Source organism: Ursus americanus, chromosome 19 (genome assembly GCF_024610735.1).
Source record: "Ursus americanus isolate L20-20 chromosome 19, mUrsAme1.1.p, whole genome shotgun sequence".
NCBI lineage: Eukaryota > Metazoa > Chordata > Mammalia > Carnivora > Ursidae > Ursus > Ursus americanus.
Window position 1 is genome coordinate 52,461,913 of NC_142145.1, and position 72,089 is coordinate 52,534,001.

At 40.9% G+C, this 72,089-nt stretch overlaps 1 protein-coding gene across 1 annotated transcript; it reads right to left on the minus strand.

Moving 5' to 3' along the window:
* Positions 1-27,354: 27,354 nt before the first annotated feature.
* Positions 27,355-30,349, minus strand: AKAIN1 (A-kinase anchor inhibitor 1). The gene is made up of 2 exons (XM_087869983.1): positions 30,310-30,349; positions 27,355-29,440 (listed from the first exon to the last, which is right to left on the minus strand). Exons 1-2 carry the CDS (start codon positions 30,347-30,349, stop codon positions 29,247-29,249), a joined length of 234 nt encoding a protein of 77 aa, XP_087726109.1. The 3' UTR covers positions 27,355-29,246.
* Between the last annotated feature and the right edge of the window lie 41,740 nt (positions 30,350-72,089).

The following is a 72,089-nucleotide window of genomic DNA, read 5'->3' on the forward strand; positions in this document are numbered from 1 at the left end:
TTGTAAAGATATATGCACCCCTATGTATATCGAAGCATTATTTTTAGTAGTTGAGATATGAAGCAACCCAAGTCTCCATTGACAGATGAATGGATAAAGAAGATGTCGTATATATATGCAACAGAATATTACTCAGCCATAAAAAGAATGAAATCTTGCCATTTGCAACAGCATGGGTGGAGCTAGAGGGTATTATACTTAGTGAAAGAAGCCCAACAGAGAAAGACAAATACCATATGATTTCACTTACATCTGGAATCTCAAAAACAAAACAAATGAACAAAGGAGACTCAAATACAAAGAACAAATGAGTGGTTGCCAGAGGGGAAATGGGAGTCAGTAGGGAAAATAGGTAAAGAGGGTGAAGAGGTACAAACTTCCAGTTATAAAATAAATAAGTCATGGAGATAAAAAGTACAGCATAGGGAATATAGTGAATAATATTGTAATAATATTGTATGGTGACAGAGGGTAATTGCACTTACCGTAAGTGAGCACTAAGTAATGTATACAATAGTCAAATCAATATATTGTACACCTGAAATTAGTATAACATTGTGTCAGTTATATTTCAGTAATAATAATAATAATAATAATAGTACTTCTTCAAGTTTTCCTTTCCATTGAAGGCACAGTTATTTGAAGGAAGTTGATGGACATGTGTATTTGAGATTGCTCATTCATGAGAGTCTGGATTTTGATTGACGGAATAATAAGAATGAAATCCGAATGAAGTAAATAAACATGTGCTTGAGAGGGACACCTAGGAGACAGCCGGCTTAGGAAAAGGATATTAGAAGGGGGTTGATGGTTAATTTTGTGTGTCGGCTTGGCTAGGTTACGGTGGGCAGTTGTTTGTTCCAACACCAGTCTAGATGTCGCCATGGAAGCATTTTGTAAGTGTGAATACTAGTTGCTATCAGTTGACTTTAAGCAGATTGTCCTCAGTGTGGGTGGGCACCGTCTAATTAGTTGAAGGCCTTAGGAGCAAAGACTGAAGTTTCCTTGAGAAAGAATTCTACCTCAAGACTGTGCTATAAAAATCCTCGAGTTTCCTGCCTGCCAGCCAGCCAGCCCTACAGAGTTCAGACTTGCCAGTCCACATAATCCTGTGAGCCAATTCCTAAAAACGAATCAATCATTCTCTCAATCACCCTCTCCCACCCTCTCCTCCGTAGCTGTCATGTCTCTCCCTCCCCCATTGGTTCTATTTCTCTGGAGAACCCCGGCTGATACGGGATTAATTCAATAAAAAGGAAGTAACTAGACGCGTTTTTAAATAATGTAATTTCATAAAACTAAGAGATTAAGGGGGAAAAAATCTAAGGGGTACCTGGCTGCCTCAGTCAATAGAGCATGCAATTCTTGATCTGGAGGTCATGAGTTCAAGCCCCTGTTGGGCATAGAGCTTACTTTAAAAACTCTGTCAAAGAACTGACCTGAACAGGAAAGAGGAGCATCAGGAGGAAGTTTTCCTTGCAGAACAGAAGAGAGCAGCTCACTCGCCAATTGGTTGAACTTCAAGAGTACAGTTTGGGCAAGAAACTTGGGGATATGCTTGTAGTCCGAAATGACAGAAATGAGGAAACCCAAGGCGCAGATCCTACATTTTAATCCTTACCAAGCTAGATTCAGGATTAAGCTGGATACTAGAAAAGAACCACCAGAATAAACGGCAGCTGCGTCGCCCAGCAGAGGCAGTGATGCCCGGTACAAACAGTGGGCACCACGGATCTCCTTGTGGTAGTTGACCTAACCTGTCTGGAACGACTTGGACACCATCTGGAGACACTCAGAAACCCCTGATGTGACTTTGCAGGAGATGAGAAGTCCTGCATGTACTTGCCTGTGGTGTATAAGACCGTTTAACATAGTTTTCATCTAGTTTTGTTACTAAACCAAAATCAGTTGAAGCATTTGGAGGTAAATAGCCGCTGTAGGTAGACTGTAAGCTTAAGCACTGTGTTTTGTATATAATTCCCATGTGCTTATTCATTATTTAAAACATCAATGTCCACAGCAGCTGCACAGGAGCTAGTCACACACACATTAGCCTATAATGAGGTTTCTGACTTGCAGGGTCTTAATACAGGAATATCCAAATAATTTATCCAAAATTTATCTCTTCCATTGCACCCAGAAATCCAGCTATGGAGAATCGGTTTCTTGCTTTAAAACTTAAACAATTTCAAAACCTTCCTGAGAGGTTTTTTTTTAAATGTTTTTCTTTTTTTTTTATTTAAATTCAATTATCCAACATATAGAATATCTTTTGTTTCAGATGTAGAGTTCAGTAATTCATCAGTTGCATATAACACTCAGTGCTTTAAATGCAAACAACCAAAAAAAAGAAGCCTTGTTTCTAAGTGATGACTCATTGTGTCTTCTGTGACTAATTGAGCACAAATTTCACAAACCAGAACACCCTTATGCTTTTAAGTCTGGGCTGGAGAAGGACAATGTTTTGCAAACCACTTTACCTATCAAAGTACTAAGAACTTCAATAAATAATGTATTTTGGAGTCACTATTATTTCAAGTCTTCTCCCATCCCTACCCAAATTGCGCCATTGAAACTCAGATAAAAAATTATAGAAACGGTTGAAAATGGCATTTGACCACAGTGCTGACATATACACATAAGCTAGTATCAACCTCTATAATGCACAAGATTCCTCTTATTTCCTTCCTTCTCTCCTCTCTTCCTCTCTTCAGTCGTCCCTTCTTCACCTTCCCTGTCCCCCCACAATATACTTATCTCACTTTTTAAACCCCCTCTGTCCATGAACTCCACCAAAATAGAAAAACGCATTGACAGGTGATCCACGCCTAAATCCAGGGCAAAAATATCACCCAGATTACCCACTAAAAGAGGTGGAATTCCAATGGCTAGGAAGGGGGAGCAGGTGACATTCACCTTCTGTTTCTGGAGCATTGCTTCCCCTGGTGTTCTCTGGGTAGGAGTTGCAGAGGAATGCCCAGGACTTCATGCTGTAGGAAACTGTGCCCTTGCTGAAAACAGCATGAACATCTGTGGGCCATAAATCTTTGAGGAACAGTTGATAATGAGGATCTGGGATCTTCTGGTGGTAGGTATCCAGCAAGAATCACTTAAATCCATCCAACTGTTTAAACTGTATCTACAATACGCTGGTCGTTCTGTCAAATGTTAGATAAACAGGATGAACAAGACAAACAGGTCCCTGCCCTAAAATATGGCATTTTTGCTTCATCATGGCAAAAAGTTCTACATATAAGTATCTATAATTTGCTGAATATTTTTCTTCATTTTCTTATGTCCTAAATGCCCAAATAATAACTACTGTGGTTTAAAATGTCAGAATGTGAGATAGAAGTTCAAGGATCAGCGGGATGCTTCTATTTCCTCTTATCTAGATTCAGTTTTATCATGTACTTTTAGGCTTTAATTTCTTTAACAGTGCAGAACTTCAGTTTTTCTTCCCTAGAGTTAGCCCCTTGGTCTGCCAGAGACAAGGAAGATTAGCGGTGGGGGACTGGAGAGCGGAACATATGTTTACTGGTGACACCTCATCCCATTTGCTGCTGTTTGGGTCCTGCAGTCAAGATAGCCTACTACCACAGGCTTCCCATCCACAGTCCAGACACATCATGTGAAACCATGTGTTCTTGTGTTCAGGTGCCCATTATGCTTCTGCAAGCTCCTTTCCCCGCCATTTTCTTCTGTAGCTACCTGGAGTAGCTATTATTCTCTCCACCAAGAACACATCCCCTTTCCACTTTTTCCATGTAACACAACCCCTCTAACTTATGGCTAACCCTACTGTGTGCTCTAGGTAACTTGACCTCATCATTGAGTGCAGAGGGAGGCTTGTGACCCAGCTGGAGGATGCTAGTAAACTACTGGCCAGTGTTAGTACAGGGATGGGTACAGGCTCTAAACCTGGCCCATCAGCATCTTCCCCGCAGCCATCGGGAAAGAGTCCCTGTCTTCCCTCTGGGATCACTATGAGCTGGTAAAGCCACTGTTAACCTCGAGCTGCCAGTGGGACCTTGTCTTGTTGGTGATGTTTTGCCACCAGATTAAGACAGCCTTCGGACATGCAGCCTGGACATAGGAAGATAGAAACTAAGGAGAGAGAGAGAAAAAGAGAAATTCTCTCAGGAAATATTCTCTTCCATCAAGAGAATATCATCATTAGATTCCATACCACCATTAGATCCATATTTTTCTGAAACTTCAACCTCCTGACTTTCTATTTATGTGAGCAATACATTTCTGCTGTGCTTGTGTTAGTGTGATTGGGTTTCTCTCAGCTGATAACAAGAGATTCTGGACTAATGCATCTTTTATGTATTTGCTTCAATTCTCACATTTTTATTACAAATATATATTGTTATAGCAGTCAGATATTGATAGCATATTTTCTAAGGTAATTATCTAGGCAAGTCAAAAATTCTGGTTAGAATTCTACTGACTGTAAAAGTATTCCAACTCGTCTACCATCTTTTTCTTACTCCTAGTAGATAGTATCCTGCCAGTCTATCTTTTATAAGTGGCTCAAAAGCATCAAAGGACTAAACCAGATTTTCCCCTATCAGGAGACAGTCCCCTAGCTTTGCCTGCAAGGCAGAGAGCCCAGGCGTATGATTCATAGAGTCCAAGGGATTGTCTGGCTCACCCCAATCCCTTAGTCCTTTAAAGAGATACGATTTTTCAGATATTGTAGATGACAACCCCACAGCTTTATCCAGAAAGATTATCAGGAAGCCAAGAATAATGTCTGCGTCTAAACTTCTACAAAGCAAATAAGGAAAGAAAACAGACTAAATTAAAGATTTGTCCTCTTAGTAATATTTTAAGTCACTTTTTAACGCCTAGAAAACAAGGTCAGAAAAAAACTAGAAAAAAAAAGTCTGCAGGGATGTTTGGAAACTTTGATACGAACAAAGTCAGCAGGTCCATCTGGCACAAATTCCAAGATTAAAAAAAAAAAGAAAGAAACCTAGCAAGTGGGTTTATGAAAACCTTTATAACTTATTACAAATAATCATATTGAATATAATATGGTAAGTTACAAAAAAGAGAGAGAAATCTAATTTTCTCTGAAAGAAAAGAGATGGTCCCATAAATCTGCAGTGAGAGAGAAAAACCTTCAAACTCCTCTGAAATGGTCGTGTCATAAGTAACTGAACCACAACTAAACTAAAAACCTATCAGTGAAGAACAATTTTGTGGCCCTTCTACATTATGAATCAGTTGATCTGTTTTAAAATCAATTATGTAATATGTATTAAGATTTTTTAAAATGTGCATACCTTTTGCCCTGGTAATTTCATTCATAGGACTTTATCCTTGGGAAATAAGCTGAATTTGAAAAAAATAAAACTTTAAGCACAGAGACATTCATTTCCCTGAATAACTGGAGTCAAACTAGTTGTCCCAACAGGAGAGGTAAGCAGGCTGGTTGGGGGAACTCGTATGTCCATCAACGTCAAATTTAAGCTAACTAATACAAAAACCAACTCCCACCATCCTTCTACTCAACCAATAACCAAGAAATTAACTGCCTGTAGGAATCAAAAGGAGTTTAATAGCATGCGCCTTCTTACTGTGTCCCTGAAGCAAGCTGCCTTCTCTGTATATACAAACACACCCCCAGGAGTATAATATTTAACAAGATGATAATAGAACAACTGAGCTGGATTCAAGCCAGCCCCACAGATCCCCAACACATGGATAATTCATAAACGGGGTTTTTGAAAGTTCATATTCATTATTTCATAGAAAACTAAAAGAAAGCTTTACTTACGCGGGATTTTACAACTGAATTGAGACCTCAAATTTAAGATCCTGTAGCTCTTTCAATCCAGGATTTTTGGTTGATGGTTTTTTCTTATTTTAGGTTTTTTGTTTGTTTGTTTGTTTGTGTTGCCTTTTAGTTCAGACTAACAAGGTGTGAGGGAGAGGAATATTACTATTTCAGAGAGTGAAAAAAAATGTAAACAAAGCAGAAATGGACTTATCTGATTATGCCAGCCACACACCGTAGTCAGAGAAGAGAAAACCAAAAAAAATTTATTTTTGAGGTAGAAAAAATATAAGTAATCGCTGTAAAGATTAGGCAGAAATTAAACCTACAGGGGCGCCTGGGTGGCACAGCGGTTAAGCGTCTGCCTTCGGCTCAGGGCGTGATCCCGGCATTCTGGGATCGAGCCCCACATCAGGCTCCTCCACTATGAGCCTGCTTCTTCCTCTCCCACTCCCCCTGCTTGTGTTCCCTCTCTCGCTGGCTGTCTCTATCTCTGTCAAATAAATAAATAAAATCTTTAAAAAAAAAATGAAATTAAACCTAAAGGTCTACTCTGAAGAACTTCCTTTTCTAAAGGGCCTAAAAATCCTTTTCAACAGGCCTAAAAATCCTATTCAACAACTAAAGCGACACCTAGTGTCCAAAAAGAGAAGTGAGGCCGTTCTCAAGTTGAGAGCTACCTGAACGTTTCTTTGCTTCACATTCTTCTGTCAAGGATTAGTTAAAATGGACCATTTTTGGCTCTTGTCATCTCAGAAATATTAATAGAAAGTCACTAGCATGGACAATGGTAAGAATCATGAAGAAACTTAACTCTTTCTTAATAACTGTACAAGGCACATTGGATACTTACTTGCAAATTCAGGTTAAAATTAGAAGATAATGATTACTATTAAGGTCAAGCAATATCCACTGCTGGAAAATGGATTAAATAAATTATGATATATCCTTTCAATAAAATACTCCATAACTCAAAATTAAAATGTTTAGGGGCGCCTGGGTGGCTCAGTCAGTTAAGTGTCCGCCTTCGGCTCAGGTCATGATCCTGGAGTCCTGAGGTTGAGCCCCCAGATCAGGCTCCCTGCTCAGCGGGGAGCCTGCTTCTCCCTCTTGCCCCTCCCCCTACTCATATGTTCTCTCAAGTCAATAAATAAATAAAAATCTTTTTTAAAAAAGTTAAAAAATGTTTAATGATATGGTGAAAACACCTAAGATATCCTAAGGTGGGGGGAGGCTCGGAAACGAGTTACATGACATACAGAGAATGCCCCGACTTTATAAAATAACTTAAAATGCATACACTTGAACATAATAAAACCCCAGAAATTAACAGTAACAGTGTTTGCCTTTGTGCAATAGGATTAAGGTGACCTCTTCTCTTTTCTATAAATGTATATTGCTTTTGCATAAAAAATACAATTAAAATTTTTTACCAAGGGCGAAAATATAAATAAGAAAAGTGGCAGATACGAAAACGTCATAAACTAGATAAATAAAAGGATGGTTGATTTCTGCTAAAATGAGGGGGGAATTAAATATAAAATTGGGTAGGAAGAAAATATCGATAAGTATAACATTGACAAACTACGTCACATTATTTCCCGATGATATTTACATTACGTCACTACAACTGGATCTATCCCAACACCACCCCTCCTGCCTCTGTACTGAAGACTCTGGGGCCAAGCTGCCAACTCAACCATCGTAGGGGTCAGGAGCGTATTGACAATGGGTGAGTGCAGTCACTGCAGGAAGTGGGGAGGACTGTGGGGTCTGAGAAGTGCATATCTCATCAGAAGACATGCAAAATCAAATGCTTTCCCATCTTCTCTGTGCCGTTTGAATGCACTGGGGGTACTTGTCTCACACATCAGACTGAGACCTCCCAGAAGTAAATACTCTGCTTAATTCATGATAGCCCTGGTGCTTAGCACCCTTCCTTAAAGTTCATGGCAGCTGAGTGAATGTTTTGTCAATGTCCCTCCAGCTGTACTCATTCTGTTTAGATATCCTGGATGGTCAGGGTCAACGTCTTGCCTGGACACTTTTATCAAAGGACAGGATAGCCAGGATCTGGCCAAGTTCCTGGATTCTGGAAGCAACAGACTCAGATCTAGATTCCGGCCCTGCCTCTTCACAGGATCTTCAACAAATCCTGAATGTCCCTGAGCCTTAGCTTTCAAATCTGCAGTGAGGATAATGGCCATCTTTCATACAGCTGTGCTGAGAAGGACGTGAAATTATACTTTGGGAAACACTAGGCATAGCAGAAGCGTCGGAAAGGTTACCTATCACTATGGGGCTGTGCTACCTGGAATCAGTGGTTTGCCCTGCATCCCGCTTCACACGAAGCTGGTCCCAATTCCTTGTTGAAACCTGTTTGTTTCCTTTACCCTCCCCCCTTTCACCAGCTCCCTTCGCAGGCTCACCAGGCTGAGGCACCTCCCTGCCTCAACATTTCACAGAGAATACAACTCTCTAGGATACAAAGCTCTTAAGTTTTCTGAAAGAAAGCTTTTCTCCAGGGGTGACCGTCATCAGTAATTAGTATAGTAACAGTGACCCTGCTCAGGGTTACACATGTACGTACTCCAAGCTGCTCGACATGCACTGTATTCCTCTCTAGGCTTCATGTCTTCTCACTAATAAATGTCATTTGAGACTGGCCCCTCCAAATTCTTATTTTATATTGCCAGGCTGTGGGCTCTCTCAGCTCTATAGAGAAGCTTAAGAATTTCCCCCTTGTTGTTGGGGAGTGGGGACACTAATGTGTTCAATGAATTAGGAATTAATACAAATGTATGAGTTAATTTTTCAGGGTAAAGTCTACAAATACTACAGGGTTAAATTCAAATTATGGGTATATCATAAGCAAAAAATATTGAAATATTTGTTTTCTATCTAAAGCTCCAAAAGCTATCATACAAGTATTATATATTAGATTAAATAATACACCATTAATGTTGTTTTATACAACTAGTAATAAACAGAAATAAAACTTATCTTCCATTTCTTTAAGAAGAATTAGAAAAGGCAAAACAATGGTTAAAGTGGAGAAGAAATTAAGATGTATAAGGTAATTATAACGGAGTAATTTGTTGCTTCCGAAGATTCTAAATATCCAAACCAGATGAATCAGATTATGAGACTGGAGTAGGTGTTTACAGAACCACTATCAGTCATCTTTGGGAAACTAAAGCAAATGAAAAAGATATCAGAGGATTGAAAATTGGCAAATATTTCAAGTTTCAGAAAGTATTAATCCCAGATTGATAAACTTAATAACCAGCAACATTTCACGACAGGTTATTAAAGAGATGGTTTGTGAACATTAAAAAAAAAATCACCAATTAGTAACCATATGTTCTCTAAAAATAAACCATAACAACTACATTTTCTGTTCTTGTTGATAAGGAATTAGCTACCTGTAGTAGCTTGGGAATCAAGATCCTTGAGTTTATGTGGCCATGGACAAAGTCACTTGACCTGGGACTAAATATCCCATATGTTTTCCTTTAAGTCGCTAATAACTGTTTATCAAGAAAGGTTCCATGGTAAAGCACACTACAGAAACCTTCAGTTAAACAGAGATCAATATGATTCATTGTTACAGAATTCTCAGTCCTTAGTAAGTTCACTGCATCGTCAATTTCCAAGAAAGAGCAACTGTGTGCACTGTTTCCCAACTTCATTGCACAGAGAACAATTTTTTCCCAGGGCATCTAATAAGACTAGGCTTCTGCAGGACTCGGAGAAATGCTGTGTTCAAAGTCCCCTCCAGTTCTAACAATTTATGGTTAGTTATAAACTATTAAAGTCAATATAGTCACTGTTGCTACACTTAAACCCCATGGTTTAGTAATGTTGTCTCCAATTTTTACACACACACACACACACACACACACACACACAAAATGAAAACTGAAATACATATTTTTGAACTCTGGAACTTGCACATTACGTGATTCAAAATCCAACCTCAAACTAAATTTTAAGGCAACTTTAGATTCACTTAAGCTTATTTTCCTATTAGTTTTTGTTCCGGGAGCTATTAAAGTTTATCTCCTGATAGGCTATCATTCATTCAATTTAAATTGCATGTTAATTCACTTAGAAAAAGAAGCAGGAGGACAGGGGATGAGGGATGGAGAGAGATCAGCCCCTTTATAATTCAGTTAGGTAATCCTGCATCCTTAATTAGATGAGAAAAAACCTTTTAACTCTCTCCCATATTTGAAAGAAACCCTGAGATATGTTCCAGATACAGCATAAAAGGAATAAGCTTTAGCAGACAGCATCATTCCGTAACCAAAAACATTCTCCAATCACATTTAAACTACTAATATGCACTTTAAGACTTAAAAAATACCTTATAGTAGTGATGAAGACCTTCTAAGGTTAATTAGTATCTAGGCTCTGTATATGTATATAGATTCTGCAAATACCAATCTATTAAAAAAAAAAAAAAGATTTCTTTTGGTTCCACATCCTACCCCCAGGGCCCTTGACTGACCCAGGTTTCCAGGGACATCTCAGGCTTCCCCAGCCCTCGGGTCCCTCAGTTTAGTAAACTCCAAGAGAAGGCAACCTCTCCACTCACTCCTGCCTACACTCAGCAATTCCCACTTCTCTGTTTACCAAGCCTTTCAGAAATACCTTTACTTCTCCGCCAGACAGTTCATTATCACCTTGGTCTTAATCTAATCCTCACAATAACCTGTTGTTACCCTCTATATTTACAAGTGAGGGCGCCCAGGCTGGGGAAGATCACATGCAGAGTAGAGGGAAGACTCTTGCCTTCTGGCCACTCCCATGCTGCTTCCCACTCCGCCCCATGGCTCCACAGTAGCCTGGGGTCACAACCTGCAAACTGCACGATGCTTTTCTGTAGATTCTGACCACACCATTTATTAGAGGGTGGCTTGGATCAAATCACTTAGTTTCTCTACATCTCAACTTCCCAAACTGTAAAATGGGCATATTGTGGTACACACTGTATAGAGAGACAAAAATTAAATCAGTTTGTGCATGTAAGGAACTAACCACAGGTTTTGGTTTATAAGAAATGCAAATTCATTGGGACGCCCGGGTGGCTCAGTCAGTTAAGCGTCTGACTTCGGCTCAGGTCATGATCTCAGGGTCCTGGGACTGAGTCCCACATCGGGCTCCCTGCTCAGCAGGGAGCCTGCTTCTCCCTCTGCCTGCTGGTCCCCCTGCTTGTGTGCTCTCTCTCTTTCTCTCTCTCTGACAAATAAATAAAATCTTTAAAAAAAAAAAAAAGAGAAAGAGAAAGAAATGCAAATTCATTACTTACAGAGTGTACTGATGACTTTATTCATTTATCCATTCAAAACACATATATTGTGCCAAGGTAAGGGAGTTATGGCCATCGCCCTCATGGATTTTATAATGATTTTAGTATAATTATTTTTAATTTATAAGAGCACTAAACAGATGAAGAGACCAGAAAGCTGAAGACTAAGGAATAGTAATACCCCATGAAACAAGACTAGTACTCCATGGTAGGGGCGTGGACTGTATCTAGGTAGGACAAAGTATTTTTAAATAATAGAATAAATCAAAAAAATTAAGTTTTTAAGACTTATCTATTCTGGAGAGAGAGTGTGCATGTGCAGGAAGGAGGCGCAGAGGCAGAGGGAGAGAGAGAATCCCAAGCCAACTCCAGGCTGAGCACAGAGGCCCACACAGGGCTCGATCTCACAACCCTGAGAGCATGACCTGAGCTGAAATCAAGAGTCAGAGCTTAACCAACTCAGCCCCCAGTTCCCCCAGAAAAAATTAAGCTTATTAACACTTTGCAAATAGTATTCATACCTCTATTTTCCAAAACTCCCAGTTCTCTCTTCAAACTGATTTCCTGGTAGCAGAATTTCTATCATGCACCTTGATTTAGGGAGGGTCCACTATCTTAGATTCTCATTTACAGAAGAAAAAAAATTCAACAGACATCCACGAGCTTGGAAAAATACCGCACGGAAATCGTAAGTAGTCTTCAGGTCTTGGGTGTGCTGCTACGGCTTATCTGAAGGATTCAACAAATTTGTTTTAATTCAGCCTTGGTTGACCTCTCTCTTGACGGGCCTTGCTCTAAATCTCAGCTGAGATTCTCCCTCCTAAGCACTTTTTACCCTCTGTTCAGCAATCGTGTTCTTCTCTTTGGTTTGGGAATGATTTCAGCACATTGAGGGGGTGACTTTTACCAGTAGCAGAAGTGCTGGGGGTAGGTAAAGCAATATGAGGAGAGCTGACATTATGGAGATAATACAAGGAAGTAGACTCCTTATGAGACCTGAGGATCTTCTAAAAAAACCTCTCAATGTTGAAGAATTGGGAGTCAGGTGGCTCTCCACTGTACTGATACATAAAAATGATTATTCCTTTATAACAGACATTAATATTGGCATGTTTCCGGTGAGTTCTCTGATTCACTGACTTGAGGAATGGCTGCTGTAGAATACCCCTTTGGAATAAGTCATCCCTGACATGAAATAATGTAGATCTTAATCCTCATACACCTCTTAGGAGCCAACAAAGATCATTACGATTAGAGGTAATAAAGATCCCTCATCCATTTCATCACACATACAAAATAAAGACAGTCCACACGGAGCAGAATCCCCCTTCATTTGTGCCCCAAACCTACAACATAGCACAGTTTAGAATATACGTTGGAAAGTCAAAGTACAACTCAATTCCACATCTACTGAGTCCAAACCATATTCAAAGTACTGTACTATATCATAAGGGTATAAGAAGGATTATGACATGGCCCTTGGCCCAGAAATATTTATAATCTACCAGCAGAGATGGGTACCTCCATAGACAATTCCAAGAATATGTGGTAGATACTGAGAGAGAAGCACCCTTGGGACCACTGGACGCACAGGAGACCATGTTTGGACCAGTCTCATTGGCTGAATGAAAGTGTACAGGTGTGAAAAATACTTTGGGGAAGATAATATGCTTGAAATGATTCTGAAAAGTGAGTAAAAGATTCTAAGATAAAAGAGGTTGGGGAAAGTGTTCGAGGCAGAGGGGATTACATGATCACAGACACTAAGGTGTGAAATCAGAGAGAAACTGCAAGTAATTTAGAACAATGAGAGCATAAAGTGTTAGATGACCTTAACAGGTGGAAGACGGCTACAATTTACAAAGTACTTTTTATATATAAAAAATTGTATTTTTGAAATTCAAAAAATTAAAGATAATTTGGAAATTTTATTTAAAACAATGACTTTTCCTTCCCCTTTTTTCCCATTTCTCTAGTCCAGAAATATTTCCACTGAAATAGCCTTTCCTTCATAGACCTGTCCCTGATCGCCTGCACCATTTTGTAACTATCTTAATAAATCTGTTTTTATTCTATATTAATTGCATCCATTTGCACAAATATATTTTATGTCCTTTCTCTTTCCTACACCTTCAAAGCATCTTGCAAATTAGGCTTTTCACATAGTACCTAGTATCACAGGTTTTCAACTAAATGAATTTGTGTGATACTTTGAATATTTTTTTTTAAATATTTTTAATTATGTTAGTCACCATACAGTACATCCCTGGTTTTTGATATAAAGTTCGATGACTCATTAGTTGTGTATAACACCCAGTGCACCATGCAATACGTGCCCTCCTTACTACCCATCACCCATTCCCCCACCCCTCTCCCTTCTGAGGCCCTCAGTTTGTTTCTCAGAGTCCATAGTCTCTCACGCTTCATTCCCCCTTCTGATTACCCCCCCCCTTTCTTTATCCCTTTCTTCCCCAACCGATCTTCCTACTTCTTAGGTTCCATAGATAAGAGAAACCATATGATAATTGTCTTTCTCTGCTTGACTTATTTCACTTAGCATTTATCTCCTCCAGTGCCATCCATGTTGCAGCAAATGTTGAGAAATTGTTCTTTTTGATAGCTAAGTAATATTCCATTGTATATATGGACCACATCTTCTTAATCCAGTCATCTGTTGAAGGGCATCTCGGCTCCTTCCACGATTTAGCTATTATGGACAATGCTGCTATGAACATTGGGGTGCATATGGCCCTTCTCTTCACTACGTCTGTATCTTTGGGGTAAATACCCAGTAGTGCAATGGCTGGGTCATAGGGTAGCTCAATTTTTAACTTTTTGAGGGACCTCCACACTGTTTTCCAGAGTGGCTGTACCAACTTGCATTCCCACCAACAATGTAGGAGGGATCCCCTTTCTCCACATTCTCTCCAGCAATTGTTATTTCTTGCCTTGTCAATTTTTGCCATTCTAACTGGCATAAGGTGGTATCTTAGTGTGGTTTTGATTTGAATGTCCCTGATGGCTAATGATTGTGAACATTTTTTCATGTTTCTGTTAGCCATTTGTATGTCATCATTGGAAAAGTGTCTGCCCATTTTATGATTTATTTGTTTCTCGTGTATTGAGTTGAGAAGTTCTTTGTAGATCTTGGATACCAGTCCTTTATCTGTAGTGTCATTTGCAAATATATTCTCCCATTCCGTGGGCTGCCTCTTAGTTTTTTTTAATGTTTCCTTGGCTGTGCAGAAGCTTTTTATCTTGATGAAGTCCCACAAGTTCATTTTATCTTTTGTTTCTCTTGCCTTTGGAGATGTGTCATGAAAAAGGTTGCTTTGGCCGATGTTGTAGAGGTTGCTGTCTATGTTCTCCTCTAGGATTTTGATGGATTCCTGTCTCACATCGAAGTCTTTCATCCATTTGGAGTTTATCTTTGTGTATGGTGTGAGAGAGTGGTCAAGTTTCATTCTTTTGCATGTAGCTGTCCAAGTTTCCCAGCACCATTTATTGAAGAGACTGTCTTTATTCCACCAGATGTTTTTTCCTGCTTTGTCAAAGATTAGTTGCCCAAAGAGCCGAGGGTCCATTTCTGGGTTCTCTTTTCTGTTCCATTGGTCTATGTGTCTGTTTTTGTGCCAGTACCATGCTGTCTTTGTGATCACAGCTTTGTAGTACAGCTCAAAATCTGGCATTGTGATGCCCCCAGCTTTGTTTTTCCTTTTCAACAGTTCCTTGGCGATTCGGGGCCTTTTCTGGTTCCACACAAATTTAAGGACTATTTGTTCCAGTTCTTTGAAAAATGTCATTGGTATTTTGATCAGAATAGCATTGAAAGTGTAGATTGCTCTGGGTAGCATGGACATTTTAACTATGTTAATTCTTCCGATCCATGAGCATGGAATATTTTTCCATCTTTTTGTGTCTTCTTCAATGTCTTTCAAGAGTGATTTATAGTTTCTAAGTATAGATTCCTTTACATCTCTGGTCAAGTTAATTCCAAGGTAACGTATGGCTTTTGGTGCTATTGTAAAGGAATGGATTCCCTGATTTCTCTTTCTTCAGTCTCATTATTCATGTATAGAAATGCAACTGATTTCTGAGCATTGATTTTGTATCCTGCCACATTACTGAATTGCTCTATAACTTCTAATAGTTTGGGAGTGGATTCTTTTGGGTTTTCCATATAGAGTGTCATGTCATCTGCGAAGAGAGACCGTTGGACTTCTTCTTTGCCAATTTGGATACCTTTTATCCCTTTTTGTTGTCTGATTGCTGTTGCAAGGAATTCTAGTACTATGTTGAATAATAATGGCAAGAATGGGCATCCTTGTCATGTTCCTGATCTTAAAGGAAAGGCTTCCAGCTTATCCCCATTGAGAATGATATTTACTGTAGGCTTCTCATAGATGGTTTTTATGAGATTGAGGAATGTACCATCTATCCCTACACTCTGAAGGGTTTTAAACAGGAAAGGATGCTGTATTTTGTCAAATGCTTTTTCTGCATCTATTGAGAGAATCATATGATTTTTGGCTTTTTCCTTCTGGATAAAATCTATGACACTGATCAATTTGCAAATGTTGAACCACCCTTGTATCCCAGGGATGAAACCCACTTGGTCATGATGGATAATCCTTTTAATGTACTGTTGGATTCTATTAGCCAGGATCTTGTTGAGGATTTTGGCATCCATATTCATTAGGGAAATCGGTCTGTAATTCTCCTTTTTGATGGGGTCTTTGCCTGGTTTGGGGATAAAGGTAATATTGGCCTCATAAAATGAGTTTGGTAGCTTTCCTTCTGTTTCTATTTTTTGAAATAGCTTTAGGAGAATAGGTATTATTTCTTCTTTGAATGTTTGGTAGAATTCCCCAGGAAAACCGTCCGGGCCTGGAGTTTTGTTATTTGGAAGGTTGTTTATCACTGACTCAATCTCTTCATAATTAATTGGCCTGTTTAAAAAATCAATTTCTTCCTGTTTCAGTCTTGGTAGTTTATAGGTTTCCAGGAAGTCCTCCATCTCTTCCAAACTTATTGGCATAAAGCTGTTGATAAAAGTTTCTAATAATCCTTCCAATTTCATTGGTGTTGGATGTGATCTCTCCCTTTTCATTCATAATTTTATTAATTTGGGTCCTTTCTCTATTCTTTTGGATAAGTCTTGCCAGTGGTCTGTCTTTTATTTATTCTTTCAAAGAACCAGCTTCTAGTTCTGTTGATCTGCTCTACTATATTCCTGGTTTCTAATTCATTGATCTCTGCTCTAAACTTGATCAACTGCTTTCTCGTGCATGGATTATGCCTGTCCCTCTGTTGCTATTCCAGCTTCTTGAGGTGAGAATATAAAAACTGCATTTTAGATTTTTCTATTCTTTTGAGTGAGGCTGGGATGGCTATGTATTTTCCCCTTAGGACTGCTTTTGCAGTATCCCATAGGTTTTGGACCGTTGTGTTTTCATTCTCGTTGGTCTCCATAAATTGTTTAAATTGATTTTCGATTTCCTGGTTTATCGAATCATTCTTGAGCAGGATGGTTCTTAGTCTCCAAGTGTTTGAGTTTCTTCCAAATTTTTCCTTGTGGTTGAGTTCCAACTTCAAAGCATTGTGGTCTGAGAATATGCAGGGAATAATTTCGGTCTTTTGATATCGATTGAGACCTGTTTTGTGACGCAGAACATGGTCTATTCTTGAGAATGTTCTATGGGCATTAGAATAGAATGAGTATTCTTTGGTTCTGAGGTGTAGTGTTCTATATGTATCTATGAGGTCCATCTCGTCGAGTATAGCATTCAAAGTTCTAGTTTCTATGTTGGTTTTCTGCTCCGGTGCTCTATTGCTGATAGTGGAGTGTTGAGGTCCCCTACTATTAACGTATTTTTATCTATATATCTCTTTATTCACGTTAAGAGTTAGCTTGTGTATCGTGCTGCTCCCCTGTTGGGGGCATATATATTTATAACTGTCATATCCACTTGTTGGATACATCCTTTAAGAATAATATAGTGCCCTTCTGTGTCTCTAACTATAGTCTTTAGTTTAAAATCCAATCTGTCTGATATGAGAATTGCTACCCCAGCTTTCTTTTGAGGTCCATTGGCGTGAAAGATGGTATTCCGTCCCTTTACTTTCAGTCTGAATGTATCTTTAGGTTCAAAATGAGTCTCTTGTAGACAGCAAATGGATGGGTCATGTCTTTTTATCCAATCTGCAACACTGTGGCATTAATGGGAGCATTTAGGCCATTTACATTGAGACTGATTATTGAGAGATATGATTTTAATGATGCCATATTGCCAGTAAAGTCTTTGTTTCTATAGATTGTGACTTTCTGTTCTGTATCACTCTTGGGGCTTTTACTTTTTTTTTTTTAAGATTTTATTTATTTATTCAACAGAGATAGAGACAGCCAGAGAGAGAAGGAACACAAGCAGGGGGAGTGGGAGAGGAAGAAGCAGGCTCATAGCGGAGGAGCCTGACGTGGGGCTCGATCCCATAACGCCGGGATCATGCCCTGAGCCAAAGGCAGATGCTTAACCGCTGTGCCACCCAGGCGCCCCCCGTTTTACTTTTATAGAACCCCCTTAATATCTCCTGTAGGGCTGGTTTCATGGTTATGAAATTGGTCAATGACTGGCGATTCTGGAAGGTCTTTATTTCTCCATCAATTCTAAATGACAGCCTTGCTGGATAAAGGATCCTTGGCTGCATGTTTTTCTCTGAAAGAGCTTTAAAAATGCCCCCTCAACCCTTTCTCTCATTCCAGGTCTGTATAGACAGGTCTGACGTAATTCTGATAACTTTGCCTTGGTACGTGAGAAATTTCTTTGCCCTGGCCGCTTTCAATACTGTATCCTTGGATCTAATATTTGCGAATTGCACTATGACGTGACGTGGCGTAGGTTTGTCGTGGTTGAGCCTGGGAGGGGTCCTCTCTGCCTCTTGGACACGGATGTTTGTTTCCCTTGCTAGATTAGGGAACTTTTCAGCTATAATTCGTTCAAATAGCTCTTCTAGACCTCTGTTTTTCTCCACCCCCTCAGGGATGCTGATGATTCTGACATTGGAACGTTTCGTTGAGTCAGTAATCTCTCATAACCTACATTCTTGCACGTGGATTTTTTAAGTCCAGATTCTATTTTAGCTTTCTCTTCTACTAACCCATCTTCCAATTCGCCGATACGTTCTTCTGCCTCATTCACCCTGGCCGTCAGAGCCTCTAGTTCTAACTGCATTTGGCTCATAGAATTTTTAATATCTGCCAGATTATCGCTCTCATTTCCGCCCTTAGAGATTCAATATTCTCATTAACATTTTTGTTAATACTTTTTTCAAGTCTACACATCATCTTGACCATTGTTACTCTGAATTCCATTTCTGATAATTTGGTTATATCCATATCCATTAGTTCTGTGGCAGAGGCCACAGACTCATTGTCTTTTCTTTGCTGGGGGGGATTTCTTCTTCTTGTCATTCTATGAGGAGAGGTTGCGGGGTTGTCCAGAGCCCAAATTATTGACCGGGACCCAGGCCTTGTGCACTTGTTTTATAGGGATCTTAGGGATGTGGGCTTCTTGATTTTTCAGCCTGCCTTCTGGGAGAGGGGCCTGCCTCACCGATACTCAGGCAACCCTGTTTGGGTAGCGTCTCCGTGTCCCCTGCGAGGGGGGATGGGGTGGGCACCCTGTGAGCCGGTATTTCCAGGCTTTTGTTCTCAGGCGGCTTTCCCTGGCGGTTTGCTGTGCCTCTTCTGAGAGTCAGAGCAGCAGTGGCCGAATTTCAGCCTCTGTCACAGAACAGAGGGATCGTGGACTGTTCTCTACTAATGTTCTGGCCACTTTAACTCTGTTACTGTTGGTGCTGCTCAACCCTGCAGCGTCCCGGGATGTGCACCCCACACCCGGCGTCCCAGCCCCCACTTCCAGGGCCGACGCGTCTCTGTCCTTTGTGTTTCTAATGCCGCCAGCCACCCCGCGTGCTCCGGAAGCTCCCGGTCTCAGTCTGGATCCACTGAGCGCACCGGGATTCCGGTTTTCAGTCTGGTGGCGCGCGCTCCCGGCTCACCGGTCTCAGTCCGCTGTCTCGCGGGTGCCCTCTGTGAGTCCGCCCGCTCCCCCGTGCAGGTGGCTGCCGCTTCCCGGCGCCCCAACGCGGCGGCTCCCTCCCCCTTCCGTTTATCTTCCGATATCTGTGCACGGTTTCACGGCTCCCCGCTTCGTACCTCAATACTCAGCGCTGGAGATGTTCATTTGTAGAGATCCAGATGCATCTTCCTGCATCTCAGGCTGATTCCGTGGATGTTCAGGCTGGTCTGGTACCTATCCAGCTCGACTCAGGGGACCGGCTGAAAAAGGGGTCCCCTACTCCTCCGCCATCTTAACTCGAACCTACTTTGAACTTTTCTAATGAAGCCTTGTCATTCGTACATTTTCTTGAACTAATCCTCAGAAGTTACGTTAATAGCACACTTTTCCCTCTAGAGGGAGCCAAGGAACTTCCTTTCACTCCACCTCTTAAGAATTCTCTTGTGTGACAAGGACACAAGGGAATCCTCATATACCTAAATCATTAATCATTGGATCTAGCTTATAAAAGACTGGGTATAGCTTTGATGGGTAGTATTAACAGAACTGGATTGTAGAAAAAAATACTTTCTTGTACCTCTTTTCTGCATAGGACCAACCTTTTGATAGCTCTCACCCTCTCACACACATGGTATGAAAAGACCTTGCCAAGGATTACCCCTGCTCTTGGAAGCCACGAAAGAATAAAGAAGACCTTAAGAACACACACACACACACACACACGGTTGGTGTACAGCAAGGTACTTAGGCCCTTTACTAGTCTAGGTAAAAAGATTTATCCTGCTTTTTCTACCAGGTTAAGAAACCACATCATGGTCATGGCCCTGATGTCTGTCTAGTATTAAAGAACTTCCCATTCATTTAGGTCTTGGGATCCTCAGGACTGAATTTAATGATACCAGCATTCAGGAACTGATCACATACCAACATGACTAATAATAAGTGGAATTAGGATAATGATCCTCTTTCTCTGGAATAATAAAAACAAGCACAGGAAGATAAACTCATTTGCTTAAGGTCACAAACCTAATTAGTTTTGAACAAATAACAGCAGCAGAGTGATTTATGATAGTTGAATAATTATTTCAACCTGAATTCTAATTTTCTATAAACTTTCAATTTAATAAAAATAAACATAAGTTATTTAAGACAGATTAGGATATTAAGCTACCCCAAAAGGAAAATAGTTTACAAAATGATGAAGACTAATTTTGTTGTGTGGGGTTTTTGCTTTGTGTTGTTTTTCTAAAACACTCTGAGTTCATCATTCAATTTGAATGAAAGAATTCTCTTTCGAAGTTTGGTTGGCAAGTTTCCAGGAAACCAAGAGGTCATATGTCTGAAGAGGACCGCTTTTATTGTCCCGATGCCACAGAGCTCTAGTCTCTGAAAAAGAGTGAAAGTCCAAGTACCTACTTTCTGTGCAAATTATTTGTTTACTACTTATATGAACTGGTGTTATAAAATAGGCCTATTTTCGTTTAGAACCAAGACCAGCAAATTTTGCTTACTTTCATCCTAAACGTACAGGTTTGGAGTCAGGACACAAGCCTACCCAAACACACACACACACACACACACACACACACACACACACACTTCTACCCTGAGCATAAAGCACACTCCTTTTCTGATTTCTTGTGCCCTTCTTTCCTTTTTTTTAATTCTCCCTCTCACCTCTTCTCCTTTCATAGTTGGATTCAAAATTAAGGGATGGTGATGAGACAGAAGCTGAGTCGAGGTAGGGAGGAGATTATTGTAGAGAGTACAAGCAGGTTTACAGAAAGTTGGACAAAAAAGACAAAAGATGGAAAAAGTTGTTATCTAATAGCACTGGATTTCTGTATTACCCACATCAAGCATAATTTTAAGTGACTACAGCCTATCAAAATTCCCTCACTGTAAAGCCCTGTATATCTGCAAGGATATCAGTAGAGTACGTTACTCCAGGTTGCTTCTAGGGTGTGATTCTAAAACAAAGGAGGGTGAAAACTGGGTGTTCTTTCTTCTATTTGATCCCAGTATTACAAATGTGATCTGTAACTGGTACGACATTACTGGTCCCAACATGTCTGGGTCAGTAATTCACAGATCAGAGGATCTCTGCTTCTGGGAAGGGTATAGCCCAATGTTGCCCCTAGCAGCATCTAGGAAAGAGTGGATGAATGACAAAGAGCATACCTTAGTTAAGACAGAGTGGCATGGATACCATGGGAGCTGGATGAACTGGAATTCCAGATTAGGGGAAATCTTTCCAGGGTGAGCTTTCATCAACTGTCCTCTTTTTGGGGAGACTTTTGGGTTGGCTGGTTCTAGTTGAGGACTGCGGGGGGAAATGAAATCAGCAAGGATTTTGGTAGCCAGATGGATTGAATGGAAACTTGAAGAGTCCAAAATGAGGTCGGTTTCCCACCCTTCAAAGGACTCTTGCTGAATTCTGGAATTGTGAGTGGGAGATTGGGGAACCAGAAGGCTTTGAAAGGCAGAGTTACATTTGCCATAATCTCTTAGAACTCTTAGATACTACTAGTAGGGGGAAAACTTAGTACTACCGCACTGGAAGCCTCTTTGACAGAATCTAGTGAACAAACGCATACCATTACCTAGCAATCCTACTCCTGGGTATTTATCCAAAGGACAAGGTATATACCCCCCCTCAAAGATTTGTACAAGAATATTTATAGTGACTTATGGGGTGCCCGGGTAGCTCAGTCAGTTAAGCGTCCAACTCTTGATTTCGGCTCAGGTCATGATCTCAGGGCATGAGATCAAATCTTGAGATGGGCTCCATACTGGGTGTGGAGTCTACTTAAGATTCTCTCTCTCCCTCTCGCCCTCCCCTCACCTGGCTCACATGCTGTTTCTCTTTCTTTCTCTCAAAAAACAAAAAAATATTTATAGTGATTTTTTTGGAATAGCCAGAATTGAGGGTAAACCCTAGAACTCATAAATAAGCAGTGGTATATTTATACACAGTTATAGACAGCAAATACAAAGAACAAATTACCACTCTTGACACCAACCTGAGTGAATCTCACAAAGTGTGAGGAAAGTAGAGCAAGGAATAATGGATACTGCATGATACCATTTATATGCAGTTCAAAATGAGCAAAACGAATGTATGATTATGTAGGCTGGATGAGTGGTTAGCTTTGGGATGGTATCAACTGGCAGGGGCATAAGGAAACTTGTAAGCATGCTGGTAATTTCCTATATCAATCCAGTGGCACTTCGTTAGCTATATACCCATATAAAAATTCATCAAGCTGTACACTTACATGAATCCTCAATAAAATGTACCAAAAAACCACATAGAATCATTAATTGTTAGAACTAGGAAGAAGCTTAGTGATCACCATGGCCAACTTACTATTTGACATATGAGGAAGCCAAGGCTCAGAAAACCTAAGCTTGTAAATAACCTACAGCTAATGTATTCATTTGTTCAACAGGTAATTAATGGCGCTTACTCTTGCTGAGATTGGATTAAGATAGTTAAACAAGACAGATACACGACCCGCTTTCATAAAGCCTACGCTTTAGCTGTAGAAACAGAAACTAAGCAGATAACCTCAAAAAGTAAGTATATAATTGCATACTGTGCTCAGTGTTGTGAAGGACTGACACCTGGTGTTTTTAGCAATTGCACCTGGAGCTGGCACCCAGCTCACTTGGCTAACGGGTTAGCCCTCTCTTGACCCCAATAACATTGCTTTTTCCATAATCTGAGCTTTTTAAAAACTAGGAGCAAATTATACATCTACAAGAATTTATTTCTCCAGATTTAAAGGGCAACCTTTAATTATAAAGCATAAGCAAAACAATAAATACATTTAAAGGGATGATTTTCTCCCAATTGCCAAAAAAAAAAAAAAAAAAGACCCGATTTCATCAGATGAGGCACTGCCAAAATTATTGGACTTAAAATGTGTTTCCTGTATGTTAAATTTCAGTTCTTTAGATTCAGTTCTTTAGACCATGCCTGGCAGTGGTCTCTCAACCACTTTCCCTTAGCTGAGCAGCCTCTGGTGCTTGTTTATTTGATATTTATCTGGACCCAGTGGTTATAAATTAGCCAACTTAGAAAGCAGAACTGAGATAAATCAATCTCAAGACAACCAAGACATCCGTAATAAAATTAAAATACACAACACATCTGATAGCTTAACCAACTCACGGTCTATTACTTTGGAGAGCTGAGAAACGCCCGCTACTGTTCAGTCCTGGCTGGGAAGGCTGTCTCAGCAGAAAGGCGGCTCTGATTTCCCTGCAACGAAGCAGACGTCGTTAGTAACCTCAGTTTGCTTTGATGAGAAACCACCATACCGCCCCGGTCTGAAGTTTGGTTTCCTGAGACGGAGACCCTGAGACAAAGATGTGGGTGAACGTAGCTCATCTCGGAGCTCACCTTAGGAAGCACCAGCGGGAAGGAAGATGGCGAAGTGAGAGAGAGAAGGCAGGGGCCTGGCACACCTGGGACTCGTCAGGCTGGCAACCGCGAGGAGACTGCGCGCTGCGCCTGGGAGTTGGCCCACCTGAGGGGCGAGGGATATAGAGGCACCGGCTCCCATCTATCACCATGAGAGGGCGCTGCTCCTGGGGCCATGGCCCCCTGGTGCTTCCAGCTGCCCCTTGCGTGGGCCGAACACACAGCTATAGCCAGAAAGAGCCCACAGGCAAAAAGTGACAGCTATTTGCAGTAAGAAGCCATCTGTGCACAGAGAAATGGCAAATGCTGAGAACGTAGGGATGGCCACCAACAGCGTCAGCGGGACACATATCTCAATCAGAGGAGCATGCAAGAATGTCGATTGTGCACACAACTGTGAGCCATTCAAAAGAGCACTGCTTAATTGGTTAAGTAGAAATCAGGTAGGAGTCGGCCGTACAATAAACAGTAACTTGCTTTAAAAATTAAAAAGCACTACAGGAATAAAGCTTTTCTTCACTTATTACTTAGATTGTGGGCCATCTGTGGCCTAAGTCTAATGATTGAAGGAATTCTTTTTCTTAACGGGAAGATCACCCTGGGTCTTCATGAGCTGCCAGAGTCTTTCTGTTCAGCCTCAGTGGAAGGATGAGCCAATAGTGGTCATGTATGGCATTAGGGCATTTAGATAGATGATAGGTAGGTAGGTAGGTAGATGATAGATTAGATAGATAGATAGATAGATAGATAGATAGATAGATAGATAGATAGATGATAAATAGATAGATAGATAGATGATAGATAATAGATGATAGATAGTTATGAGATAAATCATATATATGTAAAAAACATATCCCTTAATACATTTTTTTTATTTAATGAAAGAAAAAGAACCTAAATGAAACTAAAGGTAATGTTAACTTTAAATAAATCTTTCTTTAGCATAATATATTATTTTTCTAATGCATTCCTCTCAGGTTAAGAAAAGGAATTATGGAATCAATTAAGAATGTTGTATCATTGGGTTTTTTAACGAGATGACTCAACTTAAAATCATACCGCTTCTCTTTTCTCTGACAGATGAAGTCAGGAGCATGATGTCATTTCCTTTGTCCCACCTCATGATTTTTGTTAATTATAGTTTTATAATGTCAAGATATAACAATTTACTTTCTTTTTTTTTTTTTGGTCTAACTTTCACGATTATGTGATGTTCACTTGATATTTAAGTGAAGGCGCTGCTTCGCACCAGTCCTTTTACTGTAGCTCCTCCATTGCCAGACACTTTTTTTTAAAGACGTATTTATTTATTTTAGATAGAGAGCAGGGGGAGGGACAGAGTGAGAGGGAGAGAATCTTAAGCAGACTCCGTGCTGAGTGGGAGGCCTGAAGAGGGACTGAAACCCACGACCCTGAGATCATGACCTGAGCCGAAATCAAGAATTGGGATGCTTAACTGACCGCACCACCCAGGCACCCCTTGACTATTTTGATTTATCTTTTAGTTGGCTGAAGTTCGTGGCTAAGCAGGTTTTTAAAGAAGGGCCCTTGAGCACCAATAACCCTTAAGATTTTTTTCTTTCTTTTTTTTTTCCTTTTTTCTTTCTTTCTTTCTTTTTTTCCTTTCCTTTCTTTCTCTTTCTTGCCTTTACTCTCCAGTGATATGTTGGCTGGGAATAACAAGCTTACTTCATACTTTCCTTTTCAGAGCCACTCTGTACCCTTTCCTTCCTCATGGGTAGAGTATTGAATGTTGCTGTGAAGTCGTTTGATGCCAGCCTAAAGTTTTTACCTTGGTAAATGGCTTGCTCTCAGCCTAGAAATTTCTAGGATTTTTCTCTTAGTCTAGAAGTACTGGCATTGAACGTTTTGCATCCATTTTCCTAGAACACGATGAGGGGATTTTTTTAAATATGCATTTATCTTTCTCCCTCTTCATTTCTGTAAGATAAGTTTATCACTTCTGTGCGGGAGGAGCACCTTCTCCAGTCTTGCCTTTTTCTTCCTATGAGCCATTTCTACTACACTATAGCCGACAAATGATAAAATCACCCACTGAATTCATCTAGCTCCACACTGGGGCCAGGAATCCATGGACTTCACATGTGGCTCTGAGGAGGAAAGACACGTGAACCACCATCTGTCGTGACCTATTTTGTTCCCTCTGCGGTTTCCTCTTCCTTCCTTAGCTACCACTTTTTGATGTTAATGGCAATGAACTATTTCTACTGACGATGATTTTTCTAGCTCTTTACTATTTTTGTGACATTTCTTACTAGAAGGCCATGTTATTCTTCCATCCTAACATAGCTATCCCCAGAATTTATTTTTCTTGAGCTCCCTTAGCTAATTCATATGCTCTCAAAGTTCAAGATCGGTGATTCACGTATTCCTGTGCCCAGTAATACTTGCTGTTCATCACTTAGGATATACTCACCCGCTCTGAGACTCAGTGTGACTTTATCTGCAAAAGGAGAATAAGATCTTCCCAGATGTAACACAGCGTGAAGTTGTGACAATGAGAAAAATGAGTTAATGTGTAATAATACATTTCAGAAAACTTTCTCACATTCAGGAGAAAAGATGTTATTACTGTGGTTTCCACATTCTCCTTCCGTGAACTGAAGAATTTGCTCATGTTTAGTCTTGTTCGCCTGTTCGGGCACTATTGTGGCTAAACTACCAGATTTCTCACAGATTTCATTCTCTATTGTATCTTATTGGAATAGCTGTGGATAAATTAAAAATTCCCTTTCCTAAAGTTCATTTTTCATAAAGACCTTAAAACCTTGAAAATAGTCAGTTATTCATTCCTGATTGGCATAAATAACATGGTTCTTTTTAAATGGTTCATTCATTTTTTCTTTTGTAACCTGAAATCCCACCATAAGGGAAGATGAAGCAGTTAAAACAGAGAAGCAGGGGTGGAGGGGAGATGAAGCCCAGGAGGCGGTAAGTTGTTTTGTATCTAGTTACAGTACTGTTCACACTGGATAGATTATTACAGAAAAGCAAAGTAACATGAAAGGATTTCTCTCTTCAGTCTACTCCAGGGCCAGGCAAAGTAAAAGATGAGCAGCTGAACACACAGAGCTGGGAGGCCCATGTATGCTTCACCATGTAGTAAATCAGGAAGATAGAAGACATTAGCGAAATACTCCTGTGAATTCCTAAAACCAACAGCTGTGTGCTGGTTTCTGATGATAGCCAAGTGGCAGCCCACCTTAATCCTATGCCACGTGAAGCTCGATAGACCCCTTTCAAGGCCAATAACTTTATACTGAGAGAGATCAGCAAGAGTTCAACAGATGGATTTATTTTTACGGTTGTGTTTCCTTAGGATTTTGTCGATATGGCCCCAACCTACTGACTGCAGGGGTTGCTCAACTTTCTTCTCTTCTTCCAAGAATTTCTCAAGCTCTCTGTTCCTTGACGTAGATGTTCCGTCTCAGAAAAATCACGGAAGACACTCAACATTCCAGATCCACTCACCTTTACTTCCTGAGATCAAAAGGCCACTTCATAGCACACATCCTTTCCTGTCCAAGCCCCAGGAACCACCATCCCACAGACTTACGGTACAGGCCCAGGGAAGAAGCACTCTCAGGATGATGATATCTAGGGGTTTGGAAAACTTGGGGTGTCTCATGGTGTCAGCTGAATGTAAGATACACAAATGAAATGAGCCAAACAGTAGCGTGTAGAAAACTCGGCTTATAATGACAACATATTTCAAAGCTGAATATGTTTTATTTACAAATAATGTTTAGATACAGAAGTTAACTAGATGTTCTCAAAGATCCCCAGTGAATTAGCACAGACACACCAGAGAAGAAAGAGAGTGCATTTATGTATTTCCGCCACATGATATGACAGCAAGATCTAGGACTGATTGATTATAACCAGACATCTTAGTACACGTGGTGCTAGATCACTTGCAAACTACAAGCATTGGGTTTATTTTTATAGCAGATCCTTCTGAATAATTTCCCTTAATACTTTCATTGCCATTATCTACATACTGTGCAATCATATCATATTGATTATACGATTTCAGATCAACTTAAACTCATTCTTCCATTGTCATAAGTTCTGCTAAAAGACATTTATAAATAAACCACACTTAAATTTTAAATCCCTCTGCTCCCTCTTGTAGCCACTCTTTCCTGTGAATTCATTCCAGCTGTGCATCATGTGAGATAGTCTAACAAAGCTGATAAGAGAGTGTTTTCATTTATCTACTATAATCAAGAGTATCCATTCTGGAAAGTGTAACATACTGGAATTCTAGAAGTATATCATAATATCAGTCATACTATCTATACTGATACCGGCTTTAAAAAAAACGAAACCACCAAACGGAGACATTGATATTCTGAAGCCAAAGGGTTTTTACTAAAGGCCAAATTCTTTCTCTGTCTTCAGTAGCACCAACTCAATAACTGTTGTGAAACCCAGACTATGGGATTGTAATGACTCTAGAAAGATGTGCGTTATCGACACGGGAGTGGAGAGGAGTCATACTATTGCAATAATGATGGCTTTTTTCATATGCACATATGTCTCCATAATAGCATTGTCCAGACCACTGTTACTTTATTGTTCCCACTCTATTTTCATGCTTCAGAGAGTTAAAAAATGGTTTTCCTGTTTTTAGGGTTATTTATTCCTGGTAGGTATGATTTTCATAATCTCAAAAATATAATTTTAATTTGTGGATGGGAAAAGTTCCTACTAGTAAGGTACTAGTGCGGAGGCATAGCCTGATGACAACATAGTATTTATAAAGCCCCACAGCTCCTTCCATGGACACCACGCCCCATAATCAGACCCCAGTGTATCCCCAGAGTGGAATCTATGGTTCTAGCTGCTCTTCATGGGGCTGCTAAAAAACAGAGTCATTGGCAACTCATGCATATAGATCTATCACTTGTCTTATTTTAATTTGTGATGGAAAAAGAAATCCCTATTTCCAAAGGATTTCTGCACAGAGAGTAAAGACCAGCTATCAAGCCATGGAGAGAACATGAGACCAAAAAAACCTGAGTCTTTAAAAAGTTAAACTCCTCCTTTAAAAAAAAAAAAATATATATGCCTCGTAAGATCCTCAGGGACTGAGTCTTAGAATTTGCCTTTGCTCAATTTGATCTTGGACCTGAACAAGTGAAGCCTTCCATTCCATATTTGAAGTTGACAAACTCCATTCCTTCGCCTTTCCGGCATATCTTTTTAAAATATTATAAAGAACACAGTACCGCACTCAGTATTTCAGCAAAAAGGATGCTGGTTAAACTCACAGAAAGGTACATAAAAAGCCAAAGTAAATAAAACAGACAGAATCTTTGGGGGGGGGAAGAAGAACCATAAAAATACACTGTGCTGCAAAACTACTTTTGCAATTACCCTGTCCCGTTTGGCCCCACTCTGTTTCAGAGGCACCACATTAATATAAACAGAATCCTCTAACGTACTTTTTCAAAACAGTGCATCTCAGCCCAAGGCTAGCGCGAATTCGTTCTACTGCTAGGTGCCAATGACCCTTTGGTTTGCTTTACTGGCAACATTTTGGCAACGCATCCTATACTAAGAGGAAGGCTGGAAACCAAGCAGGTGACAAAAGCCAAATCCGTGGCGTTACTTCTTTTCATGCTTCTTGGTTAATTCCCCGACGCCCAGCTGGAGGCTGCCCCGGCTGTCACGGGCTCTCTCGCCCCTCTGCCGGCTCTCCTGGGAGACTTGCTGCACAGCTTGCTGGATGGCATTCTGCACAATCTGTTTGCTGGCTTTCTGCAGCTTCACCTCTTCGGGCTCGCTCCCAGGTTTCTCACCTAGGCAAAAATATGAAAGGGAGGTGAAAAGAACAAAATCAATTTCAGGAACTGCTACAGGAAGGGGCAGACAGGAAAGGTGAGACCTAAAGAAGGTGCTAGAGTGACCCCGTTAATTGTGAGGAGCCCAGCTCCTGTCTCCCTCTCCATTTGTTGGCCCCAGTCGTGTGTCCAACGTACATTCTCACCATCTCAGTATCCTCTGCTGCCAGCCGGTGTTGTGAGAATATAGTCCTGGCCACTGAGGACCTCTGGGAAAGTTCTGGAAAGAGACAGACTCATGCCGCTTTTGGCCTTTGACACCTACCCCTTCTTCCTATGCAGGATGCAGACCTAATGCTTCTAGAGGCTACAGCCAACTTACAATAAGCATGGAGACGAAAGCCAACATTCTGGCCATGGTTGGGGAGACAGCAAGAGTCCAATTTTGAAAGCATCGCTCAGCATCCACACCAGCCCTGGACCATGTGCTTCCGGACTTCTTTGCAGGTGAGGTAAATAAACTCCTTGTTGTCGAATCTGCCATTAGTCAGGTTTTATGTTACTTGCAACTGAATGTATGCCTAATAGATTTAATTTCACTGGGGCTGGAGAAGAATAGATTATTACTAAATCTATATTGGGCTCAACTTTGTTCCTATAATAACATCCCAAGGAATGAAGCCATTTGTTCATCAGAATCTGTCCTCCATAATCTAGAACAAGGGTTGGCAAATTTTTTCAATAGGACCAGACAGGAAATATTTTAGACTTGTGGGCCATACGATCTCTGTGACAATGACTCAGCTCTGCTTGTTGTAGCATTAAATCAGCTATAGACAATACATAAATGAATGCATATGGTTTCGTTTCAATAACTCGTTACTTACAAAAAAACGGGCTGCAGGCCAGATTTGGCCCATGGGCCATAGTTTGCCAACCCCTGGTCTAGAATGGTGGGAATTTTCTAATCAGAAGGCAGGCAGTCTACCCAACAGTGATTCTTCCCCTTCTTCCTTAGTTAAAAACAAGACAAAACCTTGATTTTATTCGGGCAGCTGTGTAAGTAGGTATAGCTAAGTTCTGACCAATGAAGTGAAAGTTCATTTAGTAAACAATCTGGAAAAGCTTTTTAAAAGGAAATAGGTAGACAAAGGCCCTCTGCCCTCTCCCCATCCCAGTGCCTGGGACTTTGACACGATGGCTTTCACTACAGGGGCTTTTGCTAACCATGAGGGAATCTTTAGAACGGAAACCATTTTCAGGGATTTACAAAGAAGAAGTTAGAAGGAACCTGAGAACGCAATGACCAAGAGCCACGTATCAATCCTTGGCTGCCTACCTCCAGGCCTCTTTCATGTTAGGGGAAAAAAAATTAAAATTAAAATTAAAAAATATATGTGTGTGTGTGTGTGTGTGTGTGTGTGTGTGTGTGTGTGTCTGGATGCCTCAGTCAGTTCAGTGTCTGCCTTTGGCTTGGGTCATGATCCCACATCAAGCCCTGGGTCAGGCTCCCAGCTCAGTGGGGAATCTACTTCTCCCTTTTCCTCTGCTCTTCCCCCCACTTGTGCTCTCTCTCTCTCGCTCTCTCACTCTTTCTCACTCACTCTCTCGCTCTCAAATAAATAAATCTTTTTTTTTTAAATTAAAAATATATATCTTGTTTGATGCACTGATGCAAATATACCTTATTTGATGCATTTGGGGCTTTCTTTTATTATGCAGCAAACTTATTCCTAACTCATGCATGGCAGAATGATCACGAATCTAACATTTGACTAAAGCGCAATCGTGAAAATTTTAAATTCCACCTGCTTATATTTAGAATGATGAATAGAATGGGCATTGTTCGTTATTCAAAGCCATCATTTTGGATGCTTCCTCTGTTCAAATATGCGGCTGCCGTGAAAATGTATTTAAAATTGGGGGCTGTTCACCGGGATTGATTCACTGACAATGGAATTTATACACCCGGGAGGAAAACATCACATAAGAGAATATTGAGTCATTCCGGGAGACCAGGCAGCTCTTATCCCTTGAGACAGGGAGTTGTAATTTATTTAGCAGAATTTGTATCACTAGTACGATTTCCCGAGGGATTCACAGTTTAATGAACAAAGTAAAATGAATCTATTCAAAACCAAGGGACAATCCTCACCTCCCTCCCCTCAAAAAAGGCAGAATAAATGAGCAATCTGCCCCAAACTAAGCAGAGAAGGAATCAAAAGCTACAATGTTTAACAAAAACTTTAAATTAGCTGAGAAAAATACTTCAAATATGCTCTGTAAACTAAATTTAAAAAATAAAATAAAATAAATTTTTTTAAAGGGGAACAGTAAAAAGAAGGTATGCTAAGGCACGAAGATTTAGAATCTGTATTTTGAAGCCCTTCAGAGCTGAGTCCCGGTTCTTTCTACCACTTTAAAGCCTTTCGACCTTGGGCAAGTCATTTCACCTCTGGAAGCCTGTGTGCACATCTGTCAAATGAGCAATTAGTATCTATTTTAGGAGAGTTGCTAGAAAATTCAGCGACATGACACTTATTCAGAACTCAGGGTGGCTCCTGTGGACTTAGTGCCCACCACTGTATCTTGGTTGGGGCATCGACTAGGCTGTTGTAACAAAGAAACTCAATAATACACAAGAAAGAGCTGCTTATTGCTCTCCCTTGTATCAGCGCAGAGGCTCTCCGGGGTGCAGGGGCTCTGCTCCACCAGGGCGCTGAGGAGTCTGCTTCCTTCTAGCTTACTGCTCTGCCGGGTCCCACTACTTTGACCTCATCTGCATAGTCGAGCTGATTAACCAATATCCCACCTGGGATGGAAGGTAGTCCAAGGGAAAATGGAGGGTAAGTGATTTCCTTTAAAAAAAATTTATCATATAATTTGCAAACATCACTTTGCTCACATTCCATTGGGGGAAACGGAGTCACAAGGCCACACCTGGCCTCACGGAAGGCTAGGAAATAAGGTGCCAACTGGGCAGCCACACACCCTCCTAAAACTCAGGGAGGTTCTAATGCTAACACGAAGAAGCAATCACAGATTTTTTGAAATTCTGTGCAATGGCCAAGGCTAATTTGAAGAGGAAGAGGATATACTTACAGCAGGTCAATATGAAAATCGGGGAGCTCTGTCGACTATCACTCTAGAGCATACACGTGTAGACAAACAGAAAAGTTGAAAAGGTTCCTGTTTGCTCCTGGAGAGAGTATCTCAGCCAAACTACGTATGTGTTAGCTCTAAAATGTCCCTGCTGTACAGCTATTTTTCTGTCTTTGGATGGAGGAAGGAAGAATGTAAGGATGAGAGTAAGCTGATTCCTTAATAGTGGAGAGAGAGAGAGAGAGAGAGAGAGAGAAGCACTCTAAATTTAGCCATGACCTAATATCTGAGCTAAATCGTCACATTCTCATCTATCCATTATGAAGATAAATTGATTACAGAGTCAAAGGCAGCCTGTGCCAGGCTGCATCTAGAGTGTCCCTTGGTGACTTGCAAGGCTGGTAACCCTCATGGCCCTCATCACCACTTTGCTCTGGGTCACGAATATCTATCTGCAGTGAAGAATATAGGACACAAAGAGTGGCAACTAGCTGGGACAGAGAAAGTGAGGAAAGAAAATGAGGGTAAAAGCCATGCAGAGCCCTGTACAATAACAGCAAAACAAAAACAAAAAATTATATAAAAAACCACAAAAGACCCCAAATAGCCAAAGCAATCCTGAGAAAGAACAAAGCAGGAGGCATCACACTTCCTGATTTCAAGCTATATTATAAAGCTACAATCAACGCAGTATGGTACCGGCATAAAAACAGACACACAGACCAGTGGCACAGACTGAGAGCCCAGACATAAACCCAGGCTTATATGGTCAACTAATATTTGACAAGGGAGCCAAGAATACTCAGTACTTTCCAGGAAAAAAGACAGTATCTTCAAGAAATGGTGCTGAGGAAGTCGAATAATCATATGGAAAATTATGAAACTTGATCCCTATCTCACACCAACACAAAAATTAACTCAAATGGATTAAAGACTTGAACACCTGCAACCATAAAACTCCTAAAAGAAAATATGAAAAAAGCTCATTGGAATGGATCTCGGTGATAAGTTTTGGGATATGGCACCTAGAACACAAGCAACAAAATCAAAAATAACGTGGGACTCCCTCAAACTAAAAAGCTTCTGCACAGCAAAAAGAATGACCAACAAATAAAAAGGCAATCTACGGAAAGGGATACACTATTTACAAATCATATCTCTGGAAAGGGTTAATTTCCACAATATATTTTTAAAGACTTATACAACTCCATTTAAAAAAATCAAATACTCCTATTAAAATGGGCAAAGGACCTACGTAGACATTTTCCCAAAAACGATATACAAATGGCCAACAGGTACATGAAAAGCGTTCATCGTTAATCATCAGGGAAATACAAATCAAAATCACAACGAGATATGGCCTCATGCCTGTCAGAATAGTGAGCATCAAAAAGACAAGAGGTAAATGCTGGTGAGAATGTGGAGGAAAGGGAGCACGGTGTGTGCAGAGTGTGTGTGTGTATGTGTGTAGATTGTAAACTGGTGCAGCCACTGTGGAAAACAGTATGAACATTCCTCCAAAAATTAAAACTAGATCTACCATATAATCCAGCAACCCCACTTCTAGGTTGATATCCAAAGGAAACAAAATCACCATCCTGAAAGATACCTGGATCCCCTCGTTCACTGCAGCATAACTTACAACAGCCAAGGCTTGGAAACAACTTGTGTCCATCAACAGATGAACTGGATGAAGAAAATGTGATATGTGTATACACTATATGAAAAAATATCCTGCTTTGTTTGAGACAACATGGCAGACCTGCGGGCATTGTGTTACGTGAAATAAGACAGAGAAAGACCAATACTGTATGATCTCACTTCTGTGTGAGATCTAAAAAACCAATCAACCAACCAACCAAAGAACAGAAAAAGGAGATCCGAACTGTGGTTTCCAGAGGTGGGGGAGAGAGGGTGGAGCAGCCGGATGAAGGCCATCAAAAGGAACTCAAAAGTAAAGAAATACGGAAAAGTGTTTTCTTGTTTCCCCTTGTGTCTCTATGAGATGATGGATGGTAATCACTTCACAGTATATATGGTGAGTCACTATGCCACACACCTTAAACTTTTACAGTGACCTATGTCAATTATATCTATTGAGATATATAATATATCATATATGACAACTGAAAGAAATAAAAAAGTTCGGTAAACCACAGATACATACTGTGTGTTAGACTCTTTGGCATGCAAGGAAATCCTGATACCCTTCTGTAATTTTAAGTTTGGGGAGTTTCTCGGGGGGGGGGGTGATTACTACGGGGATACATGTGTCCTCGCCGGACATCTTGGAAACTTGGCTGAGTCTCACATTACAATTCAGAAATTGGAATCATCGGGTATAGCTCCAATAATTGGATTACCTACATTATTCTCCGCTGTTAGAGAGTTTCAGCTCTCCCTCAGCAGCACTCCCTTTCTTCCCGAGCCTCCCTGACCTCATGGCATTTACTTACCCTTGTTTCTGCTTATTCACGACCTGAAGTGCTTCACGATTTGACATACTGCTTTCTTCCTGAGGGCATTTTGATTAAGGTTCTGCTTGTAACTGCCTGATTCTGACATATCTTCAGCTGAAATTCCTGAGAGAGAAACTGAAAGATTCAGCATACTACCACGATCCCTGAAAAACACGACTTCCATGCTAGGCCAGCTCCTAGCCAGCCGTGGATTGAATGCCCGTGGCTCCTTCTGGCCTGATCAGCTGTGGCCTCAGAGTCTGGATCAAGAATGGGATAGGCTGGTGATGGGTAGTAAGGAGGGCACGTATTGCATGGTGCACTGGGTGTGATATGCAACTAATGAATCATCGAACTTTACATCAAAAACCAGGGATGTACTGTATGGTGACTAACATAATAAAAAATATTATTATAAAATATAATAAATAAATAAATAAGAGGTGAGAACACATCTGCATAGGAGGAAGGAACCACCTAGGGCCTCCACCTGGGCAAGGTGCCGGGGGCAGGGCAGCCGCTCACAGGACTGGCCTCATGCAATATCATTACTGACGTGCTCCTACAGCATCCGCTCGGAAAGGTAGGGCATTTGAGACCATCCTGGCGAGACCCTTCCTAAAAGTGCAGTGTGAAAAAGGCATTACAGCCCCACAGAAGGCAGAACCAAGCAGAGACATCCTCGGGGTCCTGCCATTTACTTACACGCGTTACATTTACTTGAAATTAATGAATCACCTACATGTTGTAGGTGGCCAGTTGCCTAATTTTAAATGATGCAAATGTCCTCTAGCCTCATTAGCATTTACAAAATCATTCTGGTATTTCACAAAAGATGATGAATCGATTTAATTAGCTTTAAACTCTAAATGCCCAATATAAATACACGCAAATCAAGAATGTGATGTAACTAAATTTATCTTCAGTGTCTTTCTGGCCCAAATCATTACCCACCTACACATGCACGCGTGAGCACACACACACACACACACACACAGGCATCCCCATGGTCATGCTTCCCTATGACACCCAGTCCACTCCAAGGGGACCAGCCTTCCACAGATGACACTGAGCTCGGCAGCCCTCCCCCGCTCCTCAGAGCTGGCTGTTCCACACGGCACCCTCACCCGCCCCAGGAGAAGTTGTCTGGAACCCAATGCAATATGGTTAATAATTGGTCTTAATTCTCTATTTATATCCATTAGCACCATGCATCTAATGACCATAGGAAGATCCTCCTGGTAAAAATTTTCAGTTTTCTCCCCCTAACAACCTAAGCGCCATTGGCCTCTATTACATTAACCCTATTATTCTACTCCAGTGCGGTGTGTTTTAGAAAAGGTCAGTGTTTCCATTGTGAGGCAGAATCTGGTTAATGATTTTCCTTCAATCAGAGAGATCGATTTCCCTCGACACACAGAGAGTGTGGCAGCGGTCGTATCATAAGCAGCATCTCTATCTCTGGTCACTCCCCACAGGGTCACTAAATATGCAGATTACAGACAGCCGTCTCAGGGCAGGAGAGGGCTCTGTCACCACCGCCCACCCACACTCTCCAGTGCACGCGCTGCTCATGATGACCATGGAGCGTACTTTTTATCTTCCCCTGTGATTGCTTGAGACTATCAAGGCAGTGTTATCATTCATCAATGACTAGCATGTGGAACACGGAGAACAAGAACTAATTCTGGTCCCTTTATTAATGGAATGATAGCCTATTTTCCGGCTCTAAGTGCAGGAATTTTCCATGAAGGACCAGATGTTAGCTCTCACTCATTTATGCTAACTGCTAACGAAGCTGTCCTGGCTGCCCTGCTTTGCCACTGAGCAAGCTAAAGTTACAGGACTTCCCAGCGATGGAAAGTCACAGCCCCTGAGTTTCCAGCTTGCTGCTAACGCCACCAAACTGATGCTGCTTTCCTATGCACATAACCAAATCAGGAGCAGCATTTAGGGGTTTGAGAGTCAGGAGGCAAGACAGTATTGGCAGGTATAGGACCCTTGTAAGTCATATTTCAGTGAAGCCCCACTATTACCACCATCACCCACATCACATCGAGTACAGGGCATTAAGAAGCAGCCCTGACTGTGCCTGCAATGGCCAGGCTGGTCATTTTATAACGAGGCAAGCTACTCTCATACCTACACAGAGGTCTTTATTGAAATGCCCTACAGAACAAGAAGAGATGAAAGATATTTATTGAGCATTAATATCTATATGGAGGGTCCTGGGGAAAGTAACAGAGGCCACTAGGCCGAAGCGTGCTGTTCATGCATGCATTCATTTCCAAACGAATTGCTGAGCACTTACTAGGACAAACACTAGGTTAGGAGTAAGAGAGGAAAATGTCCAGAAAAACAGCCTCGGACCCTGCTTTACTGGAGTTTACAGTACAGTGGAAGAGTCAAATGTGGATCAAATAATCAAACAGGCTTATAATTTTGAGCCAGAACCCATGCCGTGAAGCAGCACGGGAGCACAGTACGAGGGAAACTGATCTAGTCTGGGATCAGGGAAGGATGACTGGGCAGGGGACTGAGAGGTTCACAAGGATTAACGGATGAAAGGAAGGTGGCAGGAGCAGGAATGAACGAACAGGTCAGGCACGACGTTCAAACCCACGTGGAAATTCCCCCAGCGTGTGTGGGACAGGGCCCTGCAGGGAGATGACAGCAGCCTCAGTGGCCAGGTTCCCGGTGGGGCGGGGGGGGGGGGGGGAACACTAGAAACAGTGCCTAGGAAAGTGGGCCAGCCAGATGGTACAGGTCCTGGCAGGCTGGGAGGCTTTGGGTCTTTTTGGGAGAGTGAAACTGCAGTGCACTGCCAAAACCATGCCACACGGGGTCGCTGGACAAGCCACAGGAGAGTTACGTAACCCAGGTGGGACCAGCCAGGGTTCGGAGCAGGTCTAGCAAGCCAGATGGAACTTGCAAGGGCGAAGGGGAAGAGAAAGGGAATTCTTTCCCTGGCCTCGGGGGCAGGACAGACACGTGACTCACTGACTCAGGGTCCTAGAAAGCTTTCACCTTGTAGAGCCGCCTCATTCTTTGAGAGCATAATTTAACTTACGTTACTGGGCTGCAATGTGTTATTTTTAGGAAAGCCGTAAGGAATAGTGCCAACAAAACTTGAAAAGGAAAAGCCGATTTTAAACTAGAAATCAAATTTGAGTGTGTTGGCCAAGACAAAGGTAATTTCGAAAAAGAACGACAAATAAGGAGGACCTAATTTACCAGCTATCAATACCAGCTATCAGTAGCAATTCAGAGAGTGTGAGATTGATATAGGCATAGAAAAACTGGCCAGTGAAATAGGACAGGAAGTGCAGAAACAGCCCGACACATACAAGGTCACCTGCTTTATGAAAACTATGACACGGCAACGCAGTGGGGGAACGACAGTGTTCTCAGACACCGGAGGAGAGCCAGGTAGTTACTCACGTGGAAAAATAAGGAGCTTAGGCCATCTCACCCTATACATAAAAGATCCGTTCCAGGGGGACATCATATCTATGCTTGAAATACATGGCGGTCTGGAGTACTGAGGCTTTTTAGCAGGGAAGTTACTCTGTATGGTGCTACAATGGCACATACGAGTTGTTGTACATTCGTCCAAAGCCCCGGAAGGTACAACATCAAGAGTGAACCCTGACGTAAACCACGCACTGTGGGTGATAATGGTGGATTGCTGGAGGTTCGGCAATTGTTTGGCAAATGTACTACCGTGGGTCAGGATATTGGTGGGGTGGGGGGCAGGGAGGCTGTAGCAGGCTGGGGGGACATGGGAAATCTGTTCTTTCCCCTTAATTTTGCTGAGAACCTAAAACTGTCGTAAAAGAAAATAGTGTTTAAAGGACGATCAAGCATTTAGAAGAAAATACCAAAGAGTATCTTTCTGACGTGGGAGCAGGCAAGGATTTGGTAAACAGAACACAGAAAGCCACAGCCATCAAGGAAAACACTGATAAATCAGACTCTAGTAAACTAAGTGGTTTTTGTCGTGGAAACACAGCCGTGGGAGGGGCTTTCCACTTGGGGAAGTTGAGGTGAGGAAAATGTTTGTGAAAAGCCATCTGGGAGATGCTTTAAGTATTTAATTTTCTGAGCACTTGGATAACAAAAAACTCAACCAACACGGAATTATGAATTCAGAGAGACTCATGAGGCTGCTCTGACTACCGCACCGATTTCTGCAAAACTTAGCTACAGGCTTCCCTCCTTTCACCCCAGAACACCAGGAAAATCAAACTTCTCCCCAAGTCCCTAGTTTCCTGCCCTCAGTAGTGCTCTAGAATTTCTATGGAAGGATTTAGGAACAGCAATCCAGAGGAAGGGGAAGCAAAGAATGTGTCCTGAATCTAGGGGTGCATAGCACTTTAACAGGACTGATCCAACGTCCATTTGCCATATCAGACAACAGTGGGTGGGGTGGAGGAGAAGGGGCCCAGCCACCCAGTGACAGGGATCACCTGTCTCCTCACCTTTTCTAACCAGCACACTTCTCCAGAGCGGGCACGTCGCCCAGTGCCCATTCTCCCCTCCCAGAGCCACCAAACAAACCCAGCCCAAACTCCTGGCTCCTGCATGCCTGTCCCAGAGATATGACAGGTAGGTGGGGGCAGCACCTCCCAGAGAGCCACTCTGGAAATATGGGAGGCAGGTGTTAAGGGGCCAGAGGAAGTGAGCACCACGGGAGGCTCCGTATTAAAGAAAGTGACACTACTAGACCCAAATAGAATGCAACATGTACCTTGGAACGCAGGAGATCATGTGCTCTCTTCTCACCCTCAGAACTAGGTCTTTGCCCCTAGACAAGTACTACCCCTCCCCCCACCCCCGCCCCGCCGCCCCGCCGCCCCGCCGCCCCGCCACCCCGCCACCCCTCCACCCCTCCACCCTCGGCTCCCCATCCACCACCTCCCCAGCGGGGCCAGCGCTCAGTTCGGCAGCCTCTGCTGCCCCTTGGTGGCGGCTCCTAGCATTGCCGCAGACTGAGGACAGCTATTCTTCGGCAGAGAGCTGTGTGTGCCCTGGTTCTTGGGAAACTTGTGTGTGTTGGGGGGCAGGGGGGATCCTTGACTCACGAGACAAGATTGTGGTTATTTTATCAAACACAAAGAATAAGGAGCACATCCAAGGTACTTTCTGACCACAAAAACTCTCATGAGCCCATTTATAGATTAGTCCTCCCAAGAGTTCTGGCAGCTGGAAATACAGTCCAGAGCTTTCCTGTCTTCATTCAGATGAAAATTGCATGACTGAATTACCAGATCTCTTAAATAATTGATGAAGATTCTGAGTTCCTAGGCAAAACTAGCCACAAGCTCTCCCTTCCTACCCATCCTGGAAAGGGAGGAAGGGAGAGAAAGATGTGAGCTCTCAGAATGATTTTAAAGGAATCCTTAAGAAACAAAACAAAAACTCTTCTCCCACTATCTCCCCTAATGCGAACAGGATAATCCTCGCAAGCACTTTTCTTCTGCTGAAGAAGGAATCAAACTCCCAGCTGTGACAAGTCATCAGAAGGTACAAGTCTAGAACTTAACTAAATAATCTCTCAAAAGTAATTCTTCACCCCCGGAGGATGTAAGAATCCCAGGGGGCTAACCAGAGGAACAGTATGCTCTGACACAAGGCAAAATCTTGTCTACTCTCCTTGAAGGAGCAGCTCCCCAACCTTTTGAAGATGATTCTTTTGCAATGTCAAAATATTTCACATATCCCCTCGAAACACAAAGACAAAAAGAGGCTATGAATTCAGTAATGCTTTTAGATGAATTTGAATGTTATTAATCACAACAGCCTCCGCATACATTTGAAAAATTGCAGGAGTTATGTGAGACTGTGTATCCCAACCACAGAAAGAGTGTGGTGCAAATGTCCCATCCCTGTCTCTCCAAACAGCTGCTTGGCTCCCAGGGTCTTTCTTGGTCCCACATCAGGTTAGAGCTGTTAGGCGCAGTAACAGGCAGACCCAGGTTACAAACTAATTCCTAGGGATGGAGTGCGGGTAGGGCCCAGAGCATGGTGCGGAACGAGAAGCCTTCCACCAGCTAGCCTCACATTCCACCCTCTCCCAAATAGTCACTCAGGAAACATTTACTCAATGTCTAAATGTGCCAGGTTTGCACAAGACAGACCAAATTTTCACCTTCAGGAAGGAAATGATGTCTACGACTTCTCACAGTTTTTAAGTATCACAAAATATTTTAAGACTTAAAAGATTAATAGAGATCAAGAATCGATTCTTGGGCACCTGGGTGGCTCAGTCAGTTGAGCGTCTGCCTTCGGCTCAGGTCATGATCCCAGGGTCCTGGGATTAAGTCCCACATCAGGCTCCCCGCTCAGCAAGGAGTCTGCTTCTCCCTCTCCCTCTGCTGCTCCCCCTGCTCGTGCTTCCTCTCTCTGTCAAATAAATAAATAAAATATTTTTTAAAAAGAATCAATTCTCAGGGTTTTTTTGGTTTTTTTATCTTTTTTTTTTTTAAGATTTTATTTATTTATTTGACAGAGACAGATAGCCAGCGAGAGAGGGAACACAAGCAGGGGGAGTGGGAGAGAAAGAAGCAGGCTCCCGACGGAGCAGGGAGCCCGATGCGGGGCTTGGTCCCAGGGACCTGGGATCACGCCCTGAGCCGAAGGCAGATGCTTAATGACTGAGCCACCCAGGCGCCCCAATTCTCAGTTTTTTAAGTGGACAAGGGAGGCCCAGATATTGTGTGGAGTCAGTCACTTGGGGGTCCCACTCTGTAAGTCCCAGAGGGGGGATTAGAACCGCATGCTCTGGAGACCTCGTCATGACACCTCCCAGCTGCTGTCGGATCTGCAGGAAGGCATGGAATTAGCAGGAAGGAATGGAATCGGCAGCCCCTAAGAGAGCCCAAAGACATATGCCCTCCTTTCCTAATTGTTTTTTTTTCCCCCATATCAGTTGTCACCTTCCGTCTGTCCTTCTACTTTTGCTCTCTAAAGCAGCCAGAATAAATTTGTTGGGTTTTTTTAAGATTTTATTTATTTATTTGACAGAGAGAGACATAGTGAGAGAGGGAACACAAGCAGGGAGAGTGGGAGAGGGAGAAGCAGGCTTCCCACCGAGCAGGGAGCTGGATGAGGGGTTCGATCCCAGGACCCTGGGATCATGACCTGAGCTGAAGGCAGATGCTTAACGACTGACCCACCCAGGGGCCCCCAGAGTAAAGTTTTTAAAAGGAAACCCATTATGTTGTTCAACTGCTCAAAATCTTCCTTGGCTTCCCATTGCCGTTGGAATGAAAACTCGATCTCACCAAGGCCTTCAAGGCCCTGCTGGCTGGGCACCTGTCTCTTGTTCAACATCACACCCTCCCTCCTTCACTCACTTGGCTTTGTATTCAGCTCATCACAGACAAGATCTCGTTTCGAAGTGTGAAGAGCTTGCTAGCCCTTACTGTGTGTCTCGGTCTGCTCAGGCTACCATAACATAAACACCATGGACTGAGTGGCTTAAGCAGCAAACGTGTTTCTCACAGTTCTGGAGGTTAAGAAGTCCAAGATGAATATGCCAGCGGATTGGGTGTCTGGTGGGGGCCAGATTCGTGGTTCACAGGTGACCATCTCCTTGTGTCTTCACAGGGTGGAAGGGCCGAGAGATCTCCCTGGGATCTCATTTCTAAGGAACTAACCCCATTCATGAGGGCTCCGCCCTCCTGACCTGATCACCTCCCAGGAGCCCCGCCTCCTAACACCATCACCTTGGGGGTCCGGATTTCGACATAGGACTTTGGTGAGGACACACGCATTCAGTCCGTAATACTGTGGGAACTTTGGTAAGCTAATTTTTTCCCCTATAAAATGGGGACAATAATAGCTCCTCCAGTACCAGACTGTTCTGATTAAATGAGTGGGTATTGGTAAAGTGCTTGGAGCCGTGACCTAAGGCGGGCAGTATCTAAGTGCCTCTTAAAGAAATAAAAAAAATTAAAACTTCGGGCCCACATGATTTCCAAGCAGCCTTTGTCTAAAACGCAAACTTTTTACACAGGATTCGACCACTGCGGCCATATTGCATTTAGCTTCCTGACGTCAGTACTCAGAGGAAAGCCTTACAAAGGCAACAGTTCCGCAGAAGTCTCTCCTTAAGAATGGGCCACGGCCAGAAACCCAACCCGGCAGGTCCCGTCTGCCGATCCCACACCTGTGCTTGGTGTCCACCTTCCCGCCGGGGCATAGGCTCCCTGAGGCACCAGCCCTGTCTGTGTAGCTCAGCAGTCTGTCCCCACGACCGAGCACAGCACTGGCTCTGAGCAGACACTCAGTATTGGTGCAAGGAGTGAGGGTTGCACTAGTTTTCCAGCTTCTGTTTCCCAATCTGTTCTGGCTTTCTTTCCCTTTGCTCTCTGCTCCCATTAATTTCCTGCTCTTGGCCTCCTTCGCTCCTATCGCAGCTTTCCTGCAATGAGAGTTCAAGCTCGGGAGGAAAGAGCTGAAGAGATGCTCTTTTGGCACCAGCTCAGCCCCTCCGTGCGAACAACGGTGCAGAAAGCAGCCTGGAGTGAGAATATCAGAAAGTCTGCTCCAATTCCCAGGCCACATATAAATAGGCCAATGAGCATTTAGAAATTTTATAACAAGGTCATATCTCTTTCCCTATCTCCCTGGTCTTCTCCATCGTCTCCTCCTTTTGCATCCCTCCAAGCCCCTCTCAGGGTCAGTTCTCAGCTCCCTCCATTTGATTTCAAGTACTTTTCAGAAGTAGGCAGTGTGCAAACAGGCTCCCTTCAGTGGGGTCCAGTGATGTTCCCAGGTGATTCATCTCCTATTGGCTGACCGTTTGCCACGCAAACACTCTCCACGTTCATAAACTCCCTGAGCCCTGCACACCTTGGATCCAGACTCTTGGAGCTTGTGCAGCCAGCCATTTGTACTGAGGAAGCCCCCGTCCTAGACGTACCAAGTGTGAATCCCGCCTCTGGGCCATTCTGAGATTGCGTGAACAAGCCTCAACTTTGTCCGATTTAAATCACATAATACACAATGAATCATGGAACACTACATCAAAAACTAACGATGTACTGTATGGTGACTAACAGAACATAATAAAAAATTTAATAAATAAATAAATCACATAATACAGGTGAAATGGGTAACACGTGAAAACATTTGATCCATTTCTTTAAATCAGAGGTATGAGAAGGCACGTCGCCATTGTGTCATCTACAAATTGGACAAAGACATACCAAACTCCTTCTTCAACCATGAGTCTCCTTGGGCAAAATTCTACTATATGTGGCTTTTCTTTTATTACACCTTTTTTAACGTAACCATGAGAATCTTGGCTCTCTGTACTGTGTTGGGGTTAATTAGAAAAGAAAGAACAGGTGGCTAGAAATAGAAAAGGAAGTGAAGAACAAGAGCAGATGCTTTATGTCTTTTTTTTTTTTCAGTGATATTTCAGAAGGAAAAAGAAGCTGAAGGAAAATAAACCCAGAGTTCAGGCATGTGTATTAGAGCTATATGACAGGGGGCTAATCTCCTGTGTTCTCCCTGTGTCTCCGGGAGCTCCAAGCCAGAGCGCAGCATAGCTACAGAGCACCGATCTAAGATCCCCTATGGGAAAAAGGAGAAAGGGAAGAAGGTGAGATGGAGGCAGGGGGGAAACAAGAAACAGTTATTTCAAAGGACGCAAATCAGCTACCCCCCAGATAAAACTCAGATTACGTGCATCTAATTGAAATTGTAGATAGTGCCTTTAAAAGTTTCTAGCAAGCAAACTATGGTAAATAAAAATTAATTATACAAGATCCATTATAACCAGTCTAAGATGTAAGGGTTTAGACTGGTAGAGTTTTTAAGAGGTAAGTGCTCTCATTTTTGCTTTACTTCGTGAAAATAATATATCTGCATGGATTGGCACAGATAGATTTATACCCTGCCATTCCTCTCATCTTACTTTCTTCATGAAACCTCAAGTTCCTCAGCCACAAGTTCTCCTGCCCACTTTTATTTTTTAGTTTAACCATCATTCCATGTAAGAACTATATGGGCAGTGTCTCTGAGGCCACAGAGTGCCCTCTCCAATCACACCTTGTCCTTCCGACTGAAGGTAAGCAATCTCCTGAATTTTTTCATAATCATTCTCTTGCTTTTCTCTTTGCTACATTGTTATCTGTAGTTCTAGTTGATCATTTTCTCTGCTATATAACATCCCATTTAATGACCAGATCAAAATGTTTATTTTCCTACTAATAGTACTTGGCTTGATTCCAGTTTTGTTTTGTTTTGTTTTTGTTTTTTTAAAGATTTTATTTATTTATTTGACAGAGAGACAGACAGCCAGCGAGAGAGGGAACACAAGCAGGGGGAGTGGGAGAGGAGGAAGCAGGCTCATAATGGAGGAGCCTGATGCGGGGCTCAATCCCAGAACGCTGGGATCATGCCCTGAGCCGAAGGCAGACGCTTAACCGCTGTGCCACCCTGGTGCCCCATGATTCCAGTTTTAAACTATTGTTAATGATTCTGCTGCAAACATTCTTGATTTTGTCTACTAAGGCACATTCACAAAATTTCCAAGATCTTGAAGCAGGAGTAGACTTCTGGGTTGTAGAGAATAAGCATGCTCAAATTCCCTAAGCGTTGCCAACTTGTTATCCAAAGGACTTGTACATATTTACACTCCCAACAGAGAGGAGGGTTCCCACTGTTCAAATTCCTAGTCAATACCTAGTATGTGTGATTTTTTTTTTAAATTCCCAACCTGGTAAGCATGAAATTTTATCTTCTAAAAAAAATGTTTACCTTCCAGATTTAATTTGCATGTCCCAGATATCCAACGAGGTTGGGCATCTTTTCAGAGATTATCATGATTTCCTCTTTTATGAGGCACTTATTCCCCTATTCACCCATTTTCCCACTGAGTGGTTTTCCTTTTCTTTATTGTCTTATGTATATTCTGAACACAACCCTTTGTCAGTTATATATGCAGGAAATATCTTCTTCCTCTTTGAGACCTTTCTCCTTTTCTTCTTAACTCTGTGGTTCACTTACTGAACAGAAGTTATTTATTTTAACATAGTCAAATCTACCATTTTTTTCTTCATTTCTGTTCTGTGATTTCCTTTGTGGTCTGAACTCACTCCTGAGCTCAGCAAGTTATTTTGGTGAAGGGAAACATGAGGGAGAAGCCAAAGCTTTTTTTCTTTCAATGTGTTTATTATTGCATTAGAGAAAAGAAGGCACAAGCATTCCATTTTGCTTTTGTCATTGAGTGGAATGTACTAATCAGAACAGGGTTCTAGAATATAGGATAAAGGCCTGGTATCAGAAGAAAGCTTTGGAGAAATTGTGCAGCTCAGTCATATCTAAAAAGTGAGCCAGAAAAAGAAGGGTGGCAGAAAAACAAGGCAAGAAAGTAGAGAGAGTGGTCGCTTGGTTGATACTATTTTGACTACAAGAGGGATGATAGCCAGAAATCCCAAAAGGAATCTCATAAAGTAGACTGGAGCATCCAGAGCTGACTGCCCTTACAGCACTGAGGGCTGCCTTGGCATAGGACCCCAATTTATAGTAACCAACTTACAATGGGGATAGTCACGAGCAAATGTAGGAACTAGTGATAAGAGAGGGAGCCCTTCGAGTTTTGGGGAGGTGTTGGAAGGTGTTGTACCATGGACCAAACAAACAAACAAAAACAAAAGCAAAAAACAAACAAACAAACACATGTTATGTTATAACCAGTAAGGAAAGGATTTATATGTAAAAGGCTAACTTGAGTCTATACACTCTAAAGAGATCCTAGGGACTGGGTCAAAGTGAGCGAAAACAACAAATTATGTAGCTTCACAGCTACATTGTCGCACCTGGCCAATTTACCAGCAGCTGCTCCTGGGAAGAAACCCCAGGAATCAGGAACCCAGGGCTGGCAAGTGGGTCTCAGCACCTGGCCCCGTGTGTAAGCAACCAGCACATTAAAAGCAACCCCCTGCTCTGCTTGCTCTCTCTGCCCGTGCCCTGGGGGGTCTGCCAGGGACAGAAATGCTACATGGAGTTATTCAAACATCCATTGAGAATTTCTTATGTCCAGGCAATGTGCGAGGCATTAGGGATATTGAAATAATCTACATTTCCAGGCACTCAATATATTCACAGAAGACATGGGGTATAATCTGGTTCTATGTGCAAGCCTTTCATCCCCTTAGCCTGGTTTAACTCATCTTTCAAATTATAAGAGCAATGCCTTGCCAGGTAGATTTCATTGAATAACTATGAGGCTAAAAATTTATAATATTCAAATGCTATCTAGAGTTGAATGTGATGTATACTATTACATCATTAATATATTTATATATAAGGCTGATGGGCTTCTTTCAAATCCTGCCGTGAGTTTAAAATTCTCATTTTTCAGTGGCGCCTGGGTGGCACAGCGGTTAAGCGTCTGCCTTCGGCTCAGGGCGTGATCCCGGCGTTCTGGGATCGAGCCCCACGTCAGGCTCCTCCGCTATGAGCCTGCTTCTTCCTCTCCCGCTCCCCCTGCTTGTGTTCCCTCTCTCGCTGGCTATCTCTATCTCTGTCGAATAAATAAATAAAATCTTAAAAAAAAATAAAATAAAATTCTCATTTTTCAGTTTTCTCTTTAGAAAGGCCTGAAGAGGGTGTAAAGAAGAAAGGGCTCCCCCATGATGGCACCGGCAGTACAAAGAGAAGGAAGTGATGAAGAGGATGACCTGGTACGGGGAAGGCCAGCCTGCAGGCGGGTCATTGAGCATCTGGTTGGTTTGTGGTTCTCAAACTCTGGCAACAGAAGCACCGCCCAGGGTAGACAGTTACAGCGATGACGATGGGATGCAGCTCAGAAATTTACATAGTTAACTGCAACTGCAGGTAACTCAGATACAGGGTACAGGTGCGCCGCCCTGTTATTTAAAGCTCACCTTCAGCTTATCCCTACAGAGCATAAGGGAATTAAAGCGATAAGTGACCATTTCACTGTTTATTCAATGAAAGGGGACAACTGAGCAGATGACACAGGCCCCAAAGTACAAGACGGCCTTTTCCATTTACTAAAAGCTAACTGCCAAATCGGGGCTATACTTTGGAAAACAAATCAGCCATTAATCTTCAACAAGTTTTTAACCTTAATTTCAAAATTTCAACTATTACTTCATCTACCCGCTCTCTAGGGCTCAAACTGGGGTTTGGGAAATTAGCATCATTTTCAGGGCTTCCTCCTTCATTATAGTTTAATTTGTCAAAGCACTCAGGTTTATTGACAATATGAGAAACCTTGTGCTGAGGGGAAATGGAGCTGCTTCTGTAATTTTTGGCTCATTGAGAGATGGAAATAAATCAAGTGACAAATTCTCAAATTCTACTGTGTTGTGAGGCCAAAGGCATCACTGGCCAGGAGCACCCCCAGATGAGTTCTTATTCATGGAAAATTTACCTCTCGTATATATGCTCTAAATACTTTGTATGTTAAACTAAAGTCATATTGTCTTCTCGGCGGCCTCCAAGGTATTTATTTCAATACTCGATTGGAGTTAAACAGTATGAATTAAAATGGGTTCCAAGAAGTAAGAAAATTAGAAGACACACTTCCAAATCTCATGAAGCCTTCACAAGTAAATCAATGTAGGACATTTGCAAATGATAAAAGAGAAATGCTGGCAGATAATATTATCAATATGTGTGTTCAGAAGGCTGAACAATATGACTTAGTATCTTTTGGATCCATCTGGTAAACTTCTGTGAGTCACATAATGTCCTGGGCAGTTTATTTTAAAAATCCAGTAGTACAACAATTATGCCTTTTTAGGGGGGTTCTGATTCTAACTATCAGACGAACAGAAAAAATCATTACACATTTGAATACATATCATAGGCAGCAATCACACCTACACAGAAGTCCTGGTTTTACTGTCCACAGTTGCCCACAGTCAACCATGGTCTAGGAAGCAGACGATCCTCTTTTTTTTTTTTTTTTTAAGATTTTGTTTTTCAGTAATTGCTACACCCAGCGTGGGATGAACTCACAATCCCAAGATCAAGAATCCCATGTTCTCTTGACTGAGTCAGCCAGGTGCTCCAGATGACCCTCCTTCTGACGTATGCTCAGAAGGTCAATAGTAGCCTAATGCTACATCATAATGCCTGCATCATCCATGTCTCTTCATTTCATTGTGTAAGTATTTTATCATCTCATATCATTATCATCAGAAGAAAGGCAGATACAGTATAATAAGATGTTTCGAGAGAGAGAGCTAGAGAGGAACCACACTCACGTAACGGTACAGTTTATTGTTACAATTGTCCTATTTTATTATGAGTTACTGTTGTTAATCTCTTACTATGTCTAATTTATAAATTAAACTCTATCATAGTTAGGTGTGCACAGGAGAAAACATAATACATATAAAGTTGGGTAATATCCGTGGTTTCAGGCATCCCCTGAGGGTGTTGGAACGTATCCGTGGATAAGGGTGGGGAGGACTCCTGTATTTGGAAAATGTTTTCTAATCATGTGCAGAAAACCTAGACCAAGATGAAAAAGGATGGTGAAAAAAAAACCCAACTCATATTTCAATTTAACATACACATGGAAATGATTTTGTATAAAATCATGTTACCACAAGGGAAGGAGGGATAAGTTAATTCATAGCAAGGTGATAAAAGATGAAAAATATACTCGATTAGTACCTTTCTAGCCCATTAATTGAATAATTTTCAACTCATCATTTCAACTCCTGCATCTCGTACTATATACAGCTGGTGTCTCTGATGTGTTTATTCTACTCCACCACCCTAATAGGTTATCGAGCATGAAAACTAACTGAAGAAATATGGATCAGCGTAAGTGCCCCATAAAAAAGAAAGATGAACCCAGCAAAACATTCTATTGAAATGTTTCAACCTGTGTGTTGTGCTTATCAAGGGGAGATGCCATCCAAGATGTTCACTGGTGCCTAATACAAGCAGGTCAAATGGGTCATCAGCCACTGGCTCCACCCCAAGCTCAGCTCATAACTGGGGAGTGGCAAGGCCCGCCCAGCAGACACCTGCTAGGGCCCCAAGGGTGGTAGGGAGTAGGTTCCAAGAAAGAACAGCAGCCACGACAAAGCACTTTTACTTCCTTGGGCTGTGTCCTCTCTGTAACTAGAGTATGAACTCAAGCTCCTAAAATTAGTATAAGAACAACGACATTCTGGGGGTGCATCCAGTTTTTAGATTTAGCAGAGAGTTTTCAGAGACAGGACCCTAAGTGTTCTGACCCGTGTTCTTGCTCTCCCTGCGTGCCACCCTTAAATCAGATCAGAGGAGCTTCACCCACGCATCCAATGAAATCCTTCACATACAAGCTAAGAATATCTACAAGCTGGTCTCTCTAAGTAAAAGAAAAGTGTGCCATGGGAAGAGAAGATACAGGCTTCGTGTGTCTCCACTCCTCTTTCTATGGCGGGCATTGCCAAACATTCATGTCGCTTGTTACACGTAAGCATGGCTGGAACCTTCCCACTCGATGCTCAGGAAACTTCTCCACTCGGTGCTCCCAACAGCCCTTGCCAATTAACTGACCCTTATAGCAAAGAGCCAGCAGTTCCGAGGCAGCAGAACCCACACGGGGCTGAGCAGCAGCCAGCTTCACCACCAGCCCACCAAGTAACTTTGACAATTCACTTGACTTATCTGGCTTCATGCTTCCTTTGCTAAAAAGGAAAATTCCCCTAATATACAACATTCCAAAATGTGCTGTGCAATTACTGTGATAAACTATTACTTGCATTGCTTTTAAACTATCTGATCTTTTGCAAATTAATTAAAATGTAGACAGTTTCCAGAAAGATCATAAGCATCTATTGGTGAGCAGGGTTTCCTAAACTAAATAAAAAATTACCTAAGTGTCATGTTGTTGGCTATGTGTAAGCCCCTCTCCAATTCATTGTTATATTACTGACTATGGGGAGAAATTAAAATGCTCACAACTTGGTGAGTATTGCATAACATACAGAAATGTCGAATCACTATGTTGTGCATTTGAAACTAATATAACATTGTAGTCAACTAAAATTATAATTTTTAGGGGCACCTGGGTGGCTCAGTTGGTTAAGCGTCTGCCTTTGGCTCAGGTCATGATCCCAGGGTCCTGGGATCGAGCCCCGCATCGGGCTCCCTGCTCAGCAGAGAGTCTGCTTCTCCCTCTCCCTCTGCCTGCCACTCTGCCTACTTGTGCTCTCTCTATCAAATAACTAAATAAAATCTTTTTTAAAAAATTAAATAAATACATAAGATTATAATTTTTTAAAAATAAAATGCTCATGTCTTATAGCAATGCAGTCGGTTTTTGTTCTTGTGCCACCAGAAAATGCTAGAGTTTTGATTTTCCTGAATTAATAAGTTTGGCTCCTCAGGCACTAGTGAGTTGATGTTTCCCCTCCGTTTGCCCTAGGAGGCAGGGACAATGTGTTTGCTATGCTGTTTCTCCCCTACTTTGCTCCCCCACATCAGGCAGATAGAACCGCCATCCAGAGCTGTTGCAAGGAGCACCGTTCTGTGTCCAGTTCTTGGCATCACCACAATCTGTCTGATACTTCATGGAGTACAGACTATATTTAAACCAAATTTCAATGATAAACTTGCAGAAAAGCCAAGAGTTGTTGATAAAAATCAAGTCCAGACAGAAGAGTCTGCTCAACGTGGATAAAATTAAAAAGAAGGTCAGAACTTGACTTTGTTCCTGGCTCCTATTTCACTATTGCTCAAAATGACACTTGCAATTGTTTTCTTAGAAATTGGCAGAGCGTGATTTAAGGTTGCAAGAATGTTGATCACAGTAAGCATCTTGAGTAACTCAAACCAGAGTTCCCAAAAACATGTGAGCATCTGTTTTCTTTTCAATCAGTTACAGGCACTTCTTTTAAATATGTTTCTGCTCTTGGGGCCCCTGGGTGGCTCACTCATTTGAGTGTCTGCCTTTAGCTCAAGTCCTGGGATCAAACCCTGCATTGGCTCCCTGCTCAGTGGAGAGCCTGCTTCTTCCTCTCCTGCTGCTCCCCCTGCTTGTGTTCTCTCTCTCTCTCTCTCTCTCTCTCTGTCAGATAAATAAATAAAATCTTAAAAAAAAAAAATTCTGCTCCTAAAGTCACATCGTCCACAGCGTTTTTCACCATCTGCAAAACATAGCACATGGTTGGCTTAGGTGACAGTGACTAGCAATTTACCATGCCGACATGCATGGACGTCCTCATTATTAAAGAATGGCCCTGCTTCTCTATCATATTAAAAAAGGGAAAAGAATTAAATGATCAGGAAGGACATTGCATGTGATTTTCATTCCCGCTTACTAAAACATTTTAAAAATTGTGTAATAATTAAAGCGGTGTGATCCTTACACCGAAGCAGACAGATGGGTAAATGGAACAGGTTAGAAAGCCTGGTACCTGGAATTTGGCAAAGATGGTAATTCAAATGAACAGAGAAAGGTACTGAGAAAATTGGATAATTTTTTTTTTAATTTAAAACTCTAACTCCAGATGGAGGGAAAAAATGGTGAATTTTTTAAAAAGTGAAGAACAGACACCATATCCACTAGAGAGATTCATGGGGCTGGAGAAATGCAACAGAGAGAAGGAGCTCTGGGGTGGAGGGTGAAAGAACAGAAAATAACAAAATAAAAGAGAGGGGCTCTGCGTGGGCCCATAATGGTGGTGTGTCATGAACCGAAGAAGGTGATCTTAAATCCAGCACGTCTGAGGTCAAAAGGAAAGAAGAAAGGAAGACAAGGAGGAAGTTAGAATCAAAAATAGATAGTGAATATGTATCTGGTCTTGGGAAGAAGTCCTTCTCAGAATAAAAACAAAGAAAGAAACCACAAAGAAGAAGATTGATAAATTTTACTACACCACCGTAAAATATTCTGGATGTCAAGAAAGCCATAATAATTTTAAAAGGCAATACACTGGAGAAAATATTTGCTCTATCTATGAAAAGAGGTTGATATCCTAATATGCAAATCTGTCTTGCCAATCAATAACAACCCCAATTGAAATATGACTTAATTAGAATGACTAATTGACAAAAGAAATCGTCAGATTGTTCAGCTAAGCACAACCATTAGCCTGTGTACCTTCCAATGTATAAAGATACAAAAAGAACGAACCCACAACCATGACAAGAAGGGAGAATGAGACTGAAGGCACCTGTGAAGGGAGGGCTCTACAAATTTCTGGAAGAAGGAAAGCATATGGGTTGAGTAGACATAAAAAATGGGAAAGCCACAGCCTGGAATATACCAGAAGAGGACAGCCAAGAACGTGAGCCACAGTCAGTCCAAGAGAACAGAAAAACTCGGGGATACATATGGGATCAGAAGGCTTAGTGCTGTAGAGGCAGAAATACAAAGTAGGATTCAACAGACAGAACGATGGGAAACAATGACAATAGGCATTCATCCTCCCTCTTCAGCCCAGTCCTTATCCAGAACAAAAACATGACAGTATTTTCTCCCCAGGCAAATGCAAGACAACAACAATAATAATAAAGTGACAGCTATTCTCTCCCTCATGTCCCCAAGATGGCTGCAATAGATCCACCTATCAGATCCTCGTAAAGCCACGGGCAGAGGCAGATGTGGACTCCTTCCTCCGAATGACTATTGTTACAAGTTAGTAATTTTTTTTTACTAGGTGCCTTCCTCCCTTCCCATCGCTCTTCCACACACAACTCAACCAACAGGACTCCTCTGGTCGTATGGCCAAACCAATCACTATCAGCAGACATGGAACCCATCATTATAGCCTAGACCAGTCAGCATTTACCTGAGTCAGATGGGTGAATGTAGATACCAGGACAAAATCAAGACTCTTTTACACAAATGAAGAGGAGTTGCTTATGTGTAGGCAAGCATCAGTGTTTGCCACATCGATGTTGTTAGCTTTGCAGAAATACCAGGCAACATCATCCCATCAAGAGTTTATAACAATTAAATTTACAACAGAAGTGATGTTTACAGATTCTCATAAACTAGTGCTAACAGTGGTACCAATAACCATATAACTAACTGTGTTTTGAGTTTTATGACAGTGTCCTGGCTCTACCTTAACCGTTATATCTTTTACTAATCCCCAGTGCAAACTTGTTCCTCAGTCTGGTTGGTGCCAGAATACACACCACGTTTATTTCCCCACCTACCATTCTCCTATTTGCTCATCCATCTGATCGGCTCTGTGCCAATTTTTGTAATAAAATTACTGCTGCCACTGGGGCTGCGCCTGCTACCATTTCCAGCTAACCTTTACTGAGCACTTGCTAGGTTCCCAGCACAGTTAAGCAGGTCTTATGGAGTATCTCATTTATTCCTCCAAACACCCTCGGGAAGTGGTGCTGTTCTCCCCACAGGCAGACAGAAGGATAGGGTCACGTGCAGAGCTGACTGCAGGAGAGACCATTGTTTCCCTGTCCCCCAACCCAATCTGAACAGGACTTCCTTTGCATTGTGGTTGTTGCCAGAATTTTGTCACTTGGGCTCTTTTTTTTTTCTTTTAGTATTGTTGACACATAATGTTACATTGGTGTCAGGTGTACAATTGAGTAATTTGGCAGGTTTATGCCTTATGGGTGTTCACCGCAAGTGTAGCTATCATCTCCTCCATTCCATTGCTCTTACAATATCACTGACTGTGTTCCTTATGCTGTGCCTTTTATTCCCATGCTTTATTAATTTCATAACTGGAAGCCTGTATCTTCTCAAGCCTCAAATTCACAGCAAGGACACCCAAAACACAGCATGACGTTGCAGCCACCCCCTCTGCATGAGACCATGACAGACACCATTCATCAGCCAAAGTGCCATTTCCAGTGCATTCTACACAGCTCAGCTCCAGGAAGCCAGTCCAAATCGGAATGTGAGATGGAATCTACCGCTACCCATGGCCCAAGAGGCAGTGTAGGTAATATCCTTCCCACAACAGCACCACTGCCACGGGCCACATTTGCATGCCCACTACCAACTCCAGACTCTTCTGAGGTCCCTAGAGGTCTAATGGACAGATTTAGAAAATCCAGATAAACTAAATGTGAGAAAAACACTTTTTCCCCATTAACATATTTCTGAGCAAAAAGATAAAACATTATAACAAACTACCTAGATAATTCCCGAGGAGAGAAATGAGTACAATCTCCTTCATTATACATATTTTATCATCTGTGATGATATCTATCCATCTATCATTACAGCCAATGTCCAGCAATTATAGTTACTCTTCACCTGCCTGTGACCTGTCAGTCCTATACCAGCCTAAAGTTCTAATAATTGTAACAATTTGAAATTTTACATTGAGTACAATTATATTTGTACAATTATATTTGTACCCTCTGTATTACTAATTCACACATTTGGGATATTCAAAAATATTCTGATATTTAACAAAAATAAGGCCTACTGTGAATTATGTGGCAAAATATGTGGTACTAACAACTTTGGCTGAAATTCATCTGATCCTATTAATCACAAAATAAAGCCAAAAAGCCAACTTTGTCACTGAACACAAATATACCAAAATATAGAGAAAATTTGTTCCTTTTATAATCAGGTCTATGTTTGATTCTAAGGATCTCTGGAGACAGAGCATTCAACAGTGGACTTAATTAACTGCGTAGGGGTCTATTTCCAGGATTGCCAGCTCTCTAAGTTTCCAAACCCCGTAGTCTGAACTTAAGTAAGAAGCATTCACTTTGGTCTCATGGCCCTAGTTCTTTCATTGGATGGCTGTGCAACTTAACCTCTGAACTTCAGTTTCCTTATTTTTAAATTAGGAGTTAGATTGGCAGCCCTAGAATTCTGAGTTTCTGCTAACCAAAAGACTTACACAGTCCCCAGCACATATTACATACTTCATAATAACACTAGCACATTTACTATTTAATATGTGCTAAACATTTTATGTATAAATCAACTCATAGAGTCCTCATGAAAACCATATTAAGTAGAAGTTTGTGTTTTCCGAAACTGAACACAGCAATATCTCTGGTCCCCCATGTTCTTCAGAAACTTCCTATCACTCATCAAGAGATGGAATTTATTTCTCTTCCCCTTGAATTTGTGCAAGCATCTGTGACTGCCTCAGTTAATAGATTATGATAGAAGGGACATGACATGACTTCCAAGGATAGGTGATAGAGCTTCTGCCTGGCTTTTTCTCCCTGAGGAGGCTGGTCTTGGAGTCCAGCCACTGTGCTGTAAAGAGACCCAGGCCACATGGAGAAGTCATATATAAGTGTTCCAATCAACAGCACCCAGCTAAGATCTTAGCTGATGGCCAGCATCAACCACCAGTCATGGACATGAATGCACCTTCAGATGATTCCAACCTCTAGAATCAAGTCATCCCAGCTGACGTCCAGTGGAGCAGAAATAAGCTGTCCTTGCTGACCTCCCCACTGACTCCACATTGAAGACTGAAGATTCATGGCCCAGATTGAAGATTCATGGCCAAAAGGAATGGTGTCATGTTGTTAAGCCACTAAATTTTGTGGTGGTTTTTTACACAGTAGTAGCTAACTAGAACAAGGTTGATACCCATCACTGTGTTTTGTCCACATTTTAAATGTGTTTTATCCACATTTTTACAGATGAGGAAACTGAAGCAAGGAGAGACTGTAAATTGCCCAAGGTCACACAGCTTGTGCATGGTATTGAACCCCGGGTAGTCTGCTTCCACAGGCTGGGCTCTTAGGCACTATGCTATCCTTCCACTTAAGTAATTATGAAAAGAAAGGTTAGTCATTGGTTCATAGCCCTACCTATCCCTCGTGATGTTTCACAGTGCATCTCACCTAACCAAATTATTTACTGTTATATATTTTACGTGTTATATAATTGTATTTCCCCCAAGAAATCATGCTACCAATTGAAAACAATATCTTAGGGGAAAAAACTATATCAAGAAAGAGGTTTTTGGAGGTTCCTGGGTGGCTCAGTCAGTAAGCATCCAACTCTTGATTCCGGCTCGGGTCACGATCTCAAGGTTGTGAGACTGAGACCCGCATCAGGCTCCACGTGGAGTCTGCTCAAGATTTTCTCTCTCCCACTCTCCCTATCATTTCTCCCCTGCTCTCTCTCTTAAAAAAAGGAAAGAGAAGGAAGAAAGGAAAGAAGAAAGAAAGAAAGAAAGAAAGAAAGAAAGAAAGAAAGAAAGGAAGGAAGGAAGGAAGGAAGGAAGGAAGGAAGGAAGGAAGGAAGGAAGGAAGGAAGAAAGAAAGAAAGAAAGAAAGAAAGAAAGAAAGAAAGAAAGAAAGAAAGAAAGAAAGAAAGAAAGAAAGAAAGAAAGAAAAGAGAGGGAAGGAAGGAAGGAAGGAAGGAAGGAAGGAAGGAAGGAAGGAAGAGAAAGGAGAGGAGAGAAGAGAGGAAAGGAAAGGAAAGGAAAGGAAAGAAAAGGAAAGGAAAGGAAAGGAAAGGAAAGGAAAGGAAAGGAAAGGAAAGGAAAAAGGAAAAAGGAAAAAGGAAAAGAAAAGGAAAGGCCTTTTCTATTTGTACCTCCCAAGAATACAAGAAATTGAAATTTTACTGTGAGAAGAAGCAATTTCTGTGGAGTCTAACTCCGTTCATTTGTACCATATCTGTAAACCCCTCTGAGGGAAATATTAACATTATAAAGTTCAGAGTCCTTCCAAAGAGGAAAAGAGTTATGATGGAAGAAAAACAGCGTGGTATCTAAATTATACACCTTTTGTTTTCAAAGTTTACAGCGTAATTAGATATCTTGAAGCAAGATAAATGATTTGGTGAAAAGTTGTATTTTAAATATTGTCTGAGTTAGGATGCATGAAAATGTTTCATTTCACACGTAGTTAAAAAGTATTTAATCACTAAAATACTGCAAGTTGATATTGTAATATGTGCAAAATAAAAATGTAATAAACCATTCTAATTACTACTAACCATGAAAATGCTCAAATGCCTTCCCAAGAGAGAACTTGCCTTCACTGACCACAGCACTGGTGCCTAATACATATGAATTTCCTTGATGAACACAATTGCTAAAACCCTTTCTAAGAAATAAACAAAACAAAGTTAAATATCAAATCATGGGGCACTGTACTTGGTATCTTACGTGTGTTGTATTATATTTTATAGCTTTCCCAATTTCTGTATATTATTTGTTTTCCAAATCATTGATTCAAGATACTGACATTTTTCCCATGTCCAAAAAGAGGAACAGCTGTCGGTGACATGAAAGCCCGACAAAGGCAGCTGGCAATGCTACTGTGAGCCAAAAAATGATGGATTGAGTTTTGTTATATTGTACTTGAAATAAAATTATGTACTTTCTTTTGGAAGAGAAAACCCAGTCAAGACTACTGGAAGGTGTTGTTTTTCTAGACTCTGCCTAAACATACTGGCGCCCCTGAGGATAGGGGTCATGTCAGTTTAGCTCTAGCTCAGGTCTGGCACACAAAGCTTGTCTAATAATTAATTAATATGAACCAAACTCTGTTCTACATACTGGGAATTCAGAGATAAGGTTCGAAGAGCAATCCTGAGCTCTAGGAGAACAGAAACATAGTGGGGTTGGTGATCACCAAACACTTGACGACAGTAGTGGTGGAAAGCAGCAAGCACCTGTCCCACCTGAGCCTTCCTTGTCATGGGCCGGCCTCTGCTATCTGCTGTGCATGGTTAAAGACCTAGAAATGGGATTACAGCCAGAAAAGGGGGGTACAGGATGACTCCTGGGCTGTCTGGTATATTTTGTTCACCTACTCCTAGTACTCTTCCTGGTACATGAAGACCAAAATCCAAGAAAGATGCTCTAAACACTTGCCTAGAGCCTCCCCTCACTGATGCATTTATTCCATCCCTGCTTTTTGCTCCCTGTCCTCAGTTTCCTGGCTGCTTAAGACAGCTTTTCTCCCACAAGCTTTTTTTAAACTTTCAGACTTGCAAGGAAGCTGCAATAGTGCTATGGACTCTGGTGTTGAAGGTGGTCCAGCCTGGCTAAGAGAACCCTGGGGACCATAGTGTAAGGAGGTCCAAGCTCTTGAGGGCTACCTCTCCCAATGTCTATCCGTGTAGGAGAGGTAGTGCTCTGAGGATTCCCTTTCAAGGGGGCCCTGCCTACAACACTGAGGTTCATGTACAACATCCAGGAGCAGTCAAAGTCCACCTTGGAGACCTTGTTTGGCCTCAGCCGTAAACTGATAGCAAAGAGCAGTAAGCAAATCTGCTTGATTAGATGAAGCACTGAGGGGCCTGATCATTGCACGGTAAACAGCCCCTCAAAAAGCAGAAAGTGGTTGTCTCCAATGCAAGGACCATGACATTATAAAACACAGAGCAGGCTCCACCATGGGAAAACTCTACCGAAAAGGAGACAACTAGCCTTGTGTGCAGGCCTCAGATGCTTTTCAGAGACAGAATACCAACCTTTCCAGCAGTGCCTTGATGTGGGGGGCTGTGCTGGACACTGTGGGACATATACCAGCATCCCTAGCCTCTAGCAGCTAGATGTCAGTATCCCAGGCCCGCTTCACAGGCATATGACTGGGGCAGTCACACAGAGCTCCACATTCAGAAGAGCTTGGTGCTTGCACTAGTGCTCTGCTATTGCCATCTTGAAATGCTTCATAATCTCATCTTTGAGCCTGTGTTTTGCGAGTGAAGTTCAATGGGACAATGAAGCACATCCCCGTGCAGAGATGCATGCCGTATGTCATTCCTTTGCCACCCCATTTGCACAGACATATCGCTCTAGCAATGTCCTTTGAACACAGAATTCCAGTGGATCATGAAGTCAGCAAAGATCAAAGCCTCAAAGTAAGTACAAGTGTTATGTTTACAACTGAGGGAGGGGTTGGGAGGAGGCCACACTTGCTGTTAGAACCATAACCTCCTTAGGACACAGAAAGAAGGCAAAGGTATTCTAAGAAACATGAATGACCAAGGGACACAACCCTAGTCTTCCTTCCTCTTGTTACTTCCCTATATTAGTCAATCACAGATGCTGGAAATAATGATATAGGGGAAAAAAGGAAAGATGGGTGGTTCTAGTTGACTTTCAGTCCTTCCTGACTCATGGGTAAGCCAAAGTAGAGCATGTTGGCAGACTATGTGCATTTTAGGAAGTGAAATAAAAACCGTAAATTTTGTGCAGAAATAGATACGCATGTACAAGCCATGAAATTTGAATTGTGCACTCTCATTGATTTAGTGTATGAGTTATATTTAATTGAAAACTAGTATTGCACAGTATTAAGATGAGTGGTAAAATTCGTGCTAATAATTAAAAATTTTAATTTTTCTTGGCTTAGAAAAATACTAAGTTGCAAATTAAAAACACTATGAGAAAGGGACAGGAAGAAGGAGGGGGGGGAGACCAAAGAAGAAAGAAAAAGCTTTCTATTTTAGTGCCTTTAATAACATTTTGTGTTGCTTTTTAAATAAGGGGCCCCCCATTTTCATTTTGCATTGTGCCCTGCAAATCATGCAGCCAAACCTGCCAGGAGAAACCCCTCAGTCACAACAAGTAAAACTGTCCCCACAGCTTGCCATATGTCCCCCTGGAAATGGGGGAAGGGGAAAAAAATCACCCCTAGCTGAGAACTCCTGCCCTACACAGCACGTGTTTAGTAGAGGTGGGCGGTGCTAGGAAACCTAGTGTTTTAAATTCTGTAGGCTGTAGGAGCGGAGGGCTGGATAAGAGGCTAAAACTTAAGATCTTTTCCTATTTGATGCCTGCTGGGGGCATGTAGATGCCAGAGGGACCACGTGCCTCTACCTTCTGCCCTGCATTGGAAAGCTGTGCTAACTCAACTTTGACCCCCAGCCTAACTACAGTAGGACTCATCTGCCTGTGGATATACAGACCCTTTGACCCCCAGCCTAACTGCAGTAGGACTCATCTGCCTGTGGATATACAGACCCTCCTGCTAAGTGATATGTGTAATCCTGGCTGGATGGCTGCTATGACCATTGAGTGATTGAGATCTCACCGTGAACAAGTGGAACAAAACCATCAGTTTTTAATCAGTGACAATCCTGCAGTCCTGTCAATGAGGTATGTTCCTTAAACCTGAGCAGCCCTTGGGTGGGAAGGCCCCAGGTGGGCAGGAGAGTTAGAATCTTCTCTTGGTTTTTACTTTAAGGATGACTATAAGGTGAAAAGAAAGATGGCCATTTGTTCATTCACACATTCATCCACTCATTCACTCATCCAATCATTCATTTATCCAACATATACCAAGCACTTGTATGTGCCATGTTCTGAGAAGAGAAGATACGTAAGAAACAGGAGTGTAAGGAACCAGGCAAGCTGCCTACCAGTTTTGCTTGCCCTTTGAAGTTAGATCAGTGTTTCTCAGCCCAAATGCACAATCAACCATCAGGAGAGCTTTTAACAAACACTTATGCTTAAGGCACACCACCTGAGATCTTTATTTTACCATCCTGGATAGGACCCAGAGCATCAGTATATCTTAAAAGCCCCCAGGACTTCCTGGGTGGCTAGTTGGTTAAGCATCTGCCTTTGGCTTAGGTCATGATCCCAGAGTCCTGGGATTGAGTCCCACATCAGGCTCCCTGCTCAGCAGGAAGTCTGCTTCTCCCTCTGCCTCTTACCCCACTCACGCTCTCTCTTTCACTCTCTCTGTCTCTCAAATAAATAAGTAAAATCTTTTAAAAAAAAAAGAGATCCCCAGGTAATGTTAATGTGTAGCTAGCATTGAGAACCCCTGAGCTACAGCACAGAGAGTGATGGAATGGGCAGGAACAGGGACCAAGAAGTAAAATATCTATGACCAGATCAAAATCCTAATCCTTTTAATATGTTTGCATATTAATTTCCTTTGGGTTTTCCCCCAGGGTTTAACAAAAGTCCTCCTTAGCTATGCTTAGAAAACAGGAAAAGACATGTCTACCCATGCTTGAGGCAAGGCTTTAAAGGGAGCACAGCACACCCTCGTCCCATCCTGGTGGTGGCAGTGGTCATTAAAGGGAGATAACCTCAAGCAAAGATAAATTTTGGAGACCAGAGCCAGGCCCAGATCAAATACATCTGCTCCTCTTAGAGAAGAATCTCTTTTCAGGTCTCTAATATGCTCCTACCTTGAGGGTATCCCTATTGTCATTTCATGGTAATAGAGACCATTTCTTTTTTTTTTTTTAAGATTTTATTTATTTATTCAAGAGAGAGAGACCTTGAGAGAGAGAGAAAGAGATCACAAGCAGGGGGAAGGGCAGAGGGAGAGGGAGAAACAGGCTCCCCACTGAGCAGGGAGCCCCATGAAAGACACTCTCTCTTTCTACCTGGTCATGCCTCCCCATCTCACATTCTGGCACTCATAAACAGGGTTCTTATGCATGGCCCAGTGGCACTAAAGAATGGTCCATACAGTATGGTTTCTATATTGGAATAAGGCTTTAACCATTCCAGGGCAGGCTTCCCAGGAGGAATCAGACCAAGGCCAGACAGTCACTTCCTTCCCTACAGAATTGACCCATTCCTCCTCTTCATCCCCTTCTACTCTCTACTCTTCAGTTAAGGGACCTTAACATTTTATTCTTTTGAAAAAGTCTGGCCAGTGGCTTATTGATATTTATTCTGGGACCTTAACATTTTAGTGTACATTTTTATGTTAAAGTCCTAGTGCCCACCACAGAACAGGGCACCTGGCTCAGAAAAGATAGTCTGTGGATATTTCTTGAATGAATGAATGAAAATATCTAAAATATTTATACTGCCTCCCCATTCACTTATTTATGGCCTTTCTTGATATCCTCAGCTCTGCTCCCACAAAGGCTACTACCATCTTTTTCCCCAGGCCAAGCTGCACATGACCTTTACTAAGGGATCTGCTCTGGTCCAAGGTTTTGAGTGGAGAAGGGTCATATTTATTCTTTTTACTGAGTTCCAGTCTAATAAATACCGACTGGCACCACCCAACTAGCATTGTCCTGTAGACACAAGAATGGCAAGATAAATGAAGCTATAAAGTTTATCCTTCTAAACATAAGTTATTTTTAGAGCAAAACAACTATTATTTATTGACTTGTACAGCATGGCCTGATGATGTGGTGAAATAACCTATTCTAAAGCATGAGTCAGTTTGCAATTAAGACTATAGGGAATTTCATTCTAAATTCCCTGGTCAGGGGTGATCAAAAGCTTATTTATGGTGCTGCAAGAAACATTTAATTTCATTTTTCATTCCCACAAAAATGTAAAATAAAAGTGGAGAGGGAGAAATAAGTACACAAGAATGTTAGAAATAAATTCCATGGAGAAAAAAAAATTAACTTCTGCCAGACAACACAAGATGTGGATTCCATGGAGGTTCCCTGTCTAAATACCAAACAGACCCATCATACATGGTTTACGCGAGGTGTCCAGACCAGAGATATTACGTTCCTAATTTGAGTGTATTTCTTGAGTACCATAAACACTATTTCTCTCATTTTAAAGAACTAAAATGTTTAAGGAATGGAAAAAGGCATTGCATTTTTGCTTACTAGTTTCAGCAAGTAGATCATCTGTCACTGTTTGAAACATGAAACGTCATTTTAGGGACAAGTTAAAGAAAAACAATTTGGCATGTACTTTATAAAGTTGTTCCTTGCATTAAGAAAAATGCATGTGATACACGCAGCACACAACGTGTCTTCTACAAATGTAGCTCCCCTACCTTTTCTTACCTCCTCTGCCCAGTAAATGTCTGTACTGGGAACTGAGATGCGAATCCTCCGAGATGTTGAGGGTGACTTCTAGACAACGATTGGGAAAGAGGCACAGGAAGCAGGTCAACTAACTCAAAGTCATATTGCAAGTCAGAAAAACTTTTAGAAGGGAAACTCCAATGTGTCTCCCTATCTCTGGTTAGTGACTGTGTGGTTATTTCACCAACAAAGTATCTTTATAAGAAAAAAAAAAAACTTTTTTCCAAAGAAGATTCATGTAAGACCAAAGATAATAATCAAAAAATAGTGTCTAAGAATGTGCCTGCGGCTATGACACAAGACCACACACACACACACACACACACACACAAAGGGCAAAGAGAATATGACACAAAACTCCAAATTTGTATTTTGGTAGATCCAAAATACAAATCTACCCTAATTAAATAGTTAAGTATTAAAACATAATGCTTTATACCATCACCAGAAAATCATCATTCAGCCTTTAAATTTAGACAATATCAGGATTATTCAGATCAGCAAGATGGCCATCTGCTTTCAAGCATGCAGCTGCTAGCCTTTAAACAGCAACTTTTCATGATTCATAACTTATTCATCCCAGGACGCACTCAGACATCTGCTTTATCATCAATTCAGTTTGTCATAGCATTTGGCTTTAACATTTAATAAACTCTACCCAGGTAACATATTGAACCAGTAAGTCAGTCTTCTTCCACAAAAAGAAAATTAACTCTATAGCTTTCCAAGACTGGTGGTCCAATTTTGAAATCATAACCATGCATATATAAAAACACATTATTATTCATTCCCTTTTAAAACAATAACATCAGTAATAGCTACCATTTAGACAACTGTGGGCCAGACACTTGGTCTTTATCTTCATTAACACTTTGGAAAATAGATACTTTGATCTTCGTTTTACAACTCAGCAAACGGGCAAAATTGGATGGTTTACCCAATTGCCCTAAGTGTGGACATGGCAGAGGAGAGCTCTTTGAACCGAGGCCTATCTGTCCTTAAACCCATGCTTCTGCAGCAACCAACATTGCCTCATCTTTGAATTGCTCTGGAATAACTGAAATATTCTCATGAGTGTACAGAGAAGGAGAGACTATACTTATTCCAATGCCATTTATTTCAACTCAAAGACTATCTTGCATCCTGCCCCTAGTTAATATAAATGCTTTGAAAACTATCAAGCACTGTGTAAATTTGTTAGCTCTTTTTTTTTTTTTTTCCTCCTAGTCAACGTTTGGCAATTTTGTCTGTCCATTCTTTCACTCTATCACTAAGAGCAGCAGCCTGGAGTAGATGAAGAATCCAGGAAGTGTGAAAGGACAGAGCCCATTTCTGTGTGGTTGAGAGAACACTTTGTAAACTCTAATTTGAAAGAAAGGGTTCTCAAAATACAGAAGATTTTCTCCACAGGAGAACAGTTTTATCTCTTTTTCTTTGTCTCTAATCCTAGTGTGCAAATTATTTGTTGCTTGCTATGTATTTAAAAACTATGTTGTATGTAGAAGATAAGTGGATCCAATGTCAAATCTTTGTTCTGTAACCTAAAGTTGGTCAGGCATTCTGAGCCTTTCTTTTATCATTTATAAAAATGGGGATAATGACACCATTTGCTCTATGTCTTTTTTTTAAATGGTATGTGTAAGACAACTGAATGGCATGAAAAGATGATAATAGTACATGTGTTAACAATCATGTCAAAAAGTGGTATGCACGTCAGGGTAACATTTTTGTTTAAAAAAGTGGAAGCTATATTCATAGAGACAAGGTCTGAGAAGTTATATTTAAAATATTAACAGTGGTTACTGTTGGATAATGTTGTGATTTTTTTGCTTTATTTTTGATTATCTATGCTTACTAAAATTTCTAAAACTCTAACAACAAAAATGTTCACATGGTAAAATATTATTTAATTTTAAACAATAATGGGAAATTAGAAAATGCAATATTAATAGGAGAAAAACATATAGGCAGTCAGTTGCTAACTTAAACCTTTAAAACTATGTTATTTGATTAAAAAGCAAGACCTAACAATGTGCTGTCTACAAGAAACCCACATTGCATACAATGAGCAAAGTGACTTAAAATTAAAAGGATGTCTAGGTGGCTCAGTCAGTTAAGCATCTGCCTTCAGCTCAGGTCATGATCCCAAAGTCCTGGGATTGAGTCCCACATCAGGCTCCTTGCTCTGCAGGGGGTCTGCTTCTCCCTCTCCCTCTGCCTGCTGCTCCCCCTGTTCTCTTTCTCTCTGTGTCAGATAAATAAATAATTTAAAAAAAAAAACTAGGGGCACCTGGGTGGCATAGCGGTTGGGCGTCTGCCTTCGGCTCAGGGCGTGATCCCAGTGATCTGGGATCGAGCCCCACATCAGGCTCTTCCGCTATGAGCCTGCTTCTTCGTCTCCCATTCCCCCTGCTTGTGTTCCCTCTCTCTCTGGCTGTCTCTCTCTCTGTCGAATAAATAAATAAAATCTTAAAAAAAAAAAATTAAAAAAAAATAAAAATAAATAAAAAAAATAAAAAAAATAAAAAAAAAACTAAAAGGATGAGAAACAATATACTGTCTATTCTCATTACTCACAAAAGTTATATTCTATACAGTAGCTGCAGTGAATTAGCAAATATGGAGCCCTTGTTCCTAAGGGAAATACAGGGTTGGGTTCCTATGAGCCTCTGGTTGTAACATTTTGGTCAGCTGATCAATACACAACCTTGTTTTATGTGTGTTTCTGCTTAAGGACACTTTATTTAACATATGTTGTTTATTTATTAAAATTTACCTCACAGTCAATGGCACCATAACTCATACCTGAATGGAGCTTATCTAACATTTTCCTCCACAAAGCAGGTCACCACCTTCTTCTACTTAGAAACATTAGACAACCCCTCAGCACTACACTTGAGGGCCACATTAAACAGTGACATCACCAGCAAAAAGTACTAATGTGTGAAAAACGAAACAGACCACAAAAAAGCACACTTGTTTACAGTAGGAGAGCTGAAATAAGAAGGCAAACTGTTGCTTGTTCAACCTTAGCTGGGAACATGCATGTCAAGCAACTCGATTTTTTCTGCCATTCTGTGCATGTCCTTGAACGACAGAGGAAGTGCTGCAAGTAATGATTTTGATTGATCTATTTTACAAATAGATTCTACTGAGCAAGCAAATTTGCAAATATGGAGTCCATGAATAATGAGGATTGACAGTACCATACAAACAGTAATCAAAAGAAAGCTGGTGTAGCTATGTTATTATCAGTCAAAATAGACTACAGAGCAAGAAAAATTGCCAGAGATAAAGATATCATTACTTAATGATAAGAGTCAATTCACAAAGATGTAACAGTCTATTAGATTTTTGTCTCTCTGAGAGCTTCGAGTTACATACAGCAAAAAGTGTTAAACCAAGAGGAAAAATGGAAAAACCCACAATTTTTGGTAGAAGCTTCAGCACTCCTTGCCTAATAATCAATAGACCAAGTAAGCTGAATATGAGCTAAGATATAGAAGAAATGAACGATACTAGCAACCAACTGTAACAAAATGACATTTACAGAGCATTCTACCCAAAAAAAGTAAAATACACATTTTTTAGGGCACATGAAACATTTATGAAGATAGGCCATATTCTGTCTCATAAACATATCTTACCAAATTAAACACAACTAAAATCATAGAAAGCTTATTCTCTGACCATAATGGAATTAAAGTAGAAATCAATAACAGGAATATATGTAGGGAATCCCCAAGTTATTGAAAACTGAACAGTACATTTCTAAATAATCCATGGGAAAAAGAAGAGATATCAAGGGAAATTACAAAATATTTTGTACTGAATGAAAATAAAAATAGAACATTCAAAGTTGTAAGATATGCTAAAGAAATGCTTAGATGGAAATTCATAGCATTAAATGTTTATATGAGAAGAAAGACTTAAAATAAACAATCTAAGTGTAATTTTAAGTCTAGAAAAAGAAGGGCAAAAGAAAGTTAAAGCTAGTAGAAAGAAGGAAATAATAAAGAGCAGAAATCAACATCATTGAAAACAGGAAAAATATTATGGAATATCAGTGAAATCAAAAAGATGTTTCTTTGAAAAGATATTAAAAGCTTAACAAACCTGCAGCCAAACTGACAAAAAATAAATAAACAAAAAAGCCACAAATTACCAGTATCAGAAATGAAAGGGAGATATCACTATAAATCCTATGCATATTGAACAGATAAAAGAGTATTACAAACAAATCTGTTCACGTAAATCCAATAAATTAGATAAAATGGACCAATTTCTGTAAAAACTACCAAAACTAACCCAAAACTAACAGAATAGTCCTGTATCGATTAAATAAATTGAACTGATGTTTAAAGATCTTCCCACAAAGAGAATTCTAGGTCCACATGGTTTCACCAATGAATTCATTTAAGGAAGAAATTACACCAGTCTACACCATCTCTTTCAGAAAAATCAAAGGAGGAAATACTTAGCTTATTTATGAGGATAGCAATTACACTGATATCAAAACCAGACAAAGATAGTGTGTGGAAAGCAAAATATAGATATATCTCATGAACACTGACCAAAAGATCCTTCAAAAAAAATATTAACAAATTGAATCCTTCAGCATATGAAAAGAGTAATGCATCATAATCAAATGAGTGTTATCTCAGGAATGGAAGACTGCTTCAACATTTTAAAATCAATCAATGTAACCCATGAGTCTAACACTCTAAAAAAGAAAACCAACATTATCATTTCATTAGAAGCAGAAAAAACATTTGATGATATTCAATGTCTATTGATGATAAAAATTCACCACAAACTTGGGATAGAAAGGAACTTTCTCAACCTAATAAAGAGCATCTATGAAAAATTCTATGGCTAACATCATACCTAATGGCAAAAGATTGCATGCCTTCCCCTAAGATTAAAAACAAGTCAAGGGGCGCCTGGGTGGCACAGCGGTTAAGCGTCTGCCTTCGGCTCAGGGCGTGATTCCGGCATTCTGGGATCGAGCCCCACATCAGGCTCCTCCGCTATGAGCCTGCTTCTTCCTCTCCCACTCCCCCTGCTTGTGTTCCCTCTCTCGCTGGCTGTCTCTATCTCTGTCAAATAAATAAATAAAATCTTAAAAAAAAATAAAAATAAAAATAAAAACGAGTCAAGAATGTCCACTCTTTTCCTATTTAATAGTGTGCTAGTGCCCTAGGCAATGCAGAGGCTAAAACCTGGAAACAAAATGAAATGGTCCTTATTTACAAACAACATGATTGCCTAAATAAAAACTCCTAAGAAGGGTGCCTGGGTGGCTTAGTTGGTTAAGTGTCTGCCTTGGGCTCAGGTCAGGATACCAAGTCCTAGGATTAAGCCACGCATGGGGTTCCCTGCTCAGCGGGGAGCCTGCTTCTCACTCTCCCTCTGCAGCTCCCCCTCCTTGTGCTGGCTCTCTTTCTCTATCTCTGTCAAATAAATAAATAAAATCTTAAAAAAAAAACTCCTAAGAAATCTACAAGTTAGCTCCTACAACTAATAAGACAGGAAAGCAAGATCATAGGAAAGAAGATTAACATTAAAAAACCAACTATATTTCTATACTAGTAATGAACTTTTGGAAATTGAATTGTTTTTAAATGCTCTTTACAGTAACTTTCCTCCCTCCAAAAAATATTTAGGTATAAATCTATCAAAACATATATAAGATCTATATGCTGAAAACTACAAAATACTGATGAGAGAAATCAAAGAAGAACCAAATAAATGAAGATCATGTTCATGGACTCGAGACTCAACATAGTTAAGATATTAATTTTCCACAAACCGATCAGATTTCATTTTATGTAGATATAGGCAAGCTGATTCTAAAATTTATATGGAAAGTCAAAGGAACCACTACAGCCAAAACAATTTTGAAAGAGAAAAATAAGAAGGATTGCACTACTTAATTTTAAGACTTACTATTAATCTATAGTAAGAAAGATGCCATGGTATTAGTGGAAGGATAGACATATAGATGAAAGAAATAGAATAAAGAGTCCAGAAATAGACCCACAGAAATATAGCCATTTAACTTTTAATAAATTACGAAGATAATTCAACAGAGAGATGTTATCTTGCCAACAGATGTTATTAGAATAATTGAACATTCATAGGGGCACCTGGGTAGCAACTGCCTTTGGCTCAGGGCATGATCTCAGGGTCCTGGGATTGAGCCCTGCATTGTGCTCTCTGTTCAGTGGTGAGTCTGCTTCTCCCTCTGTGCTCTCCCTCTCTCTCTCTCTCTCTCTCAAATACATAAATAAAATCTTTTTTAAAAATAATAATTGAACATTCATATAAAAAAACAAACCTTAAGCTATAATTCACAATATATCTGAAAGTCAACTTGTTACAGTCCATTTAATTGTATGTAATTTTTAGAAATACTAAATTAATAAAAGTAAAAAAAGATTTTATGCTCACAGAAGATAATTTATTTGCCCAAGTTGGCAGATTGTAAACCTTCAAGTTACAACAGTCTGTTATATAATTAATTTTTCATCTATCTCTCAGGAATTGGTAAGAGGTTTATATAAATAAATAAAAGCTGTAACTACCTTGCAATAAATATTTTCTTAGATATTTTAATAGCTCTCTGTAGAACTATTTTGCTTAATGTTTTTCAAACTAATCTTAGATGTCAAGAAGCTGGCTCTTCAATTACACCATTTTTATTTCACCTTAAAATCCTTGTTATCATACCTTGTCTAATTGATGTATGAGAGACGAAAGATCTTTTTCTTGACAATACATCTTACTTGAAGATAATCCAAACAATTCAAGTATATATTAGGTCCATTCACAAAAAGAGGTACATTAATTCTTTGAAGTATATACCAGTCACTGGGGGATGTCGGAGATGGCCCAAGGATAAGGAAAGTTCTGTTCTCACTTTATACCTCACAGTCTATTCTTTATTAGCTCTTCCTCAGGGGAGAAGGAGTTGCTAATCTGATTGCTAAGAGTCTGGAATTCTTTGGATGAAACCAGGGCATTGAAAAAACATTTGAATCTGTGAACACCGTGGAATAGGCCAAGAAATATCCGGAAATTTTCCTGTATTCTTTTTCACTTTCAACACCAATGCCCAACAGTTTTTCCTCTTTCTTCCACTTTGACTTTGTCCACGAATTGGTAATAATGCCTTGTTTTTCCCCCACAAAACCAGCAGCACCACATGTGAAGTCAGACATCCAAAAAATTTTTTTTCCTCCCAAATTGAAGCTTTTTCATATCCACAGACTAAGTAACCTGGGTCAATTTAGTACTATGCACGAGAGCCAAATTATTTTTCCATATTGGTTGTGTTACCCTCTTTCCTGTGGCATTGCTGATATGCTTCTAAATCTTCTCACATTGCTCTGCAAAGATTCCACCTTCAGTTTTGGGGAAAGTAGGGAGGAGGAATAGATAAGAGACTTGGGAAAAGCAAGGGGACTCATTTTGTTTTTTGCCTCAGCCATGTGCCCCAGCTTAGTTTAATCTATATTTAGGGATAGATGGTACTTAAGGAGAAATTAATATATTTATACTTTGTTCCTCATTTAACTATTATTAATTTTGTATCATTCCTTTAGAGGGAAGAAGAAATACATGATAGGTTTTAGATAACTGAATCCTTAAATAATTAGTAGTCATGATCCCTTACTATTAGGGAGTTTAAATATTAAAATGCACAAAATTAAAATCCTCCTAAATTACAAAGTCTATGAATGGTATAAGAAGGAAGAAAAGTATAGAATTGAGTTGTCTGCCCTATGTAAACTGAGAAAACACTCAACCTACCCAACTTAAGCCCTGTTCCTTATAATCTATAGACTAATTGAAACAAGAGAATGCACGGTTGGTTTATACCATGTAATAAGAGTGACTCCTAAGTAGAGTTATATAAATTCCCAATCATTTCTCCCTCATTACATTGTACTTCTGGACTGAAACTTGCTTCCTCAATCTCTGTCACTTTTCACTTTTGCCGTTAAGGTAAGCAAAGAGGCAGCAGAATCATTCAAAGCAGGTCAATCCACAATGGGAAGGCCAGAAGTAGACCTCAGGATTCTTGTTTCACTTTGCTAAAATCCAAAGAGCTACAATGGGTTTAGAAGGGCACAGTACCCACTGACCCAGTTTTATGAACAGCTCAATGTTAATTTATCATTATATGCATTTTGGATTATTACTTTATTTTACTTTATTAATTTTGGAATAATCATAGCACATGTCTCTGTTTCCTCCCTTCCTGGGGGAGTATTTGCCTTGACTAGCACAAAACATCTGGATCCCTGATTATAGAGATTTAGAAAAGCAACAGTCCTGGAAATGAGGCTGTAATGATGAAAATCTGGCAGAGTTCAAAAACAGTTCATTGTTCTGATATTCCTTCAGAATAAAATCAGTATATCAG

Excerpts from the sequence above, each read along its gene's own strand:
- AKAIN1 (XM_087869983.1), bottom strand. The coding sequence starts at position 30,349 with ATGGCCCATGGGCCAAATCTGGCCTGCAGCCCGTTTTTTT. Across the intron at positions 29,441-30,309 it reads GGCCTGCAGCCCGTTTTTTT|GTGAGAAACCTGGGAGCGAG; the intron begins GTAAGTAACGAG and ends ATTTTTGCCTAG.